Source organism: Drosophila virilis, unplaced genomic scaffold, assembly GCF_030788295.1.
Source record: "Drosophila virilis strain 15010-1051.87 unplaced genomic scaffold, Dvir_AGI_RSII-ME tig00001317, whole genome shotgun sequence".
In the NCBI taxonomy this organism is placed as follows: domain Eukaryota; kingdom Metazoa; phylum Arthropoda; class Insecta; order Diptera; family Drosophilidae; genus Drosophila; species Drosophila virilis.
Window position 1 is genome coordinate 85,200 of NW_027212833.1, and position 72,089 is coordinate 157,288.

Below are 72,089 nucleotides of genomic sequence, written 5' to 3' on the forward strand. Positions count from 1 at the left end.
GAGTAAGTTATTGATTATCGGAAACAAACTCGATCTGTTCAGGCACTAGGAGCACCTACGTCTATGATTTCTCTAGGTCTTACAGGTTCTGAGATTCTTGCGTTCATACATACGGTCGGACGGACGGACAGACAGACTGACGGACATGGCTAGATCGACTCGGCTATTGATGCTGATCAAGAGTATATATACTTTAGACCCCATAAAGGAGGAGATACTTCCTTCTGCCTGTTATATACATTTGGATTTTGAACAAATACAATATACCCTTATACCCATTTTTAATGGGTTCAGGGAAAAAGTAACGAAAAGTAACGAAAAAAATTAAAGGCATTAAAAGAACAAGTGAAAGTGTGCGATTACAAAATACACCTGTGATAATGGTATAGAAACCAGCCAAAATTTTAAGTGATGTTATTTGTAACGCAACCTTAGACATCGTGAGGTCGAAACACCATCTGATGGCAACTAAGAATATTTTATTTCTTGTCTGCAGGCTGTAATTAAAGAAGTTTTTAAGAAAAATTGGAGGTTCACCAAACGCAACTCTAGCAACTTTCTGATTTGTTAAACTTTAAGGCGGACAAAACAATCATTTGCGTTATCCAGCAACGGGTAGATACAATGAAGCGGTGATTGGGTAAATATTAATAGCTAGAGTCACCAAACTTGATATGTTGCTTCTATAATATTATGTATATATCAAGTATTTTCATTTTATACCTATCACCATCTCTCCGCTACCACCGCAGAGCTATAAATCAAGTTAATAACTCAACTTATATTTCCCAGCAATTTAAGCCACAATTGTAATACAAGTGAATTTTTAAGAATACACAAATATTCCATGGAACAATAATATTTACAGCACAAAATTTCATTAAGATCGGTTAAGAAAAAACCAAAGTTATGTTAAACTGCGCAATTGGATTTGCGCAAATTCCAAGAATTTCTGTATACATGTACATACACACATTCTGCATTTTGTGTTGAAATAGGAGGGTTCAGGGTTCCCTAATCGGGAGCTCCAGAATAGAACCTCTTACTTGTTATTGTTAATTTTCAAAATTACGAAATGTGTTATTGCGTGTCTCGAATTTAATTGTTTTTCACTCCAAATTTGTTTTTTAGTCTAAATTTTAAGCTCAACTCAACTCAAATCACGATCTCAATATCACGTGTGCGAATATACTAGTCGGCTCCAGCTGTTTTGAGTACGGTTTTGGGCTGAAAGATTCGAAATTTGTTCAGGTGTGGTTTGCAGCTATACCATAGACTTGGAGCCTATAACGCCAGTCAGGGTCAAGGATTACCCTGTAGATGAGGACTTTGTTACGGAGCGAAAGTTTGTTGTTGGAGTTGAGGAGAGAGCTTATTCTCCTTATCTTGGATTTGATGTTGCTTGTTACTACAGAGACGTGCTTAGTAAATGTAAGCCGTCTGTCGAGAGTGAATCCCAGCTATTTGTGTTGACGATTTATCTAGAAATTCACCATGGAAAAAAAGTCCGGGGCAAGAGTCCTTTCGTAGAATATGCGATGTTCCGTCTATAAGCCCAGTTTTTAAAACGCTTGAAGTACTCCTGCAGAAGGTCAGTTGCCACCTACACACATTTGTTGCCGTGTCGTCAGCAAACATGGTCACCAGGAGATCCTGCCGATCATTCCGTGTGCGTGCATTAGCAGTGGGTATGTGTATACTAGCTGTATAACGTGGGACGTGGGACAAACGCTGCCTTGGGCAACACCCGCTTTTGCGTTTGGTTTGAGAGGCTACGCCATCCTGCACAATTTGAAAGTCTCTCTCAGTTAGGAAACTCGCAATGATGTTAAATAGCTGCGATCTTAATTTGTACATAATTTTGGAGAGAAGACTTGCGTGCCACACACAGTCTAAAGATTGCTGGGATCGAGATATGCTGCATACCCTTTTTGTGGAAACCATCTAGTATGAAGTTAACCACCCGACGAAGCTGCTCAGGTTTACCATGCCTGAGTTGGAATCCAAACTGGAAGTTATGGATTGCATGTCTTATCTCCGTACTTTCCAGGATCCTTTTAAGCATCCCTCCAGGATTTTCCCAAAACCGAAAGGTTCTTCCACGTCGCTGGAAAGGGAACTGGAGTGGTTATAAAAAAGTCTTCACCGGGGGTTTTGGGTTTTTTAGACTCTTGATCTCCTGCTTCACTTCGTGTACTGTGATTGGTGCCACAGGGAAAGACATTTGGAAGGGCTCCTCCAGAGCTCGAGGGACTCTTTGCAACCTGTCATGCAATGCAGTTTCTTTTCAGGATAATCATCTTTTTACCGACCCTGTCACCAATATGACGATAGAACCTGTCTATCGTGGTGTTTAGTGGTTTAGTGCTGCAATGGACTGCTGGAGGCCTTAAAGGATGCTTCCAAGGGAGGCTTGTTGTTCCTGAGGTCGTTGTAGTGGTGGTTGGAGCTGCATTGGTTTGACGGTGAAAAACTGAAAAGCGTGGGCTGGGGTTGGCAGACTTGTACATGACGACCTGGCCCCAGCGCATCAGCATACTACAGGCCCTCTTGCACAATTCGGAAAGGTACGAACTGCAGACTGCTTCTTCGTTCATGTTGAGGGTATGAGAGTAGGCATTAATGGCCGTCTGCCTGTCATTTAGTTTCACCAGATAGCTTTTGCATCCCTTATAAAAGGCAACATGGTCTCCCTCGCAGTTGGAACATCGCAGGTCTGCCACTGTTTTGGCCTGGCCTTGCTCAGGGTTTGTCCAATAGGACTGTCCACACCTGCCACAATTAGGCCGTTAGAGACAGTTGTTTTTGGTGTGATCGAGCGAGGAAACACTGGCTTATGCTATTATTCTTCCTCGAGAGTCTAATAATGACCTGTTGGCGGCCAACCTTGATGAGTCGCAGCGCTTCCCTGTCGTTAAGAGCCTGCTTAAGATCAACATACCAGATGTTGCGACTTGGCGAGTCGTTGGCAAAGTCTACACTGGCATCATTTATAGGCTGTCTGGCGTCCGGGTTGTACAAGTTCGTCACAGTGTGGCCGTGCAATGTGAAGGCAGTTTCGATCTGGCTTCTGGGAGTAGAAGCAACCAGGTTTTTAACCACAACGCGGTATGGTCTGTCTGCCCTTAAGCAGAAGTGGGTAAATTGCACACTTATTTCAGTAAGCTACCGGACTATTATCTGTGAGCGTCGGCATCTTTGGCGTATATTCTGAGATATCCAGAGGGAGAGATTGAACTCATAGGCGTCTGGGCCCACTGCCTGATCTATGGTTTGCTCCATTGCGACAATATCGCTGACTTCAGGGACTGTTATCGGCGAGTACATAAGCGTGCGCAAATGTATAATCCCTAATGCCTTGGCCATCACATTATAGATACACACTGGAGAAAAACAGACGCCCTTTATCCGAGTGTATCACTTTAGGCACACCGATCTTGGAAAAGTCTTCATACACTAAGAAGTCAACAGCTTCTGCTTCTCCAATTATGAATATCCACACATGCTCTCGTTTTGATTGAGCATACTTCCCAAAACAATCGATGTAGATCTTCTCAAAGGACGATTGGCGCCCATTTCTTCTCCAATCCATACAGAAGTCACATTTCAGCACATAGTCCCGCACTTTTATTGCCTTACCAGGTAAATAATATCGCCTGCGAAGCGCAAGCTAAGTTTTGCTCTTGCCTCTATGAACTTACGTCTCGTCCGCATAAGCTCACCGCTGATCCCAGCGGTTAGCGATTCCAGCACACAGAGTTTCCAACACATGCATTCCGCCTCGTCCTCAAAAAATTTGTGCGTCGTTCTTTTCAAAAGGAGCCCGTTTTGTACTTTTAAGTCTGTTGAGCCTTACGTATCCAATAGACCTTTAATATTGTTTCTAGGGACTTCGACATCTGCAAACACATGTTCTCATATCGTATCACAGCTTCGATGACCTGACGTTTCGTTATTTTGCGCTTGCGAAACGCGCGCGAGCCTTCAATAATTGCCGGGTGCCAGTGTCATTCCATCCATCTGTCGCTCACTCAAAATTTTAATTCGCCCTTTCCCATACGTTGGCATGCGCTTCCTCCGGCTGGCGAAATCATTACGAGCTGGGCCTGTCCGCGATCCTTCTGGATGGCACCTGTGCCCGGGTCCGGCGCGATAAGTCTCAGTAGCACCGGTGCAGTGTTGGTGCAGTTCGTGTTGCCCTAATCGTCTCCATGTAGCTCTTTTTTGGGAACTCCAGGAAATTATTCCTCCGGTTCCACCACAAATTCTTATAGTTGTCGACAAACTTACTAAAACTCCGAGTAAATAAATAAGTTAAGAGCCACTCCAAACTATTTGTCGTCAACAACTTTAATATTTTAATATTACTAAACAAACAAACATTCAACATTAACAAAAACTCCCTAACAACGACAAAATAACTCAACATAACGTTTTTTTTTGTTCTTTAGCGAAACTTTATCCAAATCTAGGGAGAGAGAAAACAAATCCTAGTACTAGCCAACTACAATTATATACACGCATTCTGGACAGTGGGCAAATATTTAAGCATCCGCCAAAATCTCAGTTTGTCAGATTGACTGATGAACGTTATACAAGAAATTCTACCTGGCGGGCTATTTGGCTTCACGGCCAGCATATCCAGCGTCATAAATAACATCTTACAAATCTACCCTTGTATCACACACATTTATCGCAATATAATTTTGTCGTTGCGGCTTTGGTAATCAGTCGCAAGCGCTTCGTCAACATGGGAACATGTCATCATCCGCGCGATTTAGAACGCCAACTCGTGCCACATAAAATATCAGATATGAGGATCCTAAGGTCAAGAGAACCCTTTTATGTGACTACATCGATTATTTTTATTGTTTTTAATTCAGCAGCGACTTCCACAAAGTCGCATAATCTTCAAATTCCATCTTCCATATTGTTACGGATAGACTTTCTTCCTTGGACCGGACATATGGAGAACACCTTGCAACCACAAAAGCGCTGTAATATTTGGGAGACTTTTCAGACTTTTTTCCCTCTGCCTGCTGCTTGGGGTGAAGAATAACTTCATGGATCGGACTCATTGGTTTAAAACCATCCTATGTCTCGCCCACTGCTGCACTTTTGTTCAGCGCCGTGAAAAAAAGACCGGGAGCCTTCTTGCCTTGTTGGATATCACTCTGGTGCTTCATGGACAACGTAGAATCTTCAGCGTGAATCCACTCTCTGCCGGAACCACTTATTGTTTTAATTTATTTCTTATTATATGACGTTTATTGAGTTGTTATTATTTTTGTGTCAGCGCAATAAATTTGATAAAATTTTTCTATTCTTGCTCTTTTAAAATTTTATATACGTAAGTTAATGAAGTCGGGTTATGTTTTATTATTTATTGGGAAACTGTACCATATTCGCTCTTACGAAACTCAGTGAATACAACGAATACAAATAATCTGCGTACGCCTTTCCAATGTTGGCCCACCAAGCCGTCTTATTCGAACGTAAGCCACACCCACGGTACATGTTCTACCCACAACACTAACCGAAAGCAACGGGACTGACGCCGACAGCGGCCGAAGAAGACGTGCGAAACCCACGTATAGAGCCGGAAATAATATCGCCTTTATCCCTTTATGAACTTACGTCTCGTACTTAGCAGCCTTAAACTCTAGTCTGGAATCCCAGTAGATCCTCCGGGGTCACTTCACCCTCTTCAATGCTCTAGCACAACGTGTCAGCGACAATGACATTCTCCCGCTTAAGACTTTAAGAATCATGAGCCCCTGCAGGCTCGCGTGATTTGTAATTACTGTTAACGGCATCTTCTCCAAATATGGCCGTAATTGAGAATTCCTTCTCTGTCATCGTATAGTTTAACTCGTGTTTTTTAAGTTTAGTCAAAAAGCACGCGATTGGACTCTCTTGCGCCTCGTCCAGCTGAACAAGCACGCTTCCAACCCGAAGTGAGGTGCGTCGCACTGAAGCGACAATATAGATTGCTGTACCTAGGAAACTTCTCAGCTCTTAAACAATTCTCGGATTCGGGATGTTTCGAATCGACAAATTCAAAACAGCTAACATTAATCAACATGCGCACGAACAGCTCATTCAATAATGGAGGCCACCGCCAATGGAGCACTGCTGAACCAAGAATAAGAAAGACGTTGTAGTCGGGAGCTCCCGACAACGGGATACCTTGAACCCTCTTCTTCCAACATCAAATGCATATATATATTCTATTTTAGAAGCTATATTGCCCAAAAAACAGGATATCGATATCGATTTTTATCGATTGCTTGGAAACGGAGTAAGTTATTGATTATCGGAAACAAACTCGATCTGTTCAGGCACTAGGAGCACCTACGTCTATGATTTCTCTAGGTCTTACAGGTTCTGAGATTCTTGCGTTCATACATACGGACGGACGGACGGACAGACAGACTGACGGACATGGCTAGATCGACTCGGCTATTGATGCTGATCAAGAGTATATATACTTTATGGGGTCGGAGATACTTCCTTCTGCCTGTTGTATACATTTGGATTTTGAACAAATACAATATACCCTTATACCCATTTTTAATGGGTTCAGGGAAAAAGTAACGAAAAGTAACGAAAAAAATTAAAGGCATTAAAAGAACAAGTGAAAGTGTGCGATTACAAAATACACCTGTGATAATGGTATAGAAACCAGCCAAAATTGTAAGTGATGTTATTTGTAACGCAACCTTAGACATCGTGAGGTCCAAACACCATCTGATGGCAACTGAGAATATTTTATTTCTTGTCGGAAGGCTGTAATTGAAGAAGTTTTTAAGAAAAATTGGAGGTTCACCAAACGCAACTCTAGCAACTTTCTGATTTGTTAAACTTTAACGCGGACAAAACAATCATTTGCGTTATCCAGCAACGGCTAGGTACAATGAAGCAGTGAGCATTCTTAGAGTATTATCATGACATTAAAAGAAAACGTCGCTACTAATAAATTAAACAGAAAGCTTATTCTGTGTCGCACCCAGGGGTTGCGACAAGGTAGCTCTCAGAGTTGTTCATCAGAAAACTTTGAGGAATTCGCACAGCGTTTCTTCAAAAAAAAATTCTGCGTTTTCATGGAAATCAGCTATAAGTAAAAGTAAGTAAGTATAAGCTAAAGTAAAAGTAATCAGGCTTAGCATAATAATGTATCGAGTCCGTCGAGAAAAGTCAATGTGCAAATACAACAGAATCAAGGCAAAAGGTAGAAAGTGAGCCACATTTCCCTGGGCGTATCAAATTTTGAGGGTCGAATCTGCCAAAACATCAGTCAACGTATATAAAAAAAAAATCGCACAATTTTTTAGGGAGACTGCAACAGTACATCACGCGCACAGTAGCATGACTAAGTGTTTAATTATTAATAGACACGGGAACCTATAAGAATATCATGAGACCATTGCCAGTACTCGCATATTTGTGTCCTGTTTAAAGTATACGAAGATCGAACAAAAATGCAGGATACACGTTTTCATGGGAGTCAATTTATTAAAAAAATGCAAAAGGTAAAATCGATACGGCCTTGGTTCCGAACATAGATAGACATGCAAACATCAGACAGCATACTTGCGGGATTTTATAGTGGTAATACCCTAGCAGTCACAAATTCCGTCTTGACGTCCTATTCGACGTCCTCCGAACTAACGGCACGCGACACCTAAGCTCGTTGTTTACTTACAGAAAGCGTCGCCCACTGCCGATCGCAGCCACCTGGAACCCATTACGATTGCCTTAGACATGGTAATTACCATCAACAACCACCCGGTTACGATAAACGTCGACAATAGCCCAGAGGTAGTTGTTACGGACACTATTCTTGCGACCTCAGTGTTGGTAAATGGCACCAAGTTCATCAGGAGCAAATGCCCTGGAGTCGTACCCACGTCGTTGCTAGACATTACCAAACACGGTCCAGTATTCAGTCTCCATCTTCTACTGTGGCTAAACGAGCATGTCATCCAGCAGAAGACGACGTTGCTTCTTGCTTCATTAATCATTTTTGTGTACATCGACAGCCCAATCATAATCTAGCAATGCATACGCAAAAGGCGGGAAACCCAAGAGATACAGGAGGTGATGGCAACATTTGTCTCGGCCGAGGAGGCCCACGTAGTGCAACTGGGTAGACAGCTTTGTTGAAACTGTCCGCAGACTCTAGCAACAGCTATTATCTATTATCTATAGTATTAAGTTCAGTTTTAACATCCACTAGTGCACGTATGTGTGGTGCAATAAACATCTCGTCACCTAAATAGTTCTTTATTTTATTGTCCGCTATCAATCAACAGTCAATAATACTACCGCTAACGCGCAGCTAATTATTAATGTACACTCTCCTTTCACCAGGAAAACCAAGTGTTATTTCATATATATATACTCAAATTAAAATGTGCTTAATATTTTTTTTTTTATTTAAATTCATCAACAAAAGCGTTCTTTAACTCAGCAATAAAATCATCATCATCATGGTATTTATTGAGCTTCACATCATTTGCAATGCGGTCCGCATTATTGTCCTGATGAAAATCGTCTGCAAACGATTTTGAACACACTTTTATTATTTTACCGTCATCATGGGTAGTTGGTAAAATGTCATTGAATGCTGCATTATTCGTATTGTTTTCATTTTCACCATGCGTATTGTCTGCAGTTTCATCATTATTTTCTTGAATCTGAAGGGACGTAAGATTATTTTCTGATTTATTTATTTGGATATTTGCATAAGTGTCCTTATTTTGTTGAGTGTTTATTGGATTTTCATAAACAAATTTTGAATAATGTTGTATACTGTCTTGTGTATCCACCTTCAAATTAATGTTTTCTCTCTGAGGGTGTACTGTTTTTTCAACTGAAGCGATCAATGATTTATAGCTAACGCGTAAATCAGAGCTTGGATCCTTTTTTAAAGATTCTTGAAGTACGTACAAAATGATGTCCGCCGGAACATGGCAGGGAATATTCCTCAATTTAAAGAAGATAAATAATGTCTTGTATAGCTCAAGGCGGCAGTCCCACTCCTTGTAAGGATTTTGTATTCTCATACTATTCTCAAATATTTGAACACTAATTTCCAATAAATTAGTTAAGATAACCTGTAAATAAAAAATCATATTTGTAAATTTTTATTTACTTTAAAATGTACATTTTCGTTTGCTTGATCTCTTTTGCACGATAATATCGTACGTGAACTCTTATTGATTAGATTTGTGTATGCATAGCGAGTCGGTCGATTGCGCTTGCAAATATTTTTTGTGCCTTCAGTTTTTAAAAAATCAATGGTCACTTTATTTAACGTAATATTACATATAAAATTAACTAAAAAATGTTTCATATTCTCGCGCCGTTGATGACACACAAGATTTTATCCAACCACTGCGTCATTGGCATGCTTACTTTTCTATAAACATGATTTAGCAAGGAATGGGCAAAACATCTTCATACTTATTACAGTAACATTTTATTAAGCATTATGTAAGCATTAAGTATTTTTAAAACACAAGAAATAAAATGCTTCATAATCGTGAAAAACGTCTGAATTAAACTTTTTTGTGCCCCATCCAAATCGGCTTTAAAAATCATATTCAGAGATTTCTTTGAAAATTCATTTGTGACATGTTTCACACTTTGCTCAAAATGTACTCTTTTTGAATTATAAATGCGGGTCACAGTTTGAATTGGCAATGTTTCGGGTGTTAACTCATTCGCAAAATTTCATGCTTCAGAGTTTTCGAAAAATGCACGGCGCCTCAAAGGAAAGTGCGGGTCAACGATTTAAAAGTTTCGTCCGATTGGTCTTTAATTTACTTTCAAAGCCCTTCTAAAGAGCCCTTCTGCAAGTTCCATTCGCAGCTGTGGTAAATTGGCGGAAAGCAGTTGTATGACAGTTTCTCTTTTACTATCCGATCAACTTCACAATCATGAATAGTCTTAGACGTGTTTACGACTTTTCGCAAAAAAAAAAAAAACAGTACTTGGTTGATAAATGCGATCTCACTAATTAAGAAAGCAATACTCTAAAACTAAATGAATACGTGCTTCAGTGATTCAGGGTAATACCCGCTAGTTTAGTATATTTCCTTTATAACTTTACCTTACGTGTATTAACTGCAAGAAAAATCAAAATCATAACTCAGATGTATTATATAATTTTCAAGTTTTTGTTTTCGAAAATTACATTATACTTTTGTAATTATAAATTGCTTACCTTTAAAAGTTGCGGCTTTAATAGAAAACCAACTGCCTCAAGAACTTTTTGAATGCATTGTAAGGCTTGCTTACAAAGAGAACCTTTGTTTTTATTCATAATAGATCCGCTTTCAAAATATGGCTCCGATATTATGTGATTGTTCTTTTTACATTTTCTTTTGGGGGAATTTTTTTGTTGAAATATGGACTACAATGTTAAAAGCTTTTAAATTGTAAAAACCAAATAAAAATACTTATATTTACCAGCAAATAAATATCTGTTCGACGTATTATTATATCTTCCAATAGATCATTAACAAAATATTCTGCTATTAAATCGCATCCGCTTCCTTCAGCAAAAGTAGAAAGCCAAGAAGTTGTTACTTTGTATATCTGTATGCGTAAGTTACTAGAAGAAATATAAGTAATTAACATACTAGTGTTTGGTCAAAATAGCTTAATATACAAAAAAAAAAAAAAACAAGTAAGAGGTTCTAGTCGGGAGCTCCCTACTAGGGGATACCCTGAACCCTCTTCTTCCAACATCAAATATATATATATATATTCTATTTTAAAAACTATATGTCAAGTTTGGTGACTCTAGGTCTTATTATTTACCAAAATTGCTCAAAAAACAGGATATCGATATCGATTTTTATCGATTGCTTGGAAACGGAGTAAGTTATCGATTATTGGCAACAAACTCGATCTGCGCAGACACTAGGAGCACTTACATCTCTAGTCTCTAGCTCTTATAGGTTCTGAGATCATTCTGTTCATACGTACAAGATCAAGAATGTATATACTTTATGGAGTCGGAGATGCTTCCTTTTGCCTGTTACATACATTTGGATTTTGCACCAATACAATATACCCTTATACCCACTTTTAATGAGTTCAGGGTATAAAAATGGTTCAAAAGAGAACTTAATTTTCAACCGATCTTTCCAATGGCTGTATATTGTATTCCGTTATTGATACAAATTTACATATGTATGGGAAGGTTAGTGAATTCACAAATCCGATTTAGGTCAAGAGATTTTCATAATCGAAAATGTTTATTACACCAGAACTTATTTTCCGACAGATGGCCCTTGCCAAATTTGGCCGTCATATCTTGATAAACAGCAAGGTGTTCCATATAAGCACCTACTTTCAAACGATGGGAGCTACATGGCTTAGGGGTACGATCCGGCAATGGGAAGACGGACCTTTGCAAAGCTTCATAAATATAACTAGAAAACCAAGAGATTAGTTCGTAGATAACTTGATGTAAAATACATACATACAAATGGGAGATGCGTCCTTCTATGCGTTACACATTTTATGACAAATTTATTATACCTTTTACAAGAGTATAAAAAGATTGTGTAGAAAAACAGAATAATCCTATACGTTGCTAATTTATTGACAATATTTTAATACCCTCTATATGGGTGTTGATAGTAATTCGATCTTCTGCATATGCGGGCTGATTGGCTGTCTTCTGCACATGCTCAGTGACCGCTGATGAACAACACGAGGCACTAAGTTACTATTCTCACATGCTGCTGTCGCGCCCCAGTGCTTCATAATTTTTTTAGAGAACATTATAAATTCGTTAATAAGAACAAACATACCAATCCAGACGATCAGGTATTATATAACAATACCTAACAATCGGTATCGTTAAATTTATACAAACGTTAAAGATAAAAATTTGTTTTTACTACTAATGTTGTACTCGTAACTGCCATCAACGGATTACTTGTAATCGCCTAATACTCTACAGCCATAGTTAATATAAGATCTGAATCGAAAAATTACGAAACTCACATATCAACACATTCACACAACACATGCTGTGAATTGTGTTGATTCTACGTATATCAGAAAAATTGATATAGAGAAATTCTCTCCTTTTGTGAAAGCTGTCACGGGCTATGCCAATGTCTTCTTGACTAATTTCTGTGTTTCTGAACCGATCTTAAAGAAAATCTTGAGTAATTCTTACTGGGGCATAGAATATCCACATGTTCGCAACAGAGGCTTATAGCCTCTGTCCACTGAACACATTTCTGACCCATTTCAGAAAATGTCACATTTTTGACAAATGTGTGAAATGCGCCCTGTACGTTTCCCCACAAGAAAAAGCATTTCACACATCTTTCAAAAAAGGATGATTCTTTAGAAATGTGTATATTCGCCACGAAGATTTCGTGTGTTTTGCGATGATTAATCGAGATTTCTATCGATGTTGTGAAAAATGGTAAAGTATCAAAAAGATAAACAGCTGATATATCAACGAAGGCAAGCGGAAAGCGGTTTTTAAAATTTAAACATGGCGAAATCTCAAAAAAAAGATTACCTAAAATGGACCCCTTACTTCGGCAGCGCAATTTTTGAGTTTTGGAAGAAAAATTTTGCGGCGCCTATGTAAATTAAAGAAAATCGATCAGCTGTTTTTTAAAGAAGCGGTAGAACACCAATATGGGAATTTTAAAAATTGGACATTTCTTAAACCTGTGGACAGAGGCTATTAAAAGTGTGGCCTCAGACGGACACAACATTGTTAGATCTGCTCGGACATTGACGCTTAATAAAAAATATATGTATGAATGCTATATATATTTGCATAAGAACCCATATACTAAATTTCCAATGAGTAAGAAACAACGTATTTTTTCCTATTTTCTAAAAGGAGGATCTGGCATTTCGATCAATACTGGGCTATTTTTCGATAAACAAGATAATTTAACATAACCTGATTGTAAAGAGAAAGAGAAAGTTCTCAGTTGAGAGTGATTGACGTGTTTTACTTGTGCTCCAAGATTTTTATATATTTTTGCGCTTTAATCCTGCTTTTTATTTCAAAATTTTGCATTTTTCGGTGCTTTATTTAAAAATCTGTTAATTATTGCATTTATAAAACGCGGCGTCAGTTCCGTGTTGTTGTTATTGCCTGTTTTGATTCTTTTGCTTTGGTGTTCCCCTGTGCATACACTTGTTTGTGCGTGTGTTCGCTTCGCTGCATACTTTCTGCTTGTGCATCGCGCTCTCGCAAATTTTTTCTATTGCTTTTCGCTCCAAACAATTTTGTTGTGTACAAATAATTGTTTTTTGAGTGTTTACTTGCTCTATCTTGTGCACCGTTTTCGTTTTGTCTGCGCTCTCGCTCTGCCAAGAAGGGCTGCGGTGGCTTGCATCGACAAGCAAATTGATTTCTCCAGAATGTATAATTCTGTATAATTCTGTGAGAAATCAATTCTTAAAATTAAATAATGTGGCTAAGCAGCTCTCGAGTAATTTTGACTCGAGTTTCGAGTTGCTTGGCAAATAAAAATTTGAGTCCCCAACCAATCGTCGGTTGGAGCCTCAACTTTTGCAATTGCCCTCTACGTCTGTTCAGACACCTACGACTTTCTTGTCCCTTCCTAGCAACTTGGATGTATCTCCAATGTTGTCTTTATCGCCTTCTCCAAGCGACTGTCCAATTACTCCTGTTTCAACCCCTGTACTAGTCCCAGTAGAGCCCGTACCTGATCCCGTCCCATTTAATCAAACTGCTTCAGCCCCGTCAGCTCCTGGCCGCAAAAGTAGACCTGCGCGCAATCTTGCCCAGATTGTTAAAAACAATCATTGTGCCTCTTTAGCTCCTCCAACTTCTGTATTACCTACAGCCCCATCAGTGCCTACTGTAACGGTAGTTGCCCCTCGTAGGCATGTGTCTCGACTTTCGTCGGACACCACTTCTGAGTCATTGGCAGCCTATATTGCTAGCAAATCTTCTGCTAGCGTGTCAATAACCAAATTTAATTTCTCCACCCCTCGTGAAATATCATCATTCAAAATAAATGTTTCTCATGATATGTTCCCAATCATTTGTGATCCCAAATTTTGGCCTCCACACATGATTGTTCACGAGTTTAAGCCTAAAAAGCGTAACCAGCCTGCCACCCTTCCAGTCCCTTCAATACAGGGTGCCATTTCTGCCCAAAAAACTAGCTTCAAATGTCGGAGGTCTCATTTCAAAGCTTAAAAATCTTTACATGGCCAGCAGTTCCTTCGTTTCGGATATAATAGCATTTTCAGAAACATGGTTAAACTCAACCATATCTCATTTTGAGATTTTACCGAATAACTTTATTTTGTATAGAAATGATCGGCCGACTCGAGGTGGTGGGGTGTTAATTGCCGTTAAAGCCACCAGCCTGAACTATTCTGTTTTAGTACGCCTACTGAGGCCGAGATTGTCTCAGTTAAGGTGTCTTTTCCTACACGGAATTTCTATGTAACATGCTCATATGTCCCACCTTCTTCTGATAATCAAGTTTATATGAATCATATTACTTGTATTAAAGAAGTTTCTTCACACGTGCGTGATAATGACCTATTAATGGTGTTGCGTGATTTTAATTTGCCGAACATCTCTTGGTCATTATTCACTGCTGAAAATTATCTAGTGCCCTCAGCACGGCACGATTTTATAGACTGCGTGCTTGATCTTTCGTTGTTTCAAATCAATTCAATTTCTAATCATATGAACCTTGACCTTGTGTTTGTTAACGACTACCTTATTTCTAATGTGTCGAGGTCCCCTCCTTTATCTCTTCCTGAGGATGTCTATCATTCTACTTTAGAGATTGCAATGCTAAATTGTAATCCTTTCATTTCGTGCTCATCAGCCAATAGCCCCCGCTATTGTTTTCGCAAAGAAAATTATTCTTTGCTGAATCAGCTTATTTATGCAACTGATTGGTCTTTCTTATATGACTCAGTTGATATGAATACAGCCATTAATTTTTTTATTACACCCTAAACTCCCTCTTAAATGTGTGTATTCCTAAGTCAGCTCCTTCGACTACTTTTTCAAAACCACCCTGGTTTACTCCCAGATTATCACATCTAAAAAATGTAAAATCCAAATATTTTAAGAAGTTTAAGAAGTCTGCTTTGTGTACAGACTTGGCTAAATAGCCAAGTCCATAGTCCATGGATTCCATAGCCAAGTCGAACTTCTTTCTTCTTAAATCTCAATGCTATGAGAATTATCTAACTCGTTGTAAAAGGCAATTCGCCCAAAATCCGAGACAGTTTTATAATTTTGAAACTTGAAGCGTAAATCTTCAAGTTTGTCATCTTCTTTCTCTCTTAGGATGGATAAAGCTAGCAATGACACTGATTCTGCTAACCTCTTTGCTAATTTTTTCCAATCAACTTACTCTTCAGCCTGTCCTAATACTAATTCTTACCCTTATACTATTTCTTCCGATAGTTCTATACCTCCCCTCATTATTACACACTCCTCTCTCCTGTTAGTTATACACTCTTTAAAATCTTCTTACTCTCCTGGGCCGGACAATATTTCTAGTTCTCTACTCAAGGAGTGTAGTTCTTCCCTTTTTTATCCATTGCTAAAGCTTTTTAATCTATCCTTTGAAACTTCTGCCTTTCCATCTCTTTGGAATGAATCTTATATCATTCCTCTTCACAAGAAACAGGGGCACAAAATTACAGGGGCATTGCAACACTGTCCGCTATCCCTAAATTATTTGAAAAACTAATCACTTCGAATTTGCAGCATTTCTGCAAATCAGTTGTTTCCCCTGTTCAACATGGATTTATAAAGAATCGGTCGACTACGACCAATCTGCTTGAGTTTACTTCCTTGGTAAATGATGCTTTCCTTTCGAAAATGCAAACTGATCTCATTTACGCCGACTTCAGTAAGGCGTTTGACTCTGTGCACCATGACATTTTACTTTTTAAACTTGACCGAATAGGTTTCCCTCCGTCTCTTTTGCTTTGGATTAATTCTTATTTAAAAAGTAGGACCCAAAGAGTAATGCTGAGGCTGACTACCTCTAAACGGGTTCACGTTACTTCTGGTGTTCCTCAAGGTAGTCATCTTGGACCTTTACTCTTTACTCTTTTTATAAATGATCTTTCCTCTGTTATATCACATGTCCGTGTACTCATGTATGCGGACGGTGTCAAACTTCTTCTATCATACACTAACCCCTACATCATTCTCCTCTACAAGACGATTTGAACGCTATGCAACTTTGGTGTTCGGCCAATCAATTGCATCTATATTGTTCAAAGTGTATGTTTATGACATTTAATCGTACTACACCTTATCTCGTCAGTTATACAATCGACAATATCCATTTGCAACGTATACTAACAGTTAAGGATCTAGGCGTTATTTTTGATTCTAAACTCTATTTCACTCTTCACATAAATACCATTGTTAATGAGGCAAAAGGTGTACTTGGATTCATTAAACGATGGTCTAAAGAGTTTAACGATCCTTTTATAACAAAACTTCTGTACATCTCTCTTGTTCGCCCTATCCTTGAATACTGCTCTTGCATCTGGTCTCCACAGTATAACAATAGCCAGGATCGTATTGAATCTGTTTATAAGCAATTTCTACTTTTTCCCTTACGAGGTTTAAATTGGGACCCTTATCTTCGGTTGCCATCCTACTCCAGCAGACTGGTTCTTCTTAATCTTCCGTCGTTAACCAACCGTAGGACAATTCTCGCTGTTGTCCTTCTACATAAGTTGATTATTGGCGACATGGATTCTCCTTTATTTGCTAGCGCGTCTTCAATTCTCTGTTCCGGTTAGACCAACCAGATATTATCGCCCCTTATTACTATCTACGTGCACAACAGACTACGCTATGCACAATCCTTTTCGCGTGCTATGTAAAAATTATAATAGTTTGCTGATGCAAACGTGATCGTTTTCTCTACCGAACTGTCTCTACCCCTAATAAAATCGTTGGCTGAAAAATTTCCCCCACGGGTCGGTGATTTCCCATTACTTTTCTCTTTGTCCTATCTACTTTACACTCTTTATCTAAATTGCATTGCTCTACTTTATTAACAATCTTCTTACTTTCTTTTTTCCTATTTATTGTATTTTCTTTATTAATATAGCAAATTAAGATTATTTTTAATTTTACTTAAGATCACTTTTTTCCTACTTACAACCATAGATGTAGGCTCTAATAGCGTCACTGACAAAATTAGCTGTGAAATGGGGCACAGCTGGGCGGACTGGCAAATAAAACACCTCCATCGGTCGGTGATGCTATTTAGAAAATTGTATTCTTCAACTAGGCTTTTAGCATATAATTCTATTGTATAATCCATTGAATAATGTGGAAGACACTCGTTTAGTCGACCATTAATAAATAAATAAATAAATAAAATCACTGAGAATACTGATGTAATCTAATGCCTGTACTAAATATTAAGATTGAGAACACTCATGATGAGTTTTTATTAAAAAACTAACAATTGAAAACATATAATACAAGCTCCTAAGAACATAAATAAAGACCCTGAACACTATTCTAACGACTGCTGCACACACTCTAGGTTAATATTATTTTAGTTTGTACATTTTAGCTCAAATTGTTCCCATTATCACACGAGAGAATCTTGGGAAAATCGCGAAAAAAAATATATATATATAAATAATATATATTGATGGCTCTGGCGACCTTTCCATATTTCAATATTTATTTGTTGGCTGGCTCGAGGTCCGTGTTTGTTAAAACAAACAATGAAAAACAATTTTATTCAATTCTCTTCCGATATATTTCGGTTGCACATCGGCAAACCGTCTTCAGGGCACTAACACCAAGATACAAAAAACAATTAACAATTATAATACAATAAATTAAACATTATTTCGAACATTTTACATACATTATTTTACACGTCTGCGCTTTTTGACGTGGAGATTGTTACTGAGGTTGTTTGACTGTTTAAGAGGTGTCTGTACAAGTGAGCGCAATTTTCTGTGTCTGTCTTGTAGTTTAGTCGTTTGTAGGTTGGTGTGTTAATTATGTGTAGCATTTCCAATGTGTGTCGCTTGTTATAGTGTTGTTCTTGTTGTAAGATTGTTGTTTCATCAAAATTTGGTGTGTGGTTGCTTCTTATACAATGGGTCATAAGTGCTGTTTTCTGTATATTATTTTGATGTCTTAGTTTGAAGTCCGATTTATGTTGACTAATCCTTGTTTTTAGCTTCGATTTTGTTGTACCTATGTAGACACTATTGCACTTGTTGTTGTTATCCCCGCCACATGGTATTTGGTAAACGACGTTGCTTTTTTCGATCATCGGGATTTTCGACTTTATCTTGTTGAAGAATTTTTGTAATGTATTCGTCGGTTTGTGTGCTACTTTTATATCTTGTTTGTTATAACAGTCTGAGTTTGTGAGGCGTTCTGATAGTCGTGGTACATATATTAGTGATTTGTATATTTTAGCAGGTTCTGTTGGCTTTTTTCTTTCGATTTGTCGTCTTTTTAATAATGTTTTGATTATATTTGGGGGGAAGTCATTTTTGGTCAAAAGTTCTTTGATTTCATGTTCAATTTCTTTGTGGTATATTGTGTCCGATATTTTCATCATTCTATTCATACAGCCTAGTGCTGTATTGATTATCATACTCTTTGGGTGGTTTGAATTGAAGTTGAGTATTCGTCCGGAGGCTATGGGTTTCCTATACCACTTTATTTTGAGTGTGTTGTCCATTCTGCTTACATGGACCAAATGGACCAAATTAGAAGAGCACACGAATATACCGAAACAACTATTTATGGACATAGTTAGATTTTGCATACAGGAAAACAGATATTTCAAATACGAAGACAAAATATACACACAACTTAAGGGAATGCCAATGGGATCACCGGCTTCCCCAGTAATCGCAGATATATTAATGGAGGAACTGTTGGACAAGATTACAGATAAATTAAAAATAAAACCAAGACTCTTGACCAAATATGTAGATGACCTTTTTGCCATAACGAACAAAATAGACGTGGAAAATATTCTAAAAGAATTGAATTCCTTCCACAAACAGATAAAATTTACAATGGAATTAGAAAAGGACGGGAAATTACCATTTTTAGACTCTATTGTAAGCAGAATGGACAACACACTCAAAATAAAGTGGTATAGGAAACCCATAGCCTCCGGACGAATACTCAACTTCAATTCAAACCACCCAAAGAGTATGATAATCAATACAGCACTAGGCTGTATGAATAGAATGATGAAAATATCGGACACAATATACCACAAAGAAATTGAACATGAAATCAAAGAACTTTTGACCAAAAATGACTTCCCCCCAAATATAATCAAAACATTATTAAAAAGACGACAAATCGAAAGAAAAAAGCCAACAGAACCTGCTAAAATATACAAATCACTAATATATGTACCACGACTATCAGAACGCCTCACAAACTCAGACTGTTATAACAAACAAGATATAAAAGTAGCACACAAACCGACGAATACATTACAAAAATTCTTCAACAAGATAAAGTCGAAAATCCCGATGATCGAAAAAAGCAACGTCGTTTACCAAATACCATGTGGCGGGGATAACAACAACAAGTGCAATAGTGTCTACATAGGTACAACAAAATCGAAGCTAAAAACAAGGATTAGTCAACATAAATCGGACTTCAAACTAAGACATCAAAATAATATACAGAAAACAGCACTTATGACCCATTGTATAAGAAGCAACCACACACCAAATTTTGATGAAACAACAATCTTACAACAAGAACAACACTATAACAAGCGACACACATTGGAAATGCTACACATAATTAACACACCAACCTACAAACGACTAAACTACAAGACAGACACAGAAAATTGCGCTCACTTGTACAGACACCTCTTAAACAGTCAAACAACCTCAGTAACAATCTCCACGTCAAAAAGCGCAGACGTGTAAAATAATGTATGTAAAATGTTCGAAATAATGTTTAATTTATTGTATTATAATTGTTAATTGTTTTTTGTATCTTGGTGTTAGTGCCCTGAAGACGGTTTGCCGATGTGCAACCGAAATATATCGGAAGAGAATTGAATAAAATTGTTTTTCATTGTTTGTTTTAACAAACACGGACCTCGAGCCAGCCAACAAATAAATATAAATAATATATATATAAATAATAAATATTTCAATAAAACAATACGTATCTTTTCATTTACATTTTTTCATGTTGTTAAGTAAATGAATAACTGTTTCCACGATAGGTTTTGAACTCGTAATATACCGCGCTTCTTGCAACCTCCTCAACTAATCAACCTCACCAATAATTGAGTCGTTATGAGAAAAAAACGGATTAAAATAGCAGCACAGAAAACAATATAGTCGAAATTAACATCCTTTTGATAAAATTCAAGACGCGGATGAGTGTGTGTGTGCAATTGTCCCTCACTGCCCCAAATACGAGAAAACACGTTTTCCTTGTGTAACTTAACCGATCTTGATGCAATTTTCAAGTGTTTATTGTGCTAATGAATATTCGCATGTTCATAAAAAGACAATTGCGTTAAAATCGTAGTTTAAGTTGGTGGGGAGTTCAAATGTATTGTGGCTTATAAGCATTTTTAATTAGTTCCGGGTATATGGGTATACAAAAAAAGATCCCTCAATGGAATTCGAACACGCTAGAGGTCATGCTTCCTGCTACCAGCCCTATTTAACAGCCACACCAGGAATTGAGTCTTAATGTGAAAGATACGGGCTTAAGTAGCAACACAGAATATACAATCGCAATTTCAAACATGTTGATAGAATTCAAAGAAGACGCAAATGAATGTGTGTGTCTACATGTATAAAAATTCTTGCAACTCACGCTAGCTGCTACAAACACGAGGCTAGCCAAAGCACATATTTTTTGTGTTTCTTAACCGTTCTGATAATAAACTTTTTCATATCTATAACCTACTACATTCTTTTCAACCGATCTTTTCTATGGTAGCTACAGTATGTCAACAAATTGTTTTCACATTAGAAAAAAAATGATTTTTCGACTTTCTTAGGAAAAATAAAGTATTTACTAATAGAATTCATAAAAATAGTAATAGAAAGTAGAATGATGTGTGAGAAATATTTCAAAAACCAAAAATAGTTGGTTTTGCCGCTGTCAAACAATTGCTTACACAAAAATATTCTGCATTCCTCTGTGCGCTTATGCAGTGAATAACGGTAAATTTACAGTAACTTTGGCCTTCCACATGCTCTGTTCTACGAATTTGGCTTGTTATGAACTGAAAATTTTCGTTTGTTGCGCGTCAGAAATTATTTAGACACTTTAAAATGCCAGGCAAGAGATTATCGTTTGAGGTGGTCCAGTTAGTCTATTTTAATCACCAATTGGGTAAAAGTGCGCAGGAATTGTCAGAAATGTTTTCTGTAACCCGCAAGACCATTTATAATATTATAAATCGCGCTGAAAACGAGGGAAGATTGGAGCCAAAGAAAGCATCCGGTCGGAAGCAAAAAATAAATAAACGAGCGGAGCGCGTATTGGTAAGAAAACTGGACCAAAATCCGATGATTTCGACGAGAACTCTTGCAAGAGATCTTAAGGAAGAGTTGGATCTGGATGTATCCCACGAAACTGTACGTCAGGCAATACTACGACTTGAGTACAAATCAAGAGCTGCTCGCAAGAAATCAATGCTTTCTGATGTTAATGTTGGAAAGCGCTTGTCCAACAAGGGTGTGGCGTAAGCTCTTAACATCTTTAGAAAACCGAAACATCATTCCGACAGTCAAATTTGGCAAACTGTCCATAATGATTTGGGGGTGCATCTCAAGCCAAGGAGATTTGGCTTTTATTGAAAACACGATGGACGCACAACAATATTTAAGCATTTTAAAGAACCAGTTGAAAAGCAGGGCAAATAAATTTGGGTTTATAAACAATAATATGCCGAATTTTTAATTTTATTAGGACAACGACCCAAAGCACAAGGCGCATATGATACGCTTGTGGTTACTTTATAACTGCGGTAAAACCTTCGATACACCTGCGCAAAGTCCTGATCTCAATCCCATTGAAAATGTCTGGGCTTTGTTAAAGAAAAGAGTGGCTAAAAGGCATCCAAAGAACCGAACAGCACTGAAAACTGCTATAATAGAAGAGTGGCAGCAGTTGCCGAGCCATTATGATTTTAAAAAGCTTATTCATTCAATGAAAAAGCGCCTAAACGAAGTCATTAATACCAATGGTGGCCATACAAAATTATATATATAAGAAAAAGATGATTTTTCAGTGCCTTAAATTAATCTAATTATTACTTATGCCAAATGTGTAAACAATTGTTTGACAATGAAAAAACCGACTATTTTTTGTTTTTGTATTATTTCTTACATATCATTCTTCTTAAATACTATTTTTATGAATTCTATTAGTAAATACTATAAGTAACTATAATAAATTAAAAAAAAAATATTTACAATATTTGAAAGTATTTATTTTTGCTAAAAAAGTCGAAAAATCATTTTTTTTTTCTAATGTGAAAACAACTTCTTGACATACTGTATATGGCTTAGGCGATTGAGTAATATAGAGAAATGACTGAACTGACACTCTGAGCTTTTTTACTGTTTTAAAAACCACGAGACATAGATCGGTTTGGACCGCAAAAGCAAAATCAAACCCAAAAGAAAACTTCATTTACCATAGGAAGCAACAACAAATCACTTCCAAAACAACAGTGCGTACGATCAAAGGGTTACGCGCACGGGGCCCAACATCATATATTATGACATCATAATTTACAGAATTTTATTTCTTGTGATGTTTAGTATATATTTCTACCTTTATTACGTACATTGAAATAACTTATGAATGGGGTCTTTTATAATAATTTTTTGAATATGTAATAATTTTATATAAGAAATGATCGCACATAAAGAGCCTTGTACTGTGACGTCACATGCGCAACAGAGCGTTGCAATCTTCTTAAATTCATAGACTTCCCTTGGCTTGGCAGACACATACATATATGCAGATTTGCTAAACAACTATTTGGCGGGTCGCGGCATTGATACTCTTAATAAGAATGGTATATAATATATATATGTATATATATACAAAATTATATTTTTCATAGACATGGAATAAAAATGTATATATAAGAAGGTTTGTGCTATTTGGTACATAGTGAATAGTTAAAATATCCTATTTTGAAAATATGAAAAATGATAAAAATCTGCCGATCTGCTTGCAAGTTGAAAGCGAGTGAAGAAGTAGAACCCATGACTTTGCGAATTATAGGCATAGCACGGCTTAGAAACCACAACAATGAGTTAGAAGGGTGCAGAAGCTAAGATCATAGGCTGTAGCCTTAAACGAAAAGGAGTAGCATGGACAGAATTTGTTTGATTCGTTTGTTTTGATTATGGTTGTATTTGGTTCTTATGGAAAATGTTTTGAAGTTGTCATTGAATTGTGGGCATCAGCAGAAGTGTTTGAAATTTTTGTTTGCAACCTCTTTATCGCGCTGGAAGTATTTCTAAAAGGAGCTTTTGATTCAAACGCCTGCCGTTTCTCTTTATTACTCAATGGGCTTAGGCGTACGATCCGGCTGTCTGCAACATATGTACTGCCTGTAACAGATAGACGGACCAATAAAAAGCTTCAGTTAGCTTTAAACCTAAGTAATCTCTTAGAGACTACTTCACATAAAAACAGACAGGCTGACATTACTTTATCAACTCGGTTGCTGATATCGATCAAGAGTACATATACTGTATTTATAATATATATAAATATAGACGTGCATGAAGAAAATAAACTTTTTTAATTGGAGCAAAAGGTCCTATCTAAAAATAATCAGCAGGGTAATAATTAGTGATAAGCTGTAGGTTTGCGAAAATGTATATAACATGCAAAAAAAATATCATACCCTTATAGCATAATAATAAGCGATACAAGCGTGTCCGTTCAATCGAAAGCGTCGATTTAAAAAACTTATCTAGAGCAAAATTTTAGATGTTACTAATTTTTATTTCAAGTGATCAATAACTTGCCTGGTTTAGGTTATTTCCAATAATTTTACATATCTTATTTCCGCCCAATTAAAAAATGAATTTACGCGTGCTATCCTGAACTTGAACTTACATTTTACCTTTGGATTTCACCAAAGCCGAAAATACAACTTGCGTTCACACAATCTGAAACCACTTTTATTTCAAGAAACACGTGTAAAACTCGTTAAACCAAAATCGCTGAAAGAAGTTCTTACATACAACGTTGAAAACAGGTTTGAAATCGATCGGACGAAACTTAAAACTTCGTATTCTGAATCACATTCCTTATAAAACGAAATGAAGTATATAAAGTAAAAACTACTCACATTAACTGGATTGGAAATCCTTCCGGTGTTGACCATTTCGTTTTTTTCAAGGAGTCCAATAAAATACTTGATATTAATCGAAAATGCATTCTAAGATGAGTGTGGCAGCTAAATGGGGAGAAAAAAATGTTAAGTATTTTAAAGATTGATATGTGACAGAAAAGTAAAAATAACATTCTTTATTATTTTAAAATTATAAAAATGTATTGATAAATGAGGCCAAAGTCGATTTCATAGGGACATGTACCGGGTTTCCGGACCCGTAGTGTGTACAATTTATGTTCCATCTCAGTGGTGGCATTGCATCTAAGAACAGATGGAAATGAGTGCTGGTGATAAAGGCAATATTAACGCACATTGTGCAATTCACGATGGAAAGCCTTTAATGTACCCCAAAACAACATGCCCATACTATGGTCTGGCGAATTTGATCTATTGTTAAGTAAAGAGAGGGAGTAGGAGAGATCTCTTTAAATCAGCGAATAGGTCCAACCGAAATGACAGAAAAGGCAACAGCAAACAGCGCTTCCAACATCAAAAGGACTCCTCATACTTAGACACACCGATGATCACTCAAACGAGTTAAAACGGACAACATCGCATGAACAAAGACTCACAGCTCCATCGGATGTCTTCGTTTCAGACGCAGAGTGTGTGTGATACCACACGCAAGACGCAATACGCCGCCTATCAAGGGTCACCCCATGGTTAAGGTAAGGGACGCTATCAGTGTATACGATTCTACTTTTGTCCAACATCCGCCGGCGCGAACATCCGCCAGGCCGCAACGCAAAATTGGCGTTCTGGGTCTTGATATTGAGGAAGTCATTTTTAACATCTAAACACGCTTGAAGGCAGTCGTCGGGCTGCTGTTTGATGCCAAAACTTCTTGGGCTTTTAGGTAATCATCAATAAGGTTTATATTTAAAGGAACAAAACAAGGAAAATCATTAATTGGTAAACATTTGAAGGTCTCGAAATTTGCAATGGATATGGTCAAAAATAACTTGCCTGAAATCTTAGATACAGTAGAACAGACAAGGTATTATTTACGCTAATTAACAACTTCCAGTCTTAACAGAGGAAACTAAACGGTTTCTGACGGACTACAAGAATAAAAGGACGACTACAAGAATAAAAGGATAAATATATGAGGAGATTTACATACAAACCCAGCAACAGTAACACTACATAAGAAAAACAGTGAACATGATATATCCCCAGGGCGGTAACGTTGTGTAATGTTTTTAAAAAGAACGGAATTAACTGTACCCCTAGTCTTCAGTTAACTTGCAGTCGCGCAAGTTGTGTAAATACATATATGATATATGTAAACATAACTCCAAGCGCAAAACACATGTAAACAATTCGGTGGGTTTAAAAAATAAAATAATAAGCACAGCTATTTGTGATGACGCGAGGTAAGTGTCGTTTGAGTGTCATTGTTTCCAACTCACTGATAAAGCTATAGAAATAAAAAAAGCTGGCAAATGGTCAGAAATAACAGCCAGATAGATAATTGTTAAAAAGGCTCTAGTCGGGAGTTCCCAACTAGGGGATACCCCGCATCCATGCAACACCAAATGCAAAACGCGCCACCAGCGCGTGTGGTTTAGCAAAAATATAATGAAAAATAAAGAAAATACAAAATAAACAAGAGGTTTTAGTCAGGAATTCCCGATTAGGAAACATCCGGAAACGTCTTATTCCAACACCAAATAAATTTAACAAAAAGGTTCCCCGGTAGGGCTCGAACTCGCGACAGACCGCACCTCTTGCTATGCCTCTACTCAGCAGCCACACCAATAATTAAACACTTATGATAAAAAAGGAACTAAAGTAGCGTAACAGAAAATAGTCGCAATTATCATGCTGCTAGAATGCGAAGCATAGGCGCATGAATGTGTGTTTACATGTATACAGAAATTCTTAAAGCTGCTGCCCCATTCAATTGCGCAGTTGCATATAACTTTGGTTTTTTCTTAACCGATCTTTATGAAATTTTCTACAGTACATCTTATTGTATCATAGAATATTTGTGTATTTTAAAAAAGTCAATTGCAATTCAATTGTGGTTTAAATTGGTTGGCAGTAAAGTTTCATTACTTGATTTATAGCTCTGGCGTGGTAGCGGGGAGGTGGCGATAGGTATAAAATGAAAGATACTAGAGCCTTTTTAACATATATATAATAATCTAAAAGCAACATATCATGTTTGGTGGCTTATTATTTACCCAATTTGCTCAAAAAACAGGATGTCGATATGGATTGCCTGGAAACGGAGTAAGTTATCGATTATCGGAAACAAACTCGATCTGCGCAGGCACTAGGAGCACATACATCTAATATTTCAAGTCTCTAGCTCTTATAGGGTCTGAGATCATATACACGGACAGACGGACAGACAGACAGACAGACAGACAGACAGACAGACAGACAGACAGACAGACGGACACGGCTAGATCGACTAGGCTATTGGTGCTGATCAAGAATATATATACTTTATGGGGTCGGAGATGCTTCCTTCTGCTTGTTGCATACATTAAGAATTTACACAAATAAAAGTATATATATATATATAGTGAAATATCCATAGTCGCACCCACCCTTTAACATAAATTAGCACATAAGCATAAGCACAAGTATAAACATTTCTAATATTGTAAACAAAGAGCCTGGTGATAACATCGACATTGGTCAAGATCAAACTGTCCCCCTTTGGTAGACATAAACAATTCACCCTAAATATCACGCCACTGTCAATGTTCCCATCAGAGCACTATCCCACGCATAATTGCTGACGCAGCTCAAACTTCACTCAATTTTGACTCAAACTCTCTCAAAGCGAAGTTTGCTAAGCGACCGCAACAGTTAGATAAATCTGTTCATATTCGGGAAGCACATCTGAATGTACTCAACAAAAGTAGCCGTTTAGTGAAAATAATAAATTGAAATATATTTTTTTATAGTAACTTAACGTGTAAAACTTAATTGGCGCAGCCGGTCGGATACGTCGGGAAAAAGTAAAGATCGCTAAAGAATAATTAATTCCCAGATCTAATGCACAATCGCGACCGAAAGTGTTGTCGGAGTGTAATAAACATTTTCTCGAATACGTATCCGCACAAGAACCTTCGGGTCACTAGTAGCCTAATAACATTGACCGTTTGGGCAATAAAGCTACTACAGTTAATAACGACTGGCTTTGCATATCGTTTGATCCCTGCAATACGTTATTACTGGGTCTTTTTAAGACACACACAAAAAAAAAAAAAAAAAAAAATAAAAAACATTTAAACAATAATCCATCACAAACTATAATGTAAAAGAAACTGCAAAGAAGTAAAAGTGCATAATCAAAGAACAATAAAGTTCAAACCTACAAACTCAAAACTATTTAAAACAAAGAAAATCATCTAACGAAAAAAAAAGTGTATTACACCAAGATGACCATGGAATTATCAGAACAACACCTCAACCAGACCATTTCACAACTAAGACAAGTGCCAAGCTTTGCCGGATCAACGGATCATCTAAACGCCTTCATTAAAAGGATCGATTACATCCTACACCTTTATCCAACCAGAGATGTTAGACAACACAGTATCTTATACGGAGCCATCGAATGGCAAGTCACAGGAGATGCTCAGAGAATTTCAAAAAGGACAGCAGCCAACACTTGGCAGGAGCTGAGAAACGCATTGATTGAAGAATACAAAGTGCAGACACCATTTGAAGAACTCGTTCGACGATTATACAACACGAATTACCAAGGAAACGTCCGTAAGTTCATCGAGGATCTCGAAAATAAATCTTTTGTTGTATTAAATAAGTTAGCATTAGAAAATATACCTAGCAATATGACACTTTATACAAATGCTATGAATAACACAATCAAAGATGTTATTACAAAAAAATTACCAGATAGGCTTTTCATGATGTTAGCCAGATACGACATTACGTCGACACAAAAACTAAAGCAAGTAGCGTTACTGAAAAACCTAAAAATAATAATGTTCAGGGAAATCAAAATAACAATCGTAGGAACATGGGAAATTATCAGCAAAATGCTAACCCAACCACCAGTTCATGTGGTAATTCCAACACGAATCAGAGTTATCACGTACAAAATAGACAGTACAATAAGTCCGAAGACAATCAGAAAGCTCACCACAAGTTCCAACATAAATTAAGTCAAGGTAGATCCCAAAATCCTTTAAACTATCAAAATCAGTCCCATTCACGCTTGAATGCACCAAACCCTCCGACTAAACGTCAAAGAGATAGTAACAGTGGGCAGATGAAAATGGATACATCCGAAAATTTTCATCAACAAGCCTCGGAACAAACAGAAGAAATCCATTCATAAAATTGATTATGAATGACGAAGTTCTAAAATGTGTCATTGACACAGGTTCAACCATAAATCTAATGAAAACAAACAGCTTAAATTTTCCAGTTTACAACGAAACATTAAAGGCTCACACCATAAATGGTATTATTGAATTAAAACGAAGTATACGATTAGAAGCATGCAAAATTTGTCCGAGCAAACAAAAATTCTATATTCACGACTTCTCAGAGCATTATGATGTTCTGATTGGGAGAGAATACCTTGAAGCATGTCAAGCAAAAATAGACTATGCACAAGGATCCGTAACCTTAGTAGAATTTACCTTTTGTTTTAGATATAATGACAAAGAGGTCGAAGAGGACATGATCGCACAAGAGTGCCTTGATCCACCCTCAACAGAGGACAGACCATTTAACTTCGCTATTAATAACGAATTAATAGAAAACAATGAGTTTAGGCTAGAGCACCTTAACTCAGAAGAAAAAGAAAAAATTAAAAATGTTTTACATAAATTTCGTGAAATCCAGTACCATGAAGGTGACAATTTGACTTTCACTAGTACAATTAAACACAAAATTCTAACAAAACATGAAGACCCAATTTACAAGCGTCCATACAAATATACTCAAATATACGATGAGGAAGTAAATAAACAAATAAGCGATATGATAAAACAAAATAACATACGTAAATCCAAATCCCCTTACTGCTCACCAGTAATAATCGTTCCAAAGAAAAACGATGCATCTGGAAAGCAAAAGTTCCGGTTAGTCATAGATTACCGCAATCTCAATGAATTAACTATTAATGATAAATACCCTATCCCGATCATAAATGAAATATTAGACAAACTTGGAAAATGTCAATATTTCACAACCATTGATCTAGCCAAAGGCTTCCACCAAATCCAAATGGATCCTGGTTCAATACCCAAGACCGCATTTCCGACTAAACATGGCCATTACGAGTACACTCGCATGCCATTTGGACTTAAGAATGCACCTGCAACGTTCCAACGTTGTATGAACAATCTCTTAGAAGATTTAATTTTTAAGGATTTTCTGGTCTACTTAGACGACATTATTATTTTTTCCACTTCATTGGAGGAACACATTTTGTCGCTACAAAAGGTATTTAAGAAGCTTAGAGAAGCTAACTTTAAACTACAGTTGGATAAATGCGAGTTTATGAGAAAATAAACTGAATTTCTCGGTCACATCAGCAAAACTGAGGGTATAAAACCAAATCCCAACAAGATACAAGCAATTGTCAAATTCCCAATTCCAAAAACCCCAAAAGAAATTAAATCCTTTCTAGGATTATGTGGTTTCTATAGGAAATTTATACCAAATTTCGCTAATATAGTAAAAAGTAAAATTAACACTTAAATTAAAAAAGGGAGCAAAAATCAATATAAATGACAGAGAGTACGAACTAGCGTTTGAAAAGCTAAAATTACTAATAACATCCGACCCAATTTTAATATACCCTAACTTCGAAAAACCATTTTCATTAACTACAGACGCGAGTAATATGGCAATAGGGGCCGTCCTTTCGCAAGAGCATAAGCCTATATGCTATGCAAGTAGAACTCTTAACGAGCATGAGTTAAATTATTCAACGATTGATAAAGAATTATTAGCAATAATTTGAGCCACTAAATACTTTAGGTCCTATCTCTTTGATCGACAATTTGAAATCCTTAGTGATCACAGACCACTCGTCTGGCTAAATAACATGAAGAAACCTAACATGAAATTACAAAGATGGAAAATCAAGCTAAATGAGTTAAATTTCCAAATTAAATACGTCCCGAGAAAAGAAAAGAAAAATTGTGTGGCAGATGCTCTGTCCAGAATTTAATTAAGCGAATACTTCTTAGGCGAAGATACAATTAGCACAAGAGCAACAATACATAGTGCTCAAGAAGACAACAGTAACCATTTACAAATCACAGAAAGACCTCTTAATTATTATGATCGACAAATAGAATTTGAAAAAGGAACCGAGAACGAAACAAAAGTTACGAATTACTTTCACAAAACCAACATAAAAATTACGTACAAAGACATGACTAACGTGCATGCCAAAGAATTAATAAAAGAATTCTTATGCACAAAGAAAAGTGTGCTATACTTCCACAACGAAGCAGATTTTCCAATTTTTCAAGAAGCCTACTTAGAAATAATAAGTCCGAATAATTCAACAAAGGCAATGAAAACTAGTAAAAAATTAATAGACCTTCAAACATACGCAGAATTCAAAGAACTAATATTAAAAAAACACAAAGAATTATTACATCCAGGAATTGAAAAAACTCTCAATTGGTTCAAAGAAACCCACTATTTCCCAGATTATAAAAATTTAATTCAAAATCTAATAAATAAATGTGAGACTTGCAACATGGCAAAAACAGAACACAGGGATACAAAATTAACTTTCGAAATAACTCCGGAAATCGCTAATATCCGAGAAAAATATGTACTGGATTTTTACATAGTAGGATAGGATTTTTACAAGTAGAGACTGGTTAGAAACCAAACGAGCTATATTACAAGTGTTCAACCAAATGGGTAAACCCATCGAAATAAAAGCAGACAAAGACTGAGCTTTATGTGCACAGCTTTACAATTATGGCTTAAATCAGAAGCAGTAAATATTAATATAACCACTAGTAAAAATGGTATATCCGACTTAGAACGATTTCATAAGACAGTTAACGAAAAATTAAGAATCATTAACAGCGACTCAGATGTCGAAAATAAACTTACAAATTTTGAAACTATACTCTACACGTACAATCATAAAACAAAGCACAAAACGACTAACAGAACACCAGCGGACATATTCATATACGCAGGTACACCAGAGTATGACACTCAAGCTAATTAAGAAAAACTAATAAATAACCTCAACAAAAAACGAACAAATTATGAAATTGACACTAGATACAAACAATCACCATTAGTTAAATCAAAAACGACAACCCCGTTCAAGAAAACAGGAGAAATAAGACAAATCGACGACAAACATTTTGAGGCAGGAAGATAACACATTACAAAACCAAATTCAAAAAGAAAAAGAAGACTAATCAAAGCAAATATAACAATTACAGGTCAACAACAGACAGCGATAAAAACATACAAGCACCAGCTTAAATTAATTATTATAATATTACTATCAATGACAGTAAACCATATAAATTCACAAAGTATTGAAATTTACCGGTTAATATAACAAAAACCGAATAAACTTTTAACAATTTAATTGAACAAAGTAAAGAATTCAATAACCTTATACAAATCGAATACCTAGTAGAAAAATTAAACAGAGAAATAAACGGCGGAAAAATAGCCAAACGCGGTAAAAGAGGTTTAGTTAACATAGTAGGAACAGTATATAAATACTTATTTGGAACATTAGATCAAGAAGACAAAACAGAAATTGAACAAAAAATAAGCAACTTAGCAAAAAACAGCGTTCAGGTTAACGAATTAAATTACATAATGGAAGCTATAAACAAAGGAATAGAAATCATGAACGAACAAAAACTTCCACTTGGTTTAAATCAGATACAAGCGAAATACTGATAATATCCCATATTCCTCGAGAAATAATAAAAAGCCCGGTATTCGAAATAATTCCATACCCGGATGATAATAATAACATTTTGAGAGAAATAGCTCATGAAAAATATTTTACCCAAGAAAAAAAAGTTTAGAGCAAAGAAACAAAAAAATTAATTAATAATGAATATTTGACATGAATTTTAAACCAAATAACACCAGAATGTAGTTATACTAAAATTTTGCAAAATTTTTAAATCAACTACGTAGAACCAAATATAATTTTAACTTGGAATTTACCAAAAACTATATTAAATCATAATTGTAAAAATAACGAAATAACAATAGAAGGAAACAATATAATAAAAATCTTTAATTGTTCACTGCAAATTAATGAAATTTCAATTTCAAGCAATATGTTAGATTATACTCAAAGCATTTACGTAAGCAATGATGTTATCAAATTAGAACCACTTTCGTTTGCACAAACGAAACAAATTATAAATTAACATACACAATTTAACAATGTATTCCAGATAATTACAATAACCATATTTGTAATCATATTAATAAGTTTAACACTGTATTTGACATATAAGTTCAAAAGCATACCTAAGAACTGAATTAAAAAATATAAAAAACCCAAAGTAGAAGAAACACCTACAATAATAGGAGATACACCAATTGTAAATGAAGAAAATGTTACACTATATCCAAACTTAAACACCTGAGGACAGGCAATTTTCTAATGGTTGGGGGAGTGACATCTCCATAGTCGCACCCACCCTTTAACATAACTTAGCATATAAGCATAAGCACAAGTATAAACATTTCTAATATTGTAAACAAAGAGCCTGGTGATAACATCGACATTGGTCAAGATCAAACTGTCCCCCTTTGGTAGACATAAACAATTTACCCTAAATATCACGCCACTGTCAATGTTCCCATCAGAGCACCATCCCACACATAATTGCTGACGCAGCTCAAACTTCACTCAATTTTGACTCAAACTCTCTCAAAGCGAAGTTTGCTAAGCGACCGCAACAGTTAGATAAATCAGTTCATATTCGGGAAGCAAATCTGAATGTACTCAACAAAAGTAGCCGTTGCAGCATTACTGCAAATCAGTTCTTTCCCCTGTTCAACATGGATTCGTAAAGATATGGTCAACTACGACCAATCTGCTTAAGGCTACTTCCTGGTAAATTATGCTTTCCTTTCGATAATGTAAGCTGATGTCATTTACACTGACTTCAGTAAGGCGTTTGACTCTGTGCACCATGACATTTTACTTTTTAAACTTACCGACTAGGTTTCCCTCCGTCTCTTTGCTTTGGATTAATTCTCATTTAAGAGGTAGGACCCAAGGAGTATTGCTGAGGCTGGCTACCTCTAAACAGGTTCACGTTACTTCTGGTTCCTCAAGGTGGTCATCTTGGACCTTTACTCTTTGCTCTTTTAATAAATGATCTCCCCTCTGTTATATCACATACCCAAGAATTCGTGTATGTGAACGATGCGAAACTTATTCTATTATACACTAATCCCCTACAACATTCTCGTCTACAAGACGATTTGAACGCTATGTAACTTTGATGTTCGGCCAATCAATTGCATCTATATTGTTCAAAGTGTATGTTTATGACATTTAATCGTACTACACCTTATCTTGTCAGTTATACAATCGACAATATTAATTTGCAACGTATACTAACAGTTAAGGATCTAGGCGTTATTTTTGATTCTAAGCTCTGTTTCAATCTTCACGTAGATACCATCGTTAATTAGGCAGAAGGTCTATTTGGATTCATTAAACGATAGTATAAAAAGTTTAAAGATCCTTTCATAACGAAACTTCTGTACATCTCTTTTGTTCGCTATATCCTTGAATACTGCTCTTGTATCTAGGCTCCGCAGTATAACAATAGCCATGATCGTATTGAATCTGTTTATAAGCAATTTCTACTTTTTCCCTTACGAGGTTTAAATTGGGACCCTAATCTTCGATTGCCATCCTACTCCAGCAAGCTGTTTTTTCTTAATCTTTCGTCGTTAACCAACCGTAGGACGATTCTCGGTGTTGTTGTTCTACATAAGTTGATTATAGATATAGATTGAGTGTGAAACAATGGGGGGAGGTATAGAACTAGCGGAAGAAATAGTATAAGGGTAAGAATTAGTATTAGGACAGACTGAAGAGTAAGTTGATTGGAAAAAATTAGCAAAGAGGTTAGCAGAATCAGTGTCATTGCTAGCTTTATCCATCCCAAGAAAAAAAGAAGATGGCAAACTTGAAGATTTACGCTTCAAGTTTACAAAATTATAAAACTGCCTCGGATTTCGGGCGAATTGCCTTTTACAACGAATTAGATAATTCTCATAGCATTGAGAATTAAAAAGAAAGAAGTTCGACTTGGCTATGGAATATTTAGCCAAGTCTGTAGACGAACCAGACTTTTTAAATTTTTTAAAATATTTGGATTTTACATTTTTTAGATGTGATAATCTGGGAGTAAACCAGGGTGGTTTTGAAAAAGTAGTCGAAGGAATTGACTTAGGAATACACACATCTAAGAGGGAGTTTAGGGTGATATAAAAAAATTAATGGCTGTATTTATATCAACTGAGTCATAATCGTGTTCCGGCTAGACCAACCAAAAATAATGGCCCCTTATTCCTATGCGCAGACTACGCTATGCACAACCCTTTTCGCGTGCTATGCAAAAATGATAATAGTTTGCATCACGTTTTCTCCACCGAGCTTTCTCTACCCCTAATATAATCGTTGCTTTCAGGATACTTTCGCGAAGTCACTGACCATTTCCAGCTATGAGCAGGGAGCTTGCCGGATGGGCTGTAAATTTTCTCCCACCGGGACAGTGATTTCCTATTACTTTTCGCTTTGTCCGATCTACTTAACACTTTATAACTAACTTACATTTTTGTACTTTACTAACAACCTTCTAACTTAGTTTTTTCCTATTTATTGTATTTTCTTAATTAATATAGCAAACTAAGATTATTTTTAATGTTACTTAAGGGCACTTTTTTCCTACTTATACCCTTCTTAGCTGCAGGCTCTAATAGTGTCACTGACAAAATTAGCTGTGAAAAGGGGCAGACATGGTCGGACTGGCAATTAAAACATCCCCATCGTTCGGTGATACTATTAAGAAAATTGTGTTCTCTCACTAGGCTTTTAGCATATAATGACTTTATCTATTGTATGTATAATCTATGTAATAATAAGAAAGATACTCGTTTTGTCAACCATTAATAATAAATAATAAATAATCGTGCACAATTAAAAAATCTTCAAAATGGGTTTAAAAATGTCTATCAAATATAAATAAAAATTGTATTTTATTATATATATTTCCTATAAATAACAGCACTTTAAACTTAGATATTCCAATTTGTAAGAACTATTCTTAATTTATTTTTAAATATTCTATTACTTACATGTTAATCAAAACTTCCAGTAGTTCGAATAATTTAGTATGCATTTGAGGTATAAGGTTTCCAAAACACATACCATCCATATTTTCATAGTTTACACAATTTGCATAGCTTGATCCTAGTCCATGTTGAATAAGATTTATGATTTTTTTTGGATATATTAATTTTGTTGAAGAATATGGCTGGCTGTTAAAAGTATTTTAAATATAATAACAGAAAATTAAATCTATATGAATCCACTCACCTTAGAGCAATCTTAAGGAAATCTATGAGATTGCAGAAGCGCCTGCATACTTGAGTTGATCTTTTAATTGGATCTTCATCTAATACCAAAGTAAAACATTCCAATCTGTCTTTTGTAGCGACCTTATCATCTTTATTATTGGGAAATACTTCGTTTAATAGGTCATTAATACTGCCCAATAAACCTATTTGTAAATCTTCCCATTGACACTTATCGGTGTTACATCCAACGTTGTTAAAATTACCGCGTATTTGTTGTAATAGCAACCAGCAATTACCACTTTCATGAACCACTTCTGGGTTACAGCAATCAACTAATGTTTGAAGGTATCGCAAGACTAGAAGCTTTCCCGACTTACTAGGTCCAGGGTAATATTTTAAACATTGTTTTACGGCTTTTAATGCTGAAATCTTACAGCAAGTAGTTGTATGTTTTTCCAAAAGCCATAAACTTTCATAAATCTTTCCTATACAAGTTGATCCAAACCATTTTGAAATTTCAGGTGCTACTTGAATTTGAATAACAAGTAATTCTGTAAAAAGTCATAAGTAATTACTAAGTTTACTAGCACCAACATAATTTATAGCTTGAATTGAAAATTAAATGAAAATGAATATTTTAAAGCTCTTAGCTATTTTCAACAAGTTAGTTTGCTCCATAAAAATTTATTTTTAATTAATAATTATATTTATATAAACTTATTACTAAACTAGCTATAAGATAACGGTCAACTTGTATGCTCAGCCTGTGATAGCGATCATTCAGCCAATGCGTTTACAAAATTATCCAAGCCCAAAGTTAATGAAACTATTTCAAGTGCGCAACCCATTGAGATGGCAATCTCGCTAGGCCATCCTAATAAATTAATGATGAGTTTGCTGTGGCTCCGGTCAAGTTGGAAGGTACAGAAAATCTACAAGTGCTTAACGTGGTAACGTGGCTATCATGGTACTCGAGTACGCCACATATGTGACATAAAGCGGACCGAAACAAAGCGTTGTCTGGTGCCCTTCAAATTGAATGCAATTGGGCTAGACTCGGATACCTTCGGTTCCAATTGAATACATGTTTGGCAGAACAATACATTCGCCCATTAGAAGAGGGTGAGGCCGATCTAAAAGCTCAATTATACAACATTTGATTGATTTTCACAATGCCCAGAAGATAAGCAAAAAAAAAAACTCGTACTGCAGGGGCACTAGAATGACCTTATTTTTTTCAGCTCTAAAAGTTCCCGAAAATCCAATCCGATTGACGAATAATGTTTATACGATACAATCAATTTTTCTGTACCATGTGCCTTTGGAAATCACAGAAGTCAGATTTTTTTATAATTCCACCAAATACGTAGTTTACAACTGGTTGCCAGTGCAGATTTCGCGATCCTGTTCAACGATTGCCAAGTCGCAGGCATCATGAGCGTGTTTTATTAGTACCCTAGTGATGAATGGGTATCAGAGATGACAGGCGTTTTGTACGTCTAATATTGCTTTTATACCTTGAACCCATTGGAAATGTCTAAAAAGGGTATTTTACAAATGTATATAACAGGCAGAAGGAAGCATCTCTAACCACATTTAGTATATATATTCTTGATCAGCATCAACAGCCGAGTCGATCTAGCCATGTCCGTCTGTCTGTACTTCTGTCCGTCCGTCCGTCTGTCTGTCTTTATGGATGAACGCAAGGATATTAGAACCTACAAGGTCAACATGTCCTATGAACCAAGCATGGCACAAGGGCTCTGTACGAAGTTCAGAGATGATGCGTTGCGTGTTTTTGTCTCATGCCTAAACCGTAGCCTGACGGATGTCCTGATCGCGGCAAAGCCTAAGGACTTACCGATGGCCCTAGCTCTAGCGCAAGAGGTAGAGGCAAACCATGAGCGGTACGCCTTTGCCGCTAGCTTCGCTAAAGGGCAAGAAGATGGGGAACGAATAGTGACCCCGAGGATGCAGGTTCGTCAGTAAGACAGGAATCAACAGCAGGGGGATCCGCGACCCAGCGGTTCCAAGAATCCTCACTTCACCAAACAACATAAACAGCAACAAAGTCAATTTGAACAATAGAGTGGCAGGTGGAACAAAGGTCACTGGAACCAATGGACGTCGATCCATTTCTGTCAAAGATTCTACTACCATCGCAGGCACCAGACTACGTTAACTCTAGCGCTTCTCAATCCAATAAAAGAACGGCCACGTCTGGGCGTTTATGCGAACAGAGAATTTTTTAGGGGAAGCTCCCTGCTGCCCTTCATCAGAGCGTAGATGAGATGTCTCATCGACACGGGCGCTTCCCAGAATTATATCAGGCCACATAAAAATCTAAAAGGTGTGTGCCCAGTAAATTCTTCCTTCACTGCCTTCACACGGCACCATCAAGCTTACTCATAGGTGCCTTATATCTCTGTACGGCAAAACTACCACATTTTTCTTACTCACAGACCTGTCCACATTTGATCGAATTGTGGGGCTTGTTTTGCTCACGCAAGCAGGAATATCGCTTTGTCTTTCTTCTGGCCAACTCAAATGTGGCGCAGAAACTGAACAAATCGAATTCCACAGGTGCGCGGATGTTAACTTTACCAATGTTGACTGCGCCGACGAGCCCGATGCTGCAAAAGACACATCAGTGGTGGCTACTATCAGGACCACTTATGAACAACCAGTTTATGTCCGACTGTACCCCTATCCCGTAGGAGCAGCGGAATTCGTTAATAAAGAGATTCAAAGCCTTCTGAAGAACGGTATCAAAAATCTGTTTCCCCCTACAACAACCCCATTTGGGTGGTGGACAAGAAGGGGACGGACGAGTTTGGTAACAAGAATATGCGCCTCGTAATGGATTTTCGAAAACTTTACGAGAAAACCATCGCAGACAGATACCCTATGCCTAACATTCCAATGATTTTGGGGAATCTTGGCAAAGCTAAATACTTTTCGATATTGGACCTAAAATCCGGCTATCGCCAGATCACGCTAGCAGAGTGTGACCGTGAAAAAAAAGCCTTTACAAATTTTGTCGACTTCCCTTTAGGTTGAAGAACACGCCCAGCATCTTCCAAAGAACTGTTGACGACGTACTGTGGGAGCAATTTTGGCAAATCTTGCTATGTCTATGTTGAAGATGTCATCTTAAAGGGCCTGTATGAGGCAAATATGAGAATCTCCAAGAAAAAATCTCGTTTTTTAAGAAAAGCGTAGGTTTTCTTGGTTTCGTGGTAACCAGTAATGGAGCTACTACGGACCCTGAAAAAGTCAAAGCGATTCAGGAGTTCCCACAACCAAAGAATATATTCGAGATCAGATCATCTTTAGGACTGGCCAGTTACTATAGATGTTTTATCAAAGACTTTGCCTCAATAGCAAAACCCATTTCTCATCTTCTAAGGGCGAGAATGGGTCAGGAAGTAAACATAGATGGAGAAACATCCCGGTAGAACTCTCTGAGCTACAGCGTCACGCATTCCAAAAGTTACGCAACATCTTGTCATCAGATAAAGTCATGCTCAGATACCCCGAGTTTAAAAAGCCGATTGATATAACGACAGATGCTTCAACTTACGGCATAGGGGCAGAGCTTTCTCAAGAGGGTCGCCACATCTCAATGATTTCCAGAACATTGAACTACGGTGAACTACACCAGTTAACTACCCCACCAACGAGCGGGAACTTTTGGCTATAGTTCGCCCTTAGGCCTTAGCAGGTTACGTCACTACCGTTAACTTTTGCCGTTTCTGAGTCAAACCCGAACGCCAAAATTAAAAGATGGAAGGCGCGAATCGAGGAAACGAATGCGCGAATATTTTATAAGCCAGGCGAGGAGAATTATGTTGCTCTTGACAAGCTGAATACTGATAACTGCGCAGCCACAGTCCACAGCGAGCTGCTGTTGACCTATACAATTGAAAAGCCACTTAATTGTTTCTAAAATCAAGTTGTCATTGAAGAGGCACACGTTTCCACCAAACCCAACTTCATTCTTTTCGGGGACAAGAGGCGTCATGAAATGAGCTTCACTGATCGCACAGCCCTTCTAAATGAACTCCTTGACTTGATTATCCCAATTGCAGTTAATGCAACCTGCACACACTAGCACAGGATGGCGTAGTTCGCATGTTTCCAGGCATAGAGTTCTGGCGCTGCAAAAACCGAGTTGCAGATGTCTTCCACGATGATGAGAGGAGAGAAATTCCCGTTGACGAACATAATAAAGCACACAGAGCAGCTCAAGAAACTGTTAAGCAAGTGTTATCAGAATACTATTTCCCTAAAATGGCACAGTTGGCTAAGGAACTTGCGGAAAGTTGTAGAATCCGCTCAAATAGCCAAATACGATAGGCACCCGAAAAGACAGGAGCTGGGAAAAACTCCGATTCCTGAGTCTCCTGGTGAATTTCTACACATTGATATTTTTTCCACGGACAATACATTTTTTTTGACCTGTGTTGATAAGTTCTCTAAATTTGCAGTCGTACAACCAATTCAGTCGCGCACTATCGGGGACTTAAAAGCTCCACTGCTTCAGCTCATGAATTTCTTTCCACGAGGCAGAGAAATTTATTGCGACAACGAGCCTTCGATGAATTCTAAAACGATAAATACCCTGTTGTCAAACAACTACGGAGTTCCATAGCACTTTAGCCTAGCTTGCACGTTGCCTCAAGCTGGAGAGAAACATCAGTGACTCAGTCGAAGTCATAATGCTAGCCACGATTCATTATAACAAGACAATACATTCGGTCATCAACAAGAGACCTGTTGATGCCCTCCATGTGCCCTCAGGCGAAACTGAAAAAGTCCTAGTAAAAATAAACCGCAGGCTTGACAATAAACTCAAGCCCTTATATGAAGAACGGGTCGTAGAGGCAGAACTTGGCACGACCGTTTTCATTGGAGAGAGAGTGGTCCACAGGGACAACGTAAAGTAGGGGAAGAGCTCAAATAAAAGTTCGATTCTATGCATCTTGAATTTAACTATAAGAATCAACATTTGAGCCACTAGACTTCACCTTTAAGTTTTAATATTTACGCCACTTGGCATTACCTTTAGAAAGACACGTAGTAATAGTTCGGTCCGTTTTGTCTTGGTTCCGCAGGTTCGGGCTTCTGCTATTTCTATTTTTTGCAATTACTCAGACGCCAACACCCATTGTTGACAGCCAATTTCTGATCTGGGAGAAATGCAATTTCGATTTTGTTAACTTTCACCGACCAGCTCTTGTGCCAGAGAACTGCATGCTGGTGGCTTGGCAAACTGTCAAATACAGCCGAGTCACTTAGACCCGATCACATGGGTCGATGACGGAATTCTAATCATCAATAACTTGCCTGCTAAAGTTTGCACTGACAACGGTACTGAGACTTGGGTTCACAGAACGAATCTAATCACGGCATCGCGGCATCTCCCCTTCTGAACGTCACCGGCCACCAAGACGTGCTTAGTCTCCCTTACCTTCATCGCTTGAATGAACGTAACCTGGAGATCATGAAAGAAGTCAAGGACGAAATTGGAAGCGTACACAGCGTGGTAATAGCCTTCTTGTTGGGTGCTATTTGTTGGACCATAATGTGCAACGGAGTCAACTTAGGAAGGTGATCGCCGAGACAGGAGCGGCCGAGAGCGGCCTTAACTTAAAAGGGGAGCAATTAACAGAGACCAACGACACCAGCTTCAGATGCTGATAAAGCACTGGGCCGGATGCTCTTACGAGTTACCAGGGGTCAGCAAAATGCACTATAACACCAGCCACAGATGCTGACAAAGCTCTGAGCCGGATGTTCTTGCACGACGGCAGCGCACGAGGCGCAAGCTAAGCATTCTAGCGGCCGTTGTGAAAAGCACACAATAGGTAATTTTGATCAATCTTTTGTAAATTCAGTTTTTAATCCGGCTGTCACTGAAGAACTTCAGCCCAGCGACTTCGATTATAAATTAAACTGACTCTAGCTCTTATTATTTACCAAAATTGCCCAAAAAACAGGATATCGATATCGATTTTTATCGATTGCTTGGAAACGGAGTCAGTTATCGATTATCGGAAACAAACTCGATCTGCGCGGGAACTAGGAGCATCTAAATCTATAATTTAAAGTCTCTAGCTCTTATAGGTTCTGAGATCCTTGCGTTCATACATACGGACGGACGGACGGACAGACAGACGGACATGGCTAGATTGACTCGGCTATTGATGCTGATCAAGAATATATATACTTTATGGGGTCGGAGATGCTTCCTTCTGCCTGTTACATACATTTGGATTTCGCACAAATACAATATACCCTTATACCCATTTTTAATGGGTTCAGGGTATAAAAACCTTATAACAAAAATCCGCGGGGAATTCTTATTTAAATCTTAATTTATATATATAATTAACCACCTCCCCGCTACCACCACAGTGTTATAAATGAAGATAATAACCCAACTTGTAAAATTCAAAAATTCAAAACGCAAATGTAAAAAAAACAGACAAAACTAATATGAGGCAATTTTTGCGCTGTCAACAAATTTTCAATTGGGTTTAAGTCAGGACTCTGGGCAGGGGTGTCAATGACTCTGCTGCAATTATACAGAAGCCAGGTCCTGCACAAAAACGATTTGTGTTTGGGGTCGTTGTCCTGATAAAGCTTGTACCTCGGTTTATTGGGATTTTAAGGGTCTTCGAAGCCAAACTTTATTGCGCTGCTTGACAATTCATTCTTTAGAATGTCCAAGTAAAGTTCTTTAGTCATCAAATCATTGAATTTATGCACTTTTAAGATTTTACGAACTGTCTCGTGGCTCACTGTCTTATTGCAGTCATTTTTTAAACTTCGATGCCAATTGTCGGAGGCTAATTTGAGGTTGATCGTTGATCCGTTTTAAAATTTTTCCATGATCGCGTCTAGTGAGCTTCGCTGATCTACCTCCGGAGTGCTTTAATTTCAATCTGTGTTCTTTTTCGGCGCGTTTAATAATATTATAAATAGTTCTTAGCTTAATTGCGAACATTTCCGCCAATTCTTTAGCAGATTTCGCCTTGTGGTCGTGGAAATAAACTAATTGAATTAGATTTTCATTAACTCGTTGACCATGCATTGCAAAAATCTCTAAAGTAGACAAGGTGTAAGCTTTTAAAAACGCAAAATCGATAAAAATGTTCGCACACTGCACATCAATGACTCACGCACTCAAATTTCTTCGAATTTGGAGTACCGTTAGGTAGCTTGGGCTCTATATCGAATTGTATTTGCATTTTGCAAAGAATTAATTGACAGCGCAAAAATTGCCTCATTTTAGTTTTGTCTGTTTTTTATACCCTGAACCCATTAAAAATGGGTATAAGGGTATATTGTATTTGTGCGAAATCCAAATGTATGTAACAGGCAGAAGGAAGCATCTCCGACCCCATAAAGTATATATATTCTTGATCAGCATCAATAGCCGAGTCAATCTAGCCATGTCCGTCTGTCTGTCCGTCCGTCCGTCCGTACGTATGAACGCAAGGATCTCAGAACCTATAAGAGCTAGAGACTTTAAATTATAGATTTAGATGCTCCTAGTTCCCGCGCAGATCGAGTTTGTTTCCGATAATCGATAACTTACTCCGTTTCCAAGAAATCGATAAAAATCGATATCGATATCCTGTTTTTTGGGCAATTTTGATAAATAATAAGAGCTAGAGTCACCAAACTTGACATATAGCTTCTAAAATAGGAATATATATATGCATTTGATGTTGGAAGAAGAGGGTTCAGGGTATACCCTAGTCGGGAGCTTCCGACTAGAACCTCTTACTTGTTTTACATTTGCGTTTTGAATTTTGTTATGTTTGTGCCTTATATCTATGAAGAATACTTAGAATAATAATAATATGCAAAAAAAAATTAAGAAGAAATAGTTTAATTCGGTAAAATATTAGTTTAAAAATGAATTTGTGTGCTGTTTTTCATTTTGCAAACAATTACTTAACAAACTGTACCATGTAGAAAACGTCATTAAAATCAGTTTTTGTTTGTTTTTCGGTATTTTGACTGCGGACGTGTTTGCGATAGATATATATATATATATATATAAATATATATATATATATATATATTGGCTTTTGCGAGTTCGAACCCTGCAAAGGTAACATTTTTTTAAAAATCCTTATTTCTACAAACAAGCGCGTACAAGAAGTGCATTTGGGGTTGGAATAAGAAGGTTCAGGGAATCCCCTAATCGGGAGCTCCCGGCTAGAACCTGTAACATGTTTTAAATCATTAACTAAATAAGGATGTAGCCAACATTTACTAGGTTGTAGCGATACACCGAAAAGTTTAGTAAATCTGACGTGAATATGCCTCAAAATGTGTCAATTGCCATAGACTCATTAATATTAGTTATGATAATAAATTTTGTACGCATTATCATTGCAGCAAGTTAGTATCACTTAACAACTTTTTTTTCGTTTTCGTTAAAACATTATACCAACCACATACGAGAACTTTTGATTAGATTCTCAAAGTTTAAAAAAAATGAGAAAGGGCTATCTTAGGCACGTCGAACCTTTTAATAGTGTTTTGCCAAAGAAGTACAGAGAAAATAGGTTCATTGAGTAAATCCATCAACGCGGTGGGCTTTCTACGTCCTTGTTAAATTAAGCAGATTGTTTCAAATGACGACATATGACTATTTGTTACAGTGGATATCCCCAATTTTTTTGTTCAAACAAAGGGATAAATTCAAAAAAACTCTTTTGCACAAAAATTATTTAAATTACACAGTATAAAACAATGAGGAGAAAACACAACAAACCGCAAAGAAGACATCCCATGGACACACTTTATTTACGCGGCAGCTTTAGCAGTGGATAAGCAACAAGCATGTAAGAAATTTAATATTATAATTTTAAGACGCGAACATATATGTAAAAAAACGAAAGAAGATGAAACATAGATATATGTAAGAAAACGTTAACAAATGCAACATATATATACAACTTTGCAGACGCTTTAAAAAAAGCTTGAGTGATTCTTATTTTGCAAGTGCCAAAGGCCTGCTATAATCTCTGGCCTTAACTCAAGAAGCTGAGACTATCCATTTCATCAATAATTATTTCAAAAGCATTGAGAGAGCTTCAAGCAACCAAAAATTTGGTTACGTATCGTCCGTACAGCACACAATAGCGAAAAAAAAAACACAGAAACGCAAAATAATAGCATGTTCTTAGAACAAACGCCACCTCAACCGATTGAGATTGACAGTTCATCGTGGTTCTGACAAATTACTCAATAAACAAATCGAAATGTTCCTTCTACGTACTATTCCTAAATCAGGTCTCAGGATGGAAAACAGTGGCACTGCTATGTATACAGGACCAACACACTAAAGGGTTACCCACTTTTAACGTGAAAAAGTCCATCTCTCCAAGGAATACAAGAATGTCATATGTAACATTGCTTATCAATACGGGTGCTACAAAAATAAGACAGTCATTTACATTTAAACTCGCACTGACCCCACCATTTGCTACCGCCTCTACTCGAAAGCCATAACAAAATTCACTTTCAAAAAAAAAAAAATAGATTCTTTTGTGCAATAGAATATTCGTCTATTATCAAAAAGACAATTGCATTCAAACTGTAGCTTAAATTGGTGGGGAGTTCACATAGAATAATTTAAATGATTAATAGCTACGGATGGTAGCGATAGATATAAAATAAAAGGTACTTTATATATATGTATTCTAGAAACACCATGCCAAATTGGGTGACTCTAGCTTTGAAAACATTAGAAATGTACTTAAGAAACAAGATTGTGACACAGATTCTCATGCATTGCTTGGAAACAGGACGAGTTATCGATAGCCGGAAGAAACTCGCAGGCACTAGTCTCCAGCTTTTATACGTTCTGAGATCTTTGTATTCATATATACGGAAATACATGACTAGATCAACTTAGCCATTAATGCTGATCAAAAATATATATACTCTATGGGGTCGGAGATGCTTCCTTCTGCCTGTTACATACAATTGCAAATATACATTATACCCTTTTTGCCCATTTTGAATATATTCAGGGTATAATGATCATGATGTCAAAATAATTATGCCACTATTAAATTGTTGTCTCGCCTGTCTAACTCGCTACAGATTCTCTTTCTGCTAATTAATTTAGGTAGGAACAAAAAGTCAGGAGTTTCCGTCGAGGGGATACCCTAAGCCTTCTTCTACTAAAACCAAATTCGTATTTGATTTTGCTTTAGTATTAATAACAATAAAATGAAATTAAATTAGTACCCTCAATTCGTCTCGTGCCCGTATTCGAACTACCTGACACTCCCTCTATTCTAGGCCATCTAGTCATAACAACAAATCATTCCCTAAAAACAAATAAACGAATATATTAAATTATCAAAGTGTAAGTTCAAATAATTGAACAAAAAGTAGCTAAATTGAGCACTGGTCACTGGAATACAATGGAATACTGATAATGACCACAGTCTCCGTGGTCGCAATCGTCACGGAAGTGTTATATGACACTCGCACAAGACGCAAGCTCAGCATTATACGAGTCGACTATCACCGTTGCGAGCTACCCATTAATAGTCATTCGTTTTCATAACATTATTTGTTTAACGTTTCTTGAACTGGCACAGTCGGTGCAGCCGAGTGCAAGAAATAAAATGAATTCATTACATAATCATAACGTTATTATTTGACTTGTCAGGACTGCAATAAAAAACAAGTAAGAGTTTCTTGTCGGGAGCTCCCGACTAGGGGATACCCTGAACCCTCTCCTTCCAACATCAAATGCACATATATATTCTCTATTTTAGAAGCTATATGTCAAGTTCGGTGACTCTAACTCTTATTATTTATCAAAATTGCCCAAAAAACAGGATATCGATATCGATTTTTATCGATTGCTTGGAAACGGAGTAAGTTATCAATTATCGGAAATAAACTCGATCTGCGCGGGAACTAGGAGCACCTACATATATAAAGTCTCTAGCTCTTATAGTTTCTGAGATCCTTGCGTTCATACATACGGTCGGACGGACCGACAGACAGACGGACATGACTAGATCGACTCGGGTATTGATGCTGATCAATATATATATACTTTATGGGGTCGGAGATGCTTCCTTCTGCCTGTTACATACATTTGGATTTCGCACAAATACAATATACCCTTATACCCATTTTTAATAGGTTCGGGGTATAAATACACATAATTAGTTAATTCTTGAGTAAGGTTCCTCCAGGTAGAATCCGAAACCAATTCAAAATAAAAATTAACAGAAATCCACGTGACCCGCACCTACGACCATAAATATAAAAATTCTATTATCACCAAAGCGGTAGGCTTTGCCACAGACAAATTCGAGACAATCCACTCCGACAATTACAATAAAACAACAAAATCATGTCAGTTAAAATTTTAACATTTTTTTTTTTTTTTAATCAAGCCAAGAACTTTTTGATCGCTATAGTTATTTTCTTTTGATATTAAAGACTTACTCTGTAGCCTATAGATATTAAAGGTTGCAAAAAGTTCACAATTTTTGGACGCGACACAGTTACAGGCCATTACAGGCAAAGAAACGAGTTTAAAAGGAAAATACAGGAGTTTACAAACCGAACACAAAAGAAGTTGGTAGAGTAACCTGAAAGATATGACATTGGAAGCGACAAAATGATCGATATTGTAAAGAGAGCTCCCCGAATTGAATGTGGCTATGAGTCTTGACCCAATCATAAAGTTATAAGTACATTTATAAGTATGTTCGGCAAGAAGAACGCGGGAAATAGTGTCTTCACTACAAATAGCCCCGGCGAAGTAAAAGCCATTCACTAGTTTGTTCAACCTTCTAACCTGTTGGCAATAAGATGCTTTCTAGGACAAATCTTTGACCGATTTATTATAGGGGCAAAACGGAGAATAAGTAAACAACGGTCAAAAAGGGTCACTATAACACTTGATAAAAAACAGATTCACGTCTTCGAAATATGAGCAGACATCCTGGAATCCAAAGATTTCTATGCGTCTTATAAATATGCAAAATGCTATGAACATAGGTATACTGTATGATATAGCTGACATTGTGGTACAGATTACTTTTTTTAAAACGTCTTGAGAAAATACGGCATTTATAAGTTTTACTATGCTTCCTACATTTATGTAAAATCGTATTTTCTTTGGACCACCATGTAATATAACTGCCATAGTCGGTCGGAAATGAGGTTCTTGTATTAAAATATCTTAATCATACTTGGCATTAGCTACTTTCCCGGAGAACGGGCAAAGCATTATGAAAAGGTTGGATCTGCAAGGGTATTAAGACTTCGACGTGCCGAAGATATCGTTTTATTAATTTATTACATAAATCAGAAAAAAATATCGGAAAAAAAGGTTAAGTATGTAAACATTGTAAAGAATTTAAAAGTACAATACATCTGCTATAAATTTGCTAAAGTATCAGCAGCACTAACTATGCTCCTCTTATGATTTTAATTATAAAATTTATGTGCAAAGGCTGAAAATAAATTTCCTGTATGAATTATATTTTGGTTTTCAATGCATCTTGACCAAACTAAGCATATACTGTGAAAAATTTTACCATCAATAAACTATTACATTATATGAATATCTAAAATAGGAACGATCATAGATCTAATTCTATAGCTCTTCACAACTCTCATATATGTACATAGTATGTATCTTCAAAAATCTAAGCCATATATTTGCAAGGGTATTCGGAAAATTTTGATTATAGAACTAATATAGTTGAGATGGTTATTATGATGTGTACATACATACAAATAACTTTTAAACGTACCCAAAGCTTCAAAGATTAGTTCGCCATACAAACTTATTTCTTTTGAATTACAGGTTCTAATTAGAACAGTCAACCATACATTCGCCTTATCCTGAAAATTACTTGGGAATTGGTTGAGATATTTTATAAGGAAGCGCAATCCGATCGATCGAGTTTTGGTTTTGAAAAGCAGTACAGTGATTGATTGAGACTGCGATGCCGCGCTCTGTAATAAAATCGTTTTCGCATGTCATAATTATCATCATCATAATCATAATCATTATTCTTTAAACTCACAGCTCCGTAATAATTCTGACCCAGCACATTTAGATAAACACTTTGGTAATCCTGTGCAAATGTGTTAAGCATATCACCGCCTCGAAACATTTCATAAGATACGTGCGGAATACCGATGCAAAATTGTATTGCATTTTTTTAAGCACGTGCGTCAAACTAGCAGTGGTGACCCACCGACGAGTTTTGGAACTTAGCTCCGGAGCCGGAACCACTGACTTTTAAAAGCATATAGAAAACAATATACGTTTCGTTTGGAGATATATTGTTTATTTATAGACTTCACCAAGGTCTGCATGTTTATTCTTCATAATTCTCACATATCTGCAAAACCTTTGCGCACTTTGGTGAAGGTATCTAAAAATATATAAATTATCTTGTTACGTGAATTCTTGTTTTTTTTTGGTCGCGCTGGGTGGCTCATCGGTTCTCTGGGTGTTGTCCCATCCCTGGCCCGCAGTCAGCACAAACAATATCAACAAGCTTCCTTAAGCATGTATCTTCAAGTTGGTATACCGTACATTGAGGGCCATTATCCCTGGGAAAAGATATTACGGTTCAAGTGCAAAGGTGATCTTTTACGGTCATTTTGTATGGGGCTAGCAAGGAGGATGCTGCACTGTAGTAGAAATATCTTAAAAACGTGCTGATCGATTTTTATAATTTTTTCAGAATTGGTTAGGTGAAACTATAGACTTCAATCGTGTATATGCGGTTTTTGGGGCCATTATCCCTAAACTAAGATATTTAAAGAATGGTGAAAACCTAACTTTTCAACCTCTTTGTTTACCCATATTATAAATTAAAATTCAAAAATAAATGAATGTTGATAGTAAATTATTAAATTTTTTGCAATTTTGCATTTAAATTTATTTGGTTTCGTGCTTAAAAACATAAATAAATGCATTTGAAAGTGACCGATACTTTTCCGATAACAAGTACCAAAATTCGACGCTAAGTCACCGCCGCTAATTTGACGCACATCAAAACACTATCCAAAATGAGCACAAAATCGATAACCGTCAAACAGCTGTAACCACTAACAAATGAACATCAATAACAGTTGTGCAAAAACAAAAATGTAAACAACAAAGGTGAGACCCTAATATAGATTAACAATATTACTATTCATCCACTTTACTTCTCCAGATCGGGTCGCTCTACCTCACGCGATCAGCTGATGTCGTCCCCCTCATTTTGGTCATTAGATGGCATTCATCAGTCCGTGTCGGCATTCATGCCCCTTCCCCCCATCAATGGATAATTAGTCGGACATTGTTTTCTCTATTTTAACAGGTACGTATAATTATTTTCTTCCTTATTATTATTGACAGTTAACACTATTTCTTATTACATTTATTTTTAGAATATCACCACTCGGCTTGCATCTGATGGTAAATCATCATTTGTCTTCAACAGGTGCGTATAATTATTTGACCCATTTTATCATTATTGCCAACAGGTATTAATTCCAAAAAAATTAAGTTATAGCAGAACAACAATATATATATATATATATATATATATATATATATCACGGCGACAATTGGCCATTGTTTTCGGTGACGTATTTTCTTTATTGTTGTTCTGCCATAACTTCATTTTTTTGGAATTAATACCTGTATATATATATATATATTACCACGCTTTGTGGTAGAAATTAGTTGGAATTAAGTCGCTTAAATACACTTAGCCTACATAAAGTGCTCTCTGGGGCACTAAGGGCGATGGAAATAAATGAATTCTTGTTGCTATAACACGGATAAGTATCTTTTATTTAATAACTTTAATACAACCATTTTCCGCCAATTTACCACTGTTGCGGGTGGAATTCCCCAAATCGATAAAAAAAAAATGATTCCCTTAGTTCCTATATAGAGCTTAGAATAGAATAATGAAGCAAATCGGACAAAACTTAAAACTTTACACAAAATATCTTTAAAGTGCTCTTTTTACCATAGAAGGTTTTATTATAACAAAAATGTGAAACACATCTCAAATGATTTTTATGTAGATCCTCGGAAATGAGTTTGAAGGCGAAACGTCATCCACCAAATCTTTGACCCCCATTTCCACCAACGAGGAATACATTCTTGGAAAAGTGTTAAACACCCCTCAAATGAATTCGAACAAAAAACTTTGAAATTGAATTTGAGGCCAATCGGATGGTAAACAAAAAAGTTTCATACATACGATTTTCGCGATTTTCCATACTTGTGGGTGGAATTTTCCGAAACCTCATCTTAACGTACACTTTTATCAGATAAGGTAACTACAGTGCAAATTTCAGCTTCCTAGCTCTTACGGTTTGGGCTGTGCGTTAATCACCCAGTCAGTCAGTCAGAACAAACTGTTTTATACCTAGAGCTGTATGAATCGTGTGGAACCGAAATTACTTCTTTTCTTGTTTTTTTTTTCGACAGACGCAATAACTATTGGAGACTTCCCTCCATTGTCGGAGATCATTGAAGTTTTCTTAAAAGGTAAAAACTAAAGATTGCACACATATGCGTATGTACATATAAGGCTAACAAACAAATGAAATTTAAAAATTTCAAAATCTTTTCCTGTTCAGGGATCTCAAATATGAGTCTACTTCTGCCTCTGCCTGTTGGGGCGTCATTGTTGCCGCTTCGTCTCCTAGTCGACTCTCGGTGTCAGCGACGGGGCGAAAACACGTTGGCATCGACGTGCCTTCCAGCGCGGTTGCCTCTCGCGTCGATGACGTTGGCTGGGCTACAGATGACGTGCTTGTGAGCTGGGAAAAACAGCCTGTCGTCCTCTGCATTACTCTTTGGCTGGCACTTTTAATATTATTTTTTTCCCCTTTTTATTTTGTTATGGTTCCTACCAGCCTCTGATAACTTTGAGGCTGGGCTGGGCACTAAATGTATTGATAAATTTTGGCGCACGAAATAAAATTTTACTTATTATGTTTCACCACGAAATTATACATTTGTGTATAATATTATGTGGGACGTATTATTTTTGGTGCAATTTTCCAGTTTTATAATTCCGGCCAAGCGGAGAAGCGCTAAGTACACTAAATACAATATCTATCGAGACCTGCAAGAAATATTCTGGAAGAGTTCGATTTTGTCAGCGGTCAACGGCGGGTGTGCCGTGCTCGAACGAAAATGAAAATCTTCCATTTTCATGCTGGCCACTAGTTATCGGTCTTACTTTGATAAAATAGAAGTTTAAACTTATCACTACAACAGTAGCACTCTTGTTGCATTACTAAGCAACATTTACAAATGGAACCTAAGACTTTCAAGCACACACACAGCCACACCCACACAGTTGTGATAAAATACGCAGTCGTGCACCATTAAAACAGCGGAAAGAAAATTGTATGAGAGTAACCTCAGCAATTAGGAGAACAAGTAGCGGCTGAATCCCACGGCGCAGGACGCCTGCCAGGCCACCCCAGATATTCTCGGGCCGGAGATCCTGAGCGCGGCCAAACCTCGACGCAACAGTCAAGACGTCGAAACGAGCAACCAAAGCCACAGGCGAGACCACGCTCACATCATCTAAGTTAGTCAGTTCTATAACAAGAGCTAGCCGGTATATAATGTAACCTCTTCCCATATTTGGCATGCCGTGCAAGTGTGACTCGTGACTTGCCTTCCGACCGCGTGAAGAATCCCGGCCGTGCATTTGTTAATCGGAGCTTAGCCTGCCGAACATGTGAGCAATCACGGCCGTGTATGTGTGGATCGAGGCTTAGTTTGTTGACCGCGTGAGCCATCCTGGTCATGTATATGCACTAATCTCCCTATGTCATGAAAGTAGTAGATGTCGTTGTTTATTTAAAACAACTCCTCTGCCCTCTCTAAGCCCAAAATCCTAACAAACTAACAAATTTCTTGTATATTGTAAGTCCTAGTAAGACTGGCAGTTGTGCCCCGGCGTTAGAAGTGGCGCTCGAGTAGAGGCCCAGGAGGCATTTTGGTGCGTGGGATGTTTGCGGATTAAGGCCGTGCAAGTATGCCAAAGTAAGTGTTTCAGAGGATAAGGGGAAAAAATGCATAAAATATGGGTAAAATGCAAGTCTACGGTCTAGGTAGTCGAGCATACCTTAGCAAGCGCGATGCATACCCTATGTTAGGGGATAGAGTTAACACCTGCAAAATTTAGACAACAAAAATGTGTGTAAAATCAAGTACACAAGGCGGAGGGCAGAAAGATACAGAAACGCTGTTAAGGCGTTGCGACAGCGGCTGTACAGGTGGACGAATTCAGCTCGGGCGCGGTGAAGAGTTGAATTCGTCAGTAGAGTTTGCGGAAGCTATAACGACGGATGTGTTTAATAATAAACAAGTAAGAGGTTCTAGTCGGTAGCTCCCGACATCTAATGCATATATATATTCTATTTTAGAAGCAACATATCATGTTTCGTGACTCTAGCTCTTATTATTTACCAAAATTGCCCAAAAAACAGGATATCGATATCGATTTTTATCGATTGCTTGAAAATGGAGGAAGTTATCGATTATCGGAAACAAACTCGATCTGCGCAGGCACTAGGAGCACCTACATCTAATTTCAAGTCTATGGCTCTTATATGTTCTGAGATCTTTGCGTTCATACATACGGACGGACGGACGGACAGACAGACGGACATGGCTAGATCGACTCGGCTATTGATGCTGATCAAGAATATTATACTTTATGGGGTCGGAGATGGTTCCTTCTGCCTGTTACATACATTTGGATTTTGAACAAATACAATATACCCTTATACCCATTTTTAATGGGTTCAGGCACTAACCAACCAACATATAGACTGGACATCACATAGAAACAACGTTGGCACAAAAAGTATCGGAGGCATCTGGTCCAAACTCGCGAGTAAGGGAGTAAGATATACATATGATGTATTTTTGAACCGCTTACTCTTCGGGAAAGTGCTTGGCGCACTCTTTTCCATATGATTTGTGCGATAGAACGGCAACGCTGTTAACTTTTATCTCGCTCGCACTTACTTTCAGCTCTCAATGCTCTCTCTTTATGTTTAGTGATCGTTTAAATGCGTGTGTGTGTGTGTATATGTCCGACAAGCAAAACTGCGCAAAAATACAATTTTTTCCAAATGCTGAGGCATTTCTACCCTTTTGAAGGCACGATTAATATGAAATAGAGAAAGGGTTTGCCACGTCGATGCGAAATTCTTGCATTGTAGCTCGCTATCGTTGGTAAGGGTACAAACGAAAGTGGTTCTAATTTTATAACATCATTGCTACAATTATGGTTTAATATAGTTTTTGGTAAATTCCAAGTTAAAATTATATTTTATATTCAAATCAACTACGTATGGTTGATTTGAAAATTTTGCAAAGTTTTAGTATAACTACATTCTGATGTTATTTGGTTTAATTTTTATGTTTCTTGCTATAAACTTTTTGTCTTGGGTAAAATATTTTTTATGAGCTATTTCTGTCAAAATGTTATTATTATCATCCGGGTATGGAATTATTTCGAATACCGGACTTTTTACTATTTCTCGAGGAATATGGGATATTATCAGTATTTCGTTTGTATCTGATTTAAACCAAGTGGAAGTTTTTGTATTCAACAATTTCTCAGAATTAACATGCAACAAATAGTCATGTTTTAGCAATTTCGGGTTAAAAATGTCTAATCTTGAGAGCTGCATTCCCATATAATCCTTAAATGCACAAATCGCTTCTTTCGCAGTCGTTGTCTTTACTGTGTATAGTCTAACAAATTTGGAAAATCTGTCTATCGCCGCCAATATATATTTATTAGCTCTTCCTGCATTAATTGGTCCGTAATGGTCTATATGGATCATCTCCCATGGTTTGTTTCCTTTAGGTTTGCTACTTATGTAGTAGTCCTTCACTCTTACCCGAATGCAATTCATTTTAAACAATTTCCTATATGCTTAATTGCTTTTTCCTTCATATATGGGAACCAATTAAATAACTCTTTCCATTAGCATCAATCATCTTATCTCTTCCTGCACGTCCCAACTCATCATGATATTTGTAAAGGACATGTTCTTCCATATTCGTTGGTACATACAAAACTAATCTACTATTATTTGTCTTTCTGTAAATGACCCCATTTCTCATATCAATTAGCTTATGCTTTTCTTCTTCTAACAGCTTTCTAATTTCAGCTAGCTTATCATATTTGCCTTGGCAAATAACCAAATTATCCTCAAAACTATTAGATTCAACAACTAAAATATGCTCATAACATCTGCTTAACGCATCCCCATGTTGCATTTGTTTGCTCGATTAATGCACCAATTTAAAATTCTTATTATTTTAGCTGTTACGACCATCTGGCAATCCTCGGATTTAAATCTATTTTGTTAAGCGTTAAAGTTAAACAGTTGCAATCTGTCATTATTTTAAATCCTTTTCCCGGAAGATATATACGAAATCTACGTAATGCATAAATGATAGCTAGCACTTCTAACTCAAAACTATGATATTTAGACTCAACCTGTGTTGTTCTTTGAGAAAAATGAAAAACCAGATGTAATTTCTTATCTTCTTTCTTCTTGAAATAATATCGCCCCAAATCCCAATGCACTAGCATCACAATGTAGTTCTATTTCTTCTTTGTTATATAATTACAATTGTTAGTACTGGCGCCTCTAAAAATTTGTCTTTTAACATATTGAAACACTTAAGTTCCTCTTCTCCAAACTTGATTTTCCTATATTTTTTTTAATAAATCATATAAGGGCTTAGCTTATATAAAAAAGTCAAGAATAAACCTCCTGAAGAACAAGCATAATCCTAAGAAACTTTGCACTCCCTGAATTTTGTTTGGTATTGGAAAGGATATTACCTCTTCTAATCCTTTTTCATCCGCTCTTAGGCCCTTACTATCCATTAAAAATTCGGAATATTTAACGCAGCTTTTAAAAATTCAAACTTATCTAATTTCAACTCTAGTTTGTTTTGAAGCAGTCTTACAAAAACTTCCTTCAAAGTCTCTAAGTGTTCCTTTGTGTTTCTACTTGCTGTTATAATACCATCCATATAAACAATTATTTTTTTATCTCTTATCATATCACAAAATATGTTTTTAATAAATCTTTGAAATACACGGTCGCAGTTTTCAACCCAAGGGCATCCTAAGAAATTCATATTGTCCTAAAGGGGTAACAAAAAAAGTATATTTAATAGATTGCTCATTAAAAAAAAACATTAAAATACCCATTTTTTAGGTTCAACTTTGTAAAAACTTTTTTTTCGCATAGCCTTTCTAACAAATCATCGATCAATGGTATCGGTTAGTTGTCTCTACATATATTTTTATTCAGTCTTCTAAAATCAATACATAACCTCATGTCTCCCGTTTTTTTCTTCACTAGTACTATAGGCGATGCATACTCTGAACAACTAGGCCTAATGATTCCCTCTTTAAAGTAATCGTCCCATAAGTTTTGTAACTTTTCTTTTCCATATATGATAGCCGTGTAGGTGTACAAATAAAATACTTAATAATTTTCTAATCTTATGCTTAGGTCATGCCTTATTTTTCGCTGGTTTGGCCTTATCGCCTTAACATCAGTATTCTCAAATAAATTTTCAAATTCACACTTTTATTATAACCAATGTTTTCACTTAAAATATATGTATTTTCTGTTTTACTCTCCACAACTTATTGCTAAAATATCCCTATCAAAATTCTCTTCTTACACTCCAATCTAAGTGAATTCACATTTCGCTGGAGCATTATTAAGATGATTTTTATTTTTTTCTGCATCGTTTCCTTTTCTTCCATAATCACTTTTTCAATCCCCGTTTAATTGTGACTAATTTCATTGCTAAAAATTTCCTGGTTATCAGGCTCGAACCTAACCCCACTATCACTAACTATCTCATCACTAACAGTTTCGATACTAATCACTTCATTGCTAACTATTTCATCAATAATTATTTTATTACTAACTGTCTCATCACTACCAACTTTATCACAAAGAGTTTTTATTTGTTTTTTTTCTAACTAATTCATCACTGACATTTTCGTTACCAACCATTTTATCATTAACGATTTTATCATTGAAAAATATATATTCATTTTGGTTGTATTTGGTAACTTTATCTTTTATTTCATTTTCTTCTCTCTTGTAGCTTGAAGCTGTGTTATCATTTTTATACCCTGAACCCATTAAAAATGGGTATAAGGGTATATTCTATTGGTGCAAAATCCAAATGTATGTAACAGGCAAAAGGAAGCATCTCCGACTCCATAAAGTATATATATTCTTGATCTTGTATGTATGAACAGAATGATCTCAGAACCTATAAGAGCTAGAGACTAGAGATGTAGGTGCTCCTAGTGTCTGCGCAGATCGAGTTTGTTTCCAATAATCGATAACTTACTCCGTTTCCAAGCAATCGATAAAAATCGATTTCGATATCCTGTTTTTTGGGCAATTTTGGTAAATAATAGACCTAGAGTCACCAAACTTCACATATAGCTTCTAAAATAGAATATATATGCATTTGATGTTGGAAGAAGAGGGTTCAGGGTATCCCCTAGTCGGGAGCTCTCGACTAGAACCTCTTACTTGTTAACATTATTCTGATAATCAACTTTACACACATTAAAAATTTTCAATGTTCTTAAATCAATACTCAAATCAAAAGCATCCATAAAATCTCTGCCAAGCTCAGCGTCATACCTCCTAGACTATTAATTATTAACTTTTTCTTCATATAACATAAGATTTTTCCAACATTTCTTGGTTTACTTCTATTTAAGCCTACATACGAACTCGCATCTGGTGTACGCTTAGTTCCTAATGGAGCAAACTTTTGCTTTAAAAATGAAATAAGGCTGTCAGAGTCTATGAGGCATGCTGCAATTATTGATTTCTTAAATGAGTTACTAAAATTAATTCTTAAGTATCTTACATATTTCTTTTCCACAACAGACTTCGTATTTGGACATCCTGTTATTAGGTGATCTTTTGAACCGCAAGCATAGCAAGATCCTGGATGCCGTTTAGGCTTTAAGAAATCTTTAGCCCAATGGCCCTTGACATTGCAATTGTAGCAGTGTTGTTGTTTGTCCGCTTGTGTTTCCTGTGCAGCTTGTTTTACTACAGTGTTTCGTGTCCGTTTGATTGGCCATTTTAAAGATGCAAACGCACGCCAGATTTGAGCCGGATTGGTAAAACAATGCATACTAGCTTGAATACGCAAGTTTTAGCAAGGTATGCCTCAAATAATACCCTCCATTAACTCCTCTACATCAATATTAATGTCCTGTGCCAATATTTTTTTTTCGCTAAAGTATGTGGCGAACACCTCATCTGGTTTCCAAGCCCGATCCTCAAACTTCTGGCGTAGTTCTGATTTTAAAAATCTTCCACCGAACGCCAAAACCAATTGGTTTAGCATCTAGTCAATCGGAGCAATGATGCGCAAAGGGTCTGCATGGAATCACTTCAAAGCAACACCTTTCAATTTACTGATACAAAGCAAGTGCTGTTGCATCTCAATTAGCTTGTAGATTTTGGCCACATTGGAGAATTGCAGTACCCATTTACGCACCTCACTTTCTCCAGTAAATTCTAATCAAATTTCCTTGGCCAAATTCATCGCTCCAGTTTGAATGCAAGCATTTAAATTGTCTCCGATAGCGTTGCCAATTTCGTCGATTCTTCCACCGTAGCCAACTGCAACAGCGCTGCCAGCTGCACCCGTGTGATCAGCTACACCAGCGTTACCACCTGGCGACCGTGGTCTTTCTTCAGTGTGACCATCTTCTAGCTGCAACAAATCGCCGACTTTACTTTCCTGATCCCCCTGTTGCACCCGTCGGTTTGATGGTTGTTGTTCACCGTTACTTGCAGTTCTTCCAGGAATTATTTTAGACTACCTCACATTTCATCTCCATAGCCTTTATTCTTATCGATACTACATTTATTTCCTTATCGATATATACTTATGATGCTGTTATTCTTAACATAGATAGCGACACTTTAATAACATAGCTAAGGCTACACATGATGATCCTATCATATAACAGATTTATTGGCTCGTTAGCTCACTAGCGAACCGGCACTTTATGTTCGAGCGTCAGGGTGAGTTCTTGAGTATCAAAGAAAAGTAAAAAAGGAGACTTAGTGTGTGCAGCGGAGCGCTAGGGCTCCGAACAGTGCGGCAGGGCTTTAGCTTAGGGAAATCATGTAGGGTAGCTCGTAGTATGTAAATAACATTAAAATGAAGATAGTTAAGAAAATCGATTAGTTCGTTTAATTTCCTATTAATCCTAACCTCGGAACAAGAGTTAGCCGGTGTTTAATATAACCTCTTGACATAATCTGGCGTGCCTAACATGTGTGAATCGTGACCTGCCTGCCAATCCCGGTCATGTGTATGCACTTATCTCCCTATCCTATGATGAAAGTATTATAAGTCGTAGTTTGTTTGAAGTACTTCCTCTGCCCTCTTTAAAACCAACATCCCCGCAAACTAACAAATTTCTTGTATATTGCTAGTCCTAGTAAGACTGACAGCTGTACCCCGTCCAGTAGCTGCCTTACAAGTGGCGCTCGAGTAGGGGCCCAGGAGGCATTTTGGTGCGTGGCATGTTTGCGGATTAAAGCCCTGCAAGTATGCCAAAGTAAGTGTTTCAGAGGATGAGGGGAAAATAATACATCATATATGGCATATATAGCAAGAGCATTTCATACTCTATATTAGGCGATAGAATTAACACCTGCAAAATTTAGGCAACAAAAATGTGTTTAAAAACGAGCACACAAAGCGGAGGGCAGAAAGATAACGAAAGGCTGTTAAGACGTTGCGACAGCGGCTGTACAGTTGGACGAATTTAGCTCGGGCGCGGTGAAGAGTAGAATTCGTCAGCAGAGTTGGCGAAAGCTATGACAACGGATGTGCTTAATAAAAAAAAGGAGAGAACAATAAAAACAGACAAGTACAAAAACAGTTAAATGGATGAGGATTAAATGTAAAAAAACCATCAAGTGAATTATTTTCTTAGATTTTGTTGGTGTGTACAAAAAAAAAAACATGAGAAAAGAAAATTATAAGAAACAAAGGGAAAGACAGAGACAAAGACAATAGTGAGATATGGTCAAAATTAAAACAAGTGCTTTTTATATCCTTAACCCATTTGAAGTGGGTAAAAAGGGTATTGTGTATTTGTGAAAATGTATGTAACAGACAGAAGGAAGCATTTTCGACCCCGTAAGTATATATATTCTTGATCAGCATCAATATCCGAGTTGATCTTGCCATGTCCACAATCAGAACCTATAAGAGCTAGAGACAGAAATTAGCTGTGGGTCCACCTAGTGCCTGCGCAGATCGAGTTTGTTTCCGGTATATGATAACTTGTCCCGTTCCCAAGTAATCGATAAATATCGATATCAAAATCATGTTCTTTGAGAAATTTCGGTAAATATTAAGATCTACGGTCACGAAATTAATATGTTGCTTTTAGACTAGTCCATTTATATCAAGTATCTATCATTTTATAGCTATCACTTCATCCCGCTTTTACCTCATAGCTATAAATCAAGTTAATAAAAAACTGTATGTTCTGTTATGTAACTGCGCAATTGATGGCTCGTGTGGCTGTTGAGTACAGTCGACAGCAAGTAATGCGGTCAGTTGCGTGTTTGAACCTGTCAAGGGCACCTTTTTTTTATTGGGATGGATTTTTTTGGGTGCAATGGGCATTACAATATACTGCGGTGACGGCACCGGTTGGGCCTAGTACACGAAAATAGTCGAAAGAAGACCTCAAGCGTCAAGAAGCGACAGCACCTGCTCGGCAGCAGAATGGGGAAGACACGAAGAAGGAACCGAAGGAAGGAAGGTCATGAAAAGGGAGCACCTGCTCGGCAACAGAGTAGAGAAAAGTCGAAAATCAATTTTTGTTTTCTCTTGAAGCGAACAGACGCGTTTTTTTTTGTGATATCCGTCTTGTTTTTGATTTAATAAAATACCGGTATTTTAATTATTTATATATTGTATTTGTGCGAAATCCAAATGTATGTAACAGGCAGAAGGAAGCATCTCCGACCCCATAAAGTATGTATATATTTTTGATCAGTATCAATAGCCGAGTCGATCTAGCCATGTCCGTCTGTCTGTCCGTCCGTCCGTCCGTCCGACCGTATGTATGAACGCAAGGATTTCAGAACCTGTAAGAGCTAGAGACTTGAAATTTTAGATGTAGGTGCTCCTAGTTCCCGCGCAGATCGAGTTTATTTCCGATAATCGATAACTTACTCTGTTTTCAAGCAATCGATAATCGATATCGATATCCTGTTTTTTGGGCAATTTTGGTAAATAATAAGAGCTAGAGTCACCAAACTTGACATATAGCTTCTAAAATAAAATATATATATCCATTTGATGTTGAAGGAAGAGGGTTCAGGGTATCCCCTAGTTGGGAGCTCCCGACTAGAAACTCTTACTTGTTATTCTTTAAATATTGTATACTCTTTTTAATCAGCAGCAACAGCCGAGTCGATATAGCTACGTCATTCTGTCCGTCTGTCTGTTTCTATGCGTTATGTTTTAAAGCTATCTTAATGAAACTTTGCAGAAGTCCCTCTTTCTGTTGCACGAATCACATATGTGAAAACCAGCTGAATCGGACCACCTTATCATATAGCTGCCATAGGAACGATCGGTCGAAAATTAAGTTTTTGTATGAAAAAACATTTTGTTTATCAAGATATCTTGACCAAACTCGGCACTTATTAGTTTTACTTTACTCCTCATATATATGCGAAATCCTATTAAGATCGGACCACTATATCATATAGCTGCCATAGGATCGATCGGTCGAAAATTAAGTTTTTTTATAAAAAAACATTTTGTTTTTCAAGATATCTTGACCAAACTCGGTATATATTAGTTTTACTTTATTCCTCATATATGTGCAAAATCCTATTGATATCGGACCGCTATATCATATAGCTGAATGATCGGTCGAAAATTAAGTTTTTGTATGAAAAAACATTTTCTTTTTCAAGATATCTTGACCAAACTCGGCATTTATTAGTTTTACTATGCTCCTCGTATATGTGCAAAATCCTATTAATATCGGACTGCTATATCATATAGCTGCCATAGGAATGATCGGTCGAAAATTAAGTTTTTGGATGAAAAAACATTTTGTTTTTCAAGATATCTTGACCAAACTCGGCATTTATTAGTTTTACTATGCTCCTCATATATATGCAAAATCCTATTAAGATCGGACCACTATATCATATAGCTGCCATAGGAAAGGTCGGTCGAAAATTAAGTTTTTGTATGAAAAAACATTTTGTTTTTCAAGATATCTTGACCAAACTCGGCATTTATTAGTTTTACTATGCTCCTCATATATATGCAAAATCCTATTAAGATCGGACCACTATATCATATAGCTGCCATAGGATCGATCGGTCGAAAATAAAGTTTTTGTATAAAAAAAACATTTTGTTTTTCAAGATATCTTGACCAAACTCGGCATTTATTAGTTTTACTTTACTCCTCATATATGTGCAAAATCCTATTAATATCGGACCGCTATATCATATAGCTGAATGATCGGTCGAAAATTAAGTTTTTGTATGAAAAAACATTTTGTTTTTCAAGATATCTTGACCAAACTCGGCACTTATTAGTTTTACTTTACTCCTCATATATATGCAAAATCCTATTAAGATCGGACCACTATATCATATAGCTGCCATAGGAAAGGTCGGTCGAAAATTAAGTTTTTGTATGAAAAAACATTTTATTTATCAAGATATCTTGACCAAACTCGGCATTTACTACATTACATTTAGCTACGTTATTACAGTAGAGACCCATTATAGTATACCATAAAAATTCACAAATTTAAATTGCGGCAAGTCAATCCAGCATACCTTGTTGGCTGTGTGATAATGTCGTGCATTTTAAGTGTGCGGGCTATAATGGAGGTTGCTATTGCCAAACGAAATGGTTTGCACTATAGTTGTGACTAGTGTATGGTGATTGATGGCGAAATGCGTGCGTTTATGCGTCAGACCAGTCTGATTGTTGGTTTTCGCAAACTTAACGATCAGCTCACAGCCCTGGACACCCAATTAATAATTTAATAACTGTTGGATGAGTCTCCTGGGTCTAAAAAGCCCACTCCTTGTGATTTCACGTTGCCTAACACTCTTTAGCCTCCGACTGCAATTCAGCAGTAGCTATGAGGTCTTCTGTGGACATTCTGATTCTGTCCCGCTAAGTGTGACATCGGCACGAGAATTACCAGTTGAGTTATCCGTGTCGTCCGCTGTCGTAGGTGTTCCGAATGGGCAACAGCAACAATTAATTTTACAACAGCTGCTAGAAGGCTCCTCGTCTGGACTACCGGCTGTCTTAGGTACCATATTTAATAGTGTTTCCACCGAAGAGAAATATTTTAATTTTTTGGCTTGCCACTCACTTCTCATCAGATGATGTGAACGCATTTATTCAGGTAAAATTTCAAGCCCCAGGAGAATTTGAAGTCTCTTATTAAAGGGATATTGCGTCCTTTAAAATAAGTGTTCCGCCCGAAATATTTACTGATATTTGTTGTAAAGACTTTTACCCGAAGCATTTGATAGTAAAAGAATATAAGGCCCAAAGAAAAATCGGGTTCCGAGTTTATTACCACCTATTTCTAATGGCGCAAAAACTTCAGTTGATGCGTCAAAAAACGAATATCTTCTTTCGAGCTTGCCTACCAGAATGTTAGAGGTCTTAAATCTAAACTTGCTAACCTGTATTGAGACTCTTTAGTTTTTAATTATCAAATTATCGCCTTCACTGAGACCTGGCTGAAGCCGGACATCTCAGACTCTTCAATTTTTACCTCCAAATACACCACTTACATGTGTGATCGAACTTCCCGAATCGGAGGAGGAGTACTTATAGCGGTTGAGTCTGCTCTATCGTCGGAACGCATTGATCATTCCATCTCAGAGATTGAGTTGGTGGCTGTAATAGTTGCATTTGGAAGTTTTTCTATATTTATTTCATGTTCTTATATAACCCCTTTATCTTACTTGTTCACTTATCAAATCCATTTAATTCTATTAAATCTATATCCTCCCTACTTTCTGATAAGGACCTTTTAGTGGTTTTACTATAATCTCCCCGACATCGATTAGTCATCGCCTTCAGACTCAAACTTTCTGTTGCCGTTTTTGTCACACGAATTTATTAATGGCCTACATTAAATGGCCGTAAGAACAGGTGAGCAGTGTGTGCAATTCAAGAAACAGCTCTCTTGATCTAATTTTCGTGTTGGATTTGTTCAACAGTGTTGTGCACAGGATCAATCCGCTTATGGATTTTACCAGGCCGAGTCCCTATTAAGGAATCGGAATTAACTGAACGTACGCGTTGTTTCAGGAAGGCTTATTTTCATAAGATAAATGATCTTATTTTACAGGTCGACTGATCCCAACTGTACAATTATGCAGACATTGATGTTGCCAATTAACTTTTTTATGATACCTTGTACTCGACTTTTGATGTCTGCGCTCCTCTTGATCATCGAGCGAGGACTGATAGGCTTCCCTGGTTCCCAAATGAGGTCAAAAAATGTAAATAACATTAAAATGTAGATAGTTAAGAAAGTCGATTAGTTCGTTTAATTTCCTATTAATCCTAACCTCGGAACAAGAGTTAGCCGGTGTTTAATATAACCTCTTGACATAATCTGGCGTGCCTAACATGTGTGAATCGTGACCTGCCTGCCAATCCCGGTCATGTGTATGCACTTATCTCCCTATCCTATGATGAAAGTATTATAAGTCGTAGTTTGTTTGAAGTACTTCCTCTGCCCTCTTTAAAACCAACATCCCCGCAAACTAACAAATTTCTTGTATATTGCTAGTCCTAGTAAGACTGACAGCTGTACCCCGTCCAGTAGCTGCCTTACAAGTGGCGCTCGAGTAGGGGCCCAGGAGGCATTTTGGTGCGTGGCATGTTTGCGGATTAAAGCCCTGCAAGTATGCCAAAGTAAGTGTTTCAGAGGATGAGGGGAAAATAATACATCATATATGGCTTTTGCAAAATCTAGGGTTTTAGGTAGTCGAGCATACCCTAGCAAGAGCATTTCATACTCTATATTAGGCGATAGAATTAACACCTGCAAAATTTAGGCAACAAAAATGTGTTTAAAATCGAGCACACAAAGCGGAGGGCAGAAAGATAACGAAAGGCTGTTAAGACGTTGCGACAGCGGCTGTACAGTTGGACGAATTTAGCTCGGGCGCGGTGAAGAGTAGAATTCGTCAGCAGAGTTGGCGAAAGCTATGACAACGGATGTGCTTAATAAAAAAAAGGAGAGAACAATAAAAACAGACAAGTACAAAAACAGTTAAATGGATGAGGATTAAATGTAAAAAAACCATCAAGTGAATTATTTTCTTAGATTTTGTTGGTGTGTACAAAAAAAAAAACATGAGAAAAGAAAATTATAAGAAACAAAGGGAAAGACAGAGACAAAGACAATAGTGAGATATGGTCAAAATTAAAACAAGTGCTTTTTATATCCTTACCCATTTGAAGTGGGTAAAAAGGGTATTGTGTATTTGTGAAAATGTATGTAACAGACAGAAGGAAGCATTTTCGACCCCGTAAGTATATATATTCTTGATCAGCATCAATATCCGAGTTGATCTTGCCATGTCCACAATCAGAACCTATAAGAGCTAGAGACAGAAATTAGCTGTGGGTCCACCTAGTGCCTGCGCAGATCGAGTTTGTTTCCGGTATATGATAACTTGTCCCGTTCCCAAGTAATCGATAAATATCGATATCAAAATCATGTTCTTTGAGAAATTTCGGTAAATATTAAGATCTACGGTCACGAAATTAATATGTTGCTTTTAGACTAGTCCATTTATATCAAGTATCTATCATTTTATAGCTATCACTTCATCCCGCTTTTACCTCATAGCTATAAATCAAGTTAATAAAAAACTGTATGTTCTGTTATGTAACTGCGCAATTGATGGCTCGTGTGGCTGTTGAGTACAGTCGACAGCAAGTAATGCGGTCAGTTGCGTGTTTGAACCTGTCAAGGGCACCTTTTTTTTATTGGGATGGATTTTTTTGGGTGCAATGGGCATTACAATATACTGCGGTGACGGCACCGGTTGGGCCTAGTACACGAAAATAGTCGAAAGAAGACCTCAAGCGTCAAGAAGCGACAGCACCTGCTCGGCAGCAGAATGGGGAAGACACGAAGAAGGAACCGAAGGAAGGAAGGTCATGAAAAGGGAGCACCTGCTCGGCAACAGAGTAGAGAAAAGTCGAAAATCAATTTTTGTTTTCTCTTGAAGCGAACAGACGCGTTTTTTTTTGTGATATCCGTCTTGTTTTTGATTTAATAAAATACCGGTATTTTAATTATTTATATATTGTATTTGTGCGAAATCCAAATGTATGTAACAGGCAGAAGGAAGCATCTCCGACCCCATAAAGTATGTATATATTTTTGATCAGTATCAATAGCCGAGTCGATCTAGCCATGTCCGTCTGTCTGTCCGTCCGTCCGTCCGTCCGACCGTATGTATGAACGCAAGGATTTCAGAACCTGTAAGAGCTAGAGACTTGAAATTTTAGATGTAGGTGCTCCTAGTTCCCGCGCAGATCGAGTTTATTTCCGATAATCGATAACTTACTCTGTTTTCAAGCAATCGATAATCGATATCGATATCCTGTTTTTTGGGCAATTTTGGTAAATAATAAGAGCTAGAGTCACCAAACTTGACATATAGCTTCTAAAATAAAATATATATATCCATTTGATGTTGAAGGAAGAGGGTTCAGGGTATCCCCTAGTCGGGAGCTCCCGACTAGAAACTCTTACTTGTTATTCTTTAAATATTGTATACTCTTTTTAATCAGCAGCAACAGCCGAGTCGATATAGCTACGTCATTCTGTCCGTCTGTCTGTTTCTATGCGTTATGTTTTAAAGCTATCTTAATGAAACTTTGCAGAAGTCCCTCTTTCTGTTGCACGAATCACATATGTGAAAACCAGCTGAATCGGACCACCTTATCATATAGCTGCCATAGGAACGATCGGTCGAAAATTAAGTTTTTGTATGAAAAAACATTTTGTTTATCAAGATATCTTGACCAAACTCGGCACTTATTAGTTTTACTTTACTCCTCATATATATGCGAAATCCTATTAAGATCGGACCACTATATCATATAGCTGCCATAGGATCGATCGGTCGAAAATTAAGTTTTTTTATAAAAAAACATTTTGTTTTTCAAGATATCTTGACCAAACTCGGTATATATTAGTTTTACTTTACTCCTCATATATGTGCAAAATCCTATTGATATCGGACCGCTATATCATATAGCTGAATGATCGGTCGAAAATTAAGTTTTTGTATGAAAAAACATTTTCTTTTTCAAGATATCTTGACCAAACTCGGCATTTATTAGTTTTACTATGCTCCTCGTATATGTGCAAAATCCTATTAATATCGGACTGCTATATCATATAGCTGCCATAGGAATGATCGGTCGAAAATTAAGTTTTTGGATGAAAAAACATTTTGTTTTTCAAGATATCTTGACCAAACTCGGCATTTATTAGTTTTACTATGCTCCTCATATATATGCAAAATCCTATTAAGATCGGACCACTATATCATATAGCTGCCATAGGAAAGGTCGGTCGAAAATTAAGTTTTTGTATGAAAAAACATTTTGTTTTTCAAGATATCTTGACCAAACTCGGCATTTATTAGTTTTACTATGCTCCTCATATATATGCAAAATCCTATTAAGATCGGACCACTATATCATATAGCTGCCATAGGATCGATCGGTCGAAAATAAAGTTTTTGTATAAAAAAAACATTTTGTTTTTCAAGATATCTTGACCAAACTCGGCATTTATTAGTTTTACTTTACTCCTCATATATGTGCAAAATCCTATTAATATCGGACCGCTATATCATATGGCTGCCATAGGAAAGGTCGGTCGAAAATTAAGTTTTTGTATGAAAAAACATTTTATTTATCAAGATATCTTGACCAAACTCGGCATTTACTATTTTCCCGGTACTTCTTAGATAGGGGCAAAGCACTATGAGCATTATGAAAAGGTTGGGTTTGCAAGGATATTAGATCTTTGGCGTGCCGAAGATAGCCCTTCTTTCTCGTTTCTTTAAAACTTGTGCTCTCTTAATCTATTCTAAATATCTAACTATATACATTTAGCTACGTTATTACAGTAGAGACCCATTATAGTATACCATAAAAATTCACAAATTTAAATTGCGGCAAGTCAATCCAGCATACCTTGTTGGCTGTGTGATAATGTCGTGCATTTTAAGTGTGCGGGCTATAATGGAGGTTGCTACTGCCAAACGAAATGGTTTGCACTATAGTTGTGACTAGTGTATGGTGATTGATGGCGAAATGCGTGCGTTTATGCGTCAGACCAGTCTGATTGTTGGTTTTCGCAAACTTAACGATCAGCTCACAGCCCTGGACACCCAATTAATAATTTAATAACTGTTGGATGAGTCTCCTGGGTCTAAAAAGCCCACTCCTTGTGATTTCACGTTGCCTAACACTCTTTAGCCTCCGACTGCAATTCAGCAGTAGCTATGAGGTCTTCTGTGGACATTCTGATTCTGTCCCGCTAAGTGTGACATCGGCACGAGAATTACCAGTTGAGTTATCCGTGTCGTCCGCTGTCGTAGGTGTTCCGAATGGGCAACAGCAACAATTAATTTTACAACAGCTGCTAGAAGGCTCCTCGTCTGGACTACCGGCTGTCTTAGGTACCATATTTAATAGTGTTTCCACCGAAGAGAAATATTTTAATTTTTTGGCTTGCCACTCACTTCTCATCAGATGATGTGAACGCATTTATTCAGGTAAAATTTCAAGCCCCAGGAGAATTTGAAGTCTCTTATTAAAGGGATATTGCGTCCTTTAAAATAAGTGTTCCGCCCGAAATATTTACTGATATTTGTTGTAAAGACTTTTACCCGAAGCATTTGATAGTAAAAGAATATAAGGCCCAAAGAAAAATCGGGTTCCGAGTTTATTACCACCTATTTCTAATGGCTCAAAAACTTCAGTTGATGCGTCAAAAAACGAATATCTTCTTTCGAGCTTGCCTACCAGAATGTTAGAGGTCTTAAATCTAAACTTGCTAACCTGTATTGAGACTCTTTAGTTTTTAATTATCAAATTATCGCCTTCACTGAGACCTGGCTGAAGCCGGACATCTCAGACTCTTCAATTTTTACCTCCAAATACACCACTTACATGTGTGATCGAACTTCCCGAATCGGAGGAGGAGTACTTATAGCGGTTGAGTCTGCTCTATCGTCGGAACGCATTGATCATTCCATCTCAGAGATTGAGTTGGTGGCTGTAATAGTTGCATTTGGAAGTTTTTCTATATTTATTTCATGTTCTTATATAACCCCTTTATCTTACTTGTTCACTTATCAAATCCATTTAATTCTATTAAATCTATATCCTCCCTACTTTCTGATAAGGACCTTTTAGTGGTTTTACTATAATCTCCCCGACATCGATTAGTCATCGCCTTCAGACTCAAACTTTCTGTTGCCGTTTTTGTCACACGAATTTATTAATGGCCTACATTAAATGGCCGTAAGAACAGGTGAGCAGTGTGTGCAATTCAAGAAACAGCTCTCTTGATCTAATTTTCGTGTTGGATTTGTTCAACAGTGTTGTGCACAGGATCAATCCGCTTATGGATTTTACCAGGCCGAGTCCCTATTAAGGAATCGGAATTAACTGAACGTACGCGTTGTTTCAGAAAGGCTGATTTTCATAAGATAAATGATCTTATTTTACAGGTCGACTGATCCCAACTGTACAATTATGCAGACATTGATGTTGCCAATTAACTTTTTTATGATACCTTGTACTCGACTTTTGATGTCTGCGCTCCTCTTGATCATCGAGCGAGGACTGATAGGCTTCCCTGGTTCCCAAATGAGGTCAAAAAACGTGAAGTCGAGGTGTCATAAAAAGTTTAAGAAATCGGGAAATCATTCTGATTGCTCCCGTTATGTAGTTGTCCGATCAAATTTTTCCCCTCAAAATTCCATCTGCTATAAGGAGTACCTTCGGCGCCTTTAATTTTCATATAATCAGATGTTAGCGCGTCACTGATCCAGGCTTAGCCGATCTGTTCGCAAACTATTTTCAAACTACCTACTCCTGCTCTAGGTATAATAAAAATTAGCTTTATCCTTATCAGTTGCAGATGTCGAACTGCATCTTAAATCCCATTGTTACCGAAAGGTCGCTTCTTAGCGACCTTAACACTATCAAGCCGGCTTACTCACCGGGCCCTGAGGGTGTTCCTTTATGCATGCTTAGATACTGCGCTGCAGCATACATATTTTTTTTTAAACCGTTCTAAAACTTTTTTAATTGTCCGTAAGCACTTTATCTTTTCCGACCATTTACATTATCCCTCTCCATAAGAAAGGGATAAGTCTGATGTCGAAAACTATGGATGTATTTCCAAAGTATCCGTTATACCTATAGCTTATGAGAGAATTATAATATCTTTACTTCGTTTGTAATTGATGTGATTAAGAAAAGAATGCAGACTGGCGTCAAGTATACTGATTTCAGTAAGGCTTTGACTTTGTCAACCACTTCTTGCTGCCTCCTCCTTGAAGCCTTCTCGGCTTCCCAGTTAATCTTTAGAACTGGATTTCAGAGTATTTACGTGATATAATCCAAAAGGTTCTTTTCAGAAATTCGTTTTCTAAACGTTTCTGGTGACTTTCGGTGTTCCTCAAGGTAGTCATTTTGGCCCGCTGCTCTTTACTCTTTTCATCAATGACATTCCCTCGTTACTGTCTCACTCTCGAGTATTAATGTATGCTGAAAATGTAAGATTATGCCTTTCATATAAAAATATGTTATCATGTTATCTCTTACAAGCTGATATTGATGCGTTTCAGGCTTGGTGTCTAGCCAACCTTCTAAACTTAAACTGCTCTAAATGTAATGTAATGACCTATAGAGGCCCTCCTCAATTGGTTTCTTAAATCCTTGATAGGGTACCGCTCGAGCGTGTTAAATGTATTTCTAATGGAGTTATTGATCTAGGTGTCACTTAAATTAGACTCTCATGTTAAGACCGTGGTTAATAAGTTCAGAATAGTTATGGGTTTCATCAAGCGATGGGTGAAGGAGTCCGACGATCTTTGGTACGACGTATTCTAGAGTATGGCTCATCAGGACAGAATTAAGTCGGTTCGGAAACAATCTTGCTGTGTGCCCTTCGTGGTTTAAATTGATATCCTCGTGTGTGGCTACCGTGTGTGGCTACCACGTATAAAGTCTTCTATTCTAAACTATTTAGCAAATAGATAGTATTATTTTATTTGTAATTGTATTTGTACACATACTTGTAGCTTGTATAATTTTTTTTTTACTATTTTTTTCATATATACTCTGCATTTCGTGTCGTACGTTACACGAATGCGTCTCTCATTCGGTTGGGCGGGAGGTAGGGGGGATGCAGTACGTTGCATCGGGAGTCGCTTTAAAAAAAAAAGAAAAACAAAAAAAAAAAATAGAAGCCCAAAAGGCGGAACGTAGAAATGCAGAGGCAGGTCTACGCTGGTCATGGAGGCGGCTTGGCGGAAATGTAACAGAGAACAGAGAAGGATTAGTAGCAATGACTAGATCCACGCGGACGCAGGGGATTGAACTCAGTTGCTAGGGTGGGGCAATAACGGAGCTTCATTTTGAATCGGAGTGGGGCCCGGAGGTGGCGAGACGCAGGGCGAGCTTACGAACCATATACCGAGGACGAATCAGAGGAACCACTATTCCGCCACCGCTTCGCCACATAACGTTTGGAGATAGACACGAATAGCCAGTTTCTTCGAATAACTCTACGCTATCTGCCAAAGGTCCTCGAGAAGGGAAATGGACTA

The 72,089-nt window shown here is 37.1% G+C and overlaps 1 protein-coding gene and 2 long non-coding RNA genes across 6 annotated transcripts; 1 reads left to right on the plus strand and 2 right to left on the minus strand.

Annotated features, from left to right (window-relative positions):
- Positions 1-8,409: 8,409 nt before the first annotated feature.
- Positions 8,410-49,284, minus strand: LOC26530365 (proline-, glutamic acid- and leucine-rich protein 1). 2 transcript variants are annotated; one of them, XM_015169303.3, is made up of 8 exons: positions 49,109-49,283; positions 48,833-49,037; positions 36,028-36,559; positions 35,787-35,969; positions 24,402-24,509; positions 10,477-10,621; positions 10,232-10,420; positions 8,410-9,119 (listed from the first exon to the last, which is right to left on the minus strand). In XM_015169303.3, exons 1-8 carry the CDS (start codon positions 49,196-49,198, stop codon positions 8,436-8,438), a joined length of 2,136 nt encoding a protein of 711 aa, XP_015024789.1. In that variant the 5' UTR covers positions 49,199-49,283; the 3' UTR covers positions 8,410-8,435. The 2 variants fall into 2 exon arrangements, 1 of the variants encoding a protein (XP_015024789.1); XR_011417165.1 differs by lacking the exons at positions 10,232-10,420; positions 10,477-10,621 and having other exon boundaries at positions 49,109-49,284.
- A 755-nt stretch (positions 49,285-50,039) lies between these two features.
- Positions 50,040-52,053, plus strand: LOC26530915 (uncharacterized). 3 transcript variants are annotated; one of them, XR_004302799.2, is made up of 6 exons: positions 50,040-50,199; positions 50,255-50,401; positions 50,472-50,524; positions 51,120-51,373; positions 51,529-51,588; positions 51,681-52,053. It is a non-coding gene; the product is annotated as an uncharacterized lncRNA (long non-coding RNA). The 3 variants fall into 3 exon arrangements; XR_004302800.2 differs by lacking the exon at positions 51,120-51,373 and having other exon boundaries at positions 50,041-50,199; XR_011417166.1 differs by lacking the exon at positions 51,120-51,373 and having other exon boundaries at positions 50,101-50,186.
- LOC116649893 (uncharacterized) lies at positions 51,055-58,992 on the minus strand. Its single transcript, XR_011417167.1, has 2 exons — positions 58,015-58,992; positions 51,055-57,959 (listed from the first exon to the last, which is right to left on the minus strand). It is a non-coding gene; the product is annotated as an uncharacterized lncRNA (long non-coding RNA).
- Positions 58,993-72,089: the final 13,097 nt, after the last annotated feature.

Coding starts and splice junctions, on each gene's coding strand:
- LOC26530365 (XM_015169303.3), bottom strand. CDS start 49,198: ATGTTTCGAGGCGGTGATATGCTTAACACATTTGCACAGGATTACCAA. Junction 36,560..48,832: donor ACTAATCTTTGAAGCTTTGG/GTACGTTTAAAA, acceptor GACTTTTTACAG/AATTACTTGTTATTCAAATT. Junction 35,970..36,027: donor TTCCTTAAGATTGCTCTAAG/GTGAGTGGATTC, acceptor TACTTTTAACAG/CCAGCCATATTCTTCAACAA.